Here is a 72089-nt window from a genome sequence, read left to right as displayed (position 1 = left end):
ATAGGCTTAAAGGATTAACCTATGCATAAAATAAAATAATCCATGCTCAAACATAGGTTAATTAGCATCCATGGGCCAAAACAAATAGGAGTAAAATAAAGTTGACAATCTAGATGGCATTTGCGATCACACATCTGGTCAAGAAGGTCATCATCGATATGAATCTAGCCGGCCGAAGTGAGCCATCACCTAGACAACAATTGGCTCTACCATACACCTTTATACAATATATATATAACTATATAATACTAGACCAAAGCAAGGTGAATACGGTGAGCCACCAGCCGGTCTTGATCATATACTACCTAAAGCACGTCACTCGAGGCAAGCCAACAGTGAAGCCACACCCGATCATATGTACACAAACAAACATGCACACATCTCTCTCTCTCTCTCTCTCTCTCTCTCTCTCTCTCTCAGCTAGGGTGAGGTGAATCCGACTGGCCGAAGCGAGCCATCACTCGGCCCTCACAAAAAGAAAAGAGAAAAGTGTAGAAGAAAGCTCACCAAAAGGCTGCAAAAGTGAAAGCTTTGAAAGTGAAAGCAAACAAGCGGGGAGATTGCAGATTGTGAGGGAAATGACGGGGCTCGACTGATATATAGATTCCGTCCAACAACACCACTCGGTCCATGAGTTGTCATACACCCAATTTTAGCATGTGATGTGTCAATCATGCACGTGTGTATATAAACTGCACAATGTGAGAGCATACACTAGATGGTATGAGGGTTACCGCTCAATGTTGTATGGTATCGCGTGGTGACATCCCCATGACACCACATGTTGTATGTTGATATTGCGAGGTGTTTTTTTGCTCAATTGGTTTACTTTGACCAGTTCAAAAAAACATGTTTTTTATGTTTGGAACGTTTCCAAACGTTTTTATAACAAAAAGTACGTCCTTTTCTTTAAAAAGACATGCTAATAAAACCCCATAAACTACGTCTTCCTATGATTCACACTCAAAAAACAACAAAAACTACCTCTTCCTATGATCCACACTCAAAAAAACAACAAAAGACTACCTCAAAAACTACCTTTTCCTAAGATTTACACTAAAAAAAAACCCCATAAACTACCTCTTCCTATGATTCACACTCAAAAAACAACAAAAAACGAGCTTCAAACACTCAAAATGCTTGAGAAAACAAAAAAAGATAGTTTCTTCTTTTCTGAGTCTTTTCCTTACATAAATTTCTCACTTTTTAACTCACATTTCACCTATACTCTAAAATCGAAGCTCCTAGTTAAGCTAGAAACATTGAGCAATGGGTGGATAACAAAAGAAGGCTTATGCAATGCAAAAGCATACATCTAACTCCTCGGCAATGGTGCCAAAAATGTGTAGTCTTGATGGTGACTCATGTATCATGGGGATCTTGGAGGAATTCCAAAGGAGGCTCCACTCCTTGCTATCCCTTGTGGGAGCAATGCACGTATGAACTGTCTTCAAGTGTCACTCTTGAGAGTCAAGACTCCCAAATTGTTGTAATGTGTTTCCACGTAGAAAAAGGGAGTGGGGGGGAGGGAGAGGAGAAGGGAGAGAGGAGCAGTTCTTTTACAATCATCTTGGGTCCCTATGGCACCAAAGCATGCTCTTGCTCTCGGGTTCTTACAGCTCCCCTCTAATGTTGCTCCATCTCTAATGTTGCTCCATCATGCTCTACTACCTTTGTTAACCAATGACAAAACATGTGTGCCTCAGGATCTATGGAGCACTCTAAGGTGGATGGAACCTGTGTGGAAACATGATGAAGAGAGTGCTCATGACATGTACCTCAAGTCAATGAGGTTCCAAGATAAATTAGCTTGGACTCATAAAGAGAATCTTGAGATAGTACAAAGTGCTTGATTTATATTACTTCAAATGAACCTCCCTTTTATAGGTGAGGGTACTTACATCCATATGCTTGCTCACATGTGGGATATATCCTCCATGCCATGTGGTAGCTTGCCCTTTGCTCATACCTTTGCTCTACATGTGCTCATGGCACCACAACTCTCAACACCTCCCCTTGGTGCCATGATCCTTTGGCTACTGCAAGGTGGTCAGATGTGAGTTACAAATCCATCACCTCCCCTTAGTGCGTGCATTGCTACATAAGGTGGACAAGTGTGGTTTTTACATGTCAATACCTCCCCTGGGTGCTTTCATAGCTCCTCTCAGGTGGTCAAGCTTGATTACAAACATATGGGCAAGGTTGGCAAGGTTTTTTTTTGTTTCTCAATACACTCTATTGATGTCACCTTTTGGCTCATGGCTTGATGACGATGCTATGTAGTTGACCTGTTGGTTCTTCAATCTCCAATCTTCTTCCTTGTGAAACTTCATGCATGATGCTTTGTTCTTCCATGTGCCTTGATGCTTTATGTGTGGATGCCATGCTTCATGCTATGGTCATCTCATGCACTTGTGCTTTCGGCATGCTTATTGCATTCATGCATTGATTTGTCATTTGTTGCAAAGGTCTTACCAATTGATATCTTTCAATATTGGTAGTGTCTAATTGCATACAATGATTCTGACTTGACAGTGCGTAGAGCTCAAAAAGACGATCACTTTTCCTTTTTGGAGCGTGTGCAAATTCTTCCTGGATTGCAAGTTATGGCTTGTTGAAGCTTTTGTGAAGAAGAGGGGCCTTTGATGATGTGGCACAGGGATTCACATGCTGAATTCCATACTGTGCTTAACAAGAGGCTTTGTGCTTAGAAGGCACTGCTGACTGTGCATGCTGATGTGGCTTAACTAACCCTAACTGTAACTTAACCATGGTGTGTTAAGTTGACCATACCCTTATCTACCACGTGGCAAATTTCAACCAAAGCATTAATCTAACCTAGAATTAACCACAGTCTACCATGTGGCTTTTCCTAAGGTCTGAGACCTTGGAGAAGCTCAGAAACGATGATGGCGATGCAGGCGTCAATGGAGATGCGGCCGTCGACAAGGAACAGATCTTTCGAGTCGCCACGTTTGGAGACGGAGGAGAGTTGCTGTGGAGGCTACCGGTCCATTGTTGGAGTTGGATGTTGCGAGCAGGAGGCAGCTGTCTGCTTGAGGCTTGGAGAGGAGCCTGGGTTGTTGAAGGACAATTGGAGAGGCGACTAAGCTTGTTGGAGGCGACTTGGACAGTAAGGTGGCGATGTTGTCTCAAGTATTCGTAGCAAATGGAAGAGCTATGTAGGAGTTGTCTTGAGCATTCGTAGGAGCCATATTTCATTCGGAGCTTGTTTGCTTTGTTGTTGTGTTGGCCATTTGAGCGTCAAAGGCTTTACGTGTTGCCGTCGTTGCAACCAGAGATCGTTGGTGGTGGCTTGCGAGTCGCCATGCGAGCTGCACCTTTGTGAGTCATGAGCAGAAGGTGCCTTGGGCTAAGGCTTGTGTTGTTGATGGCGCTTACGGGCTAAGGTGCCTGGAGTTGTAGTGGATAATAAGGGTTGCTTGCTCACAGAGTTTGTAGCTGAGGCTGTTTCGTTGAAGGCGCTGAGAGGATGGAGGACCCTCTGCTCTCTAGTTGAAGTCAAGGAGCTTGCAAATTGTCGCTGGAATTTTAGATGCTTGCTCCCCAACTATAGTTGAAGAGGCTCCTTCTCTCTATTCTCTCTCACAGACAAGAATCTATCTCAAAAGAAAGAATGACACTCTCTTTCTCTCAAATCTCTCTCAATGACGGAATTCCCTCAATGCAATGGAAGGAATCAATGGATGGAAATTTTCTCTCTCTAGGGATGGAAATTTGTTCTCAATCTAAAACTAAAACTAACCTAGGAGAAAAACATGAGCTCCTAAGGCATGCCTACAACTAATCTAGGAATGGAAACAATCCTAGTGAACTACTAATGAGCTAAACTAGGAGAGCTAAACCTATGCTCTGATGCCATGACAAAACATGTGTGCCTCAGGATCTATGGAGCACTCTAAGGTGGATGGAACCTATGTGGAAACATGATGAAGAAAGTGCTCATGACATGTACCTCAAGTCAATTAGGTTTCAAGATAAATTAGCTTGGACTCATAAAGAGAATCTTGAGATAGTGCAAAGTGCTTGATTTATATTACTTCAAATGAACCTCCCTTTTATAGGTGAGGGTACTTACATCCATATGCTTGCTCACATGTGGGATATGTCCTCCATGCCATGTGGCAGCTTGCCCTTTGCTCATATCTTTGCTCTACATGTGCTCATGGCACCACAACTCTCAACAACCAATGGGGTCAACAATGAGAGATGCTTAGCTATTGCCTCATTTTCTCATTAGTTTGTATGATGCTAAACTTCATGATCAATTCTTTGCCCTGAACACAACATCCTTTGAGCTATGTAGCAATACTACTACTATAAGTCTTGGTGACAACATGAAGGAGAAGGCCTAGGGGGAAACATCCTCATCTGCCTTATCTAATGTCTCAAACTCTTCAAGTCTCAAACTCAAGTGATGTAAAGGAGACAATTAAAGTCCCAAAGAGTTGAATATGGAGGAGTTGGCCACTAACCACTTGAATCAATTGGGCCAACAATGGAAAGGAGGAATGGCAAGGGAATCTCCTAGCAACCCTCACTTATTTCCATGCAGAGATAATGTGTGGGTGGAGTTTGTATGGGCAACCATTCCTCAAATGAGTGCATGCATGTAAGGACAAGGCCGACACTCTACTGTGCTCATTGTTTTCATTGAGGAAATTATTACACCTCCCAATGTTGTTTTGAAATATAGTACCCCAACCGATCTATCAGCGAAGGCCTTCGTTAGCATTTCCAACCCTGCCTACCCAAGCACACATGATATTACAAGGAGCCCCCTACCAACCAAGGGCAATTTAGGACTCAAGATATTCCCTCACCACCACTAGTGCTAGGACCTCAACATCCACCACCGAGAAACACGCAAATGTGATCCTTCAAAAATTTGATCTCTAATTGCTACCCGTAGACTAAGTGCCATAAATTTCATGGGCATAAAAGTTCCATGCTAAATGCAAGGCTGAAAGGTGTGCAATTGGTAGCCACTTTGTATATTGTCCTATATGTCCATAACGTAGTTGTGAGCTTATGCTCCTAGTTTGATCGACTTGCTTTCACCATGAGTGTCATCTTCATGCACAGGGTCTTATTAGTTCTCTCAACCAATCCATTGGCCTGTGGATATTAGGTTGTGGATTTCTTATGGATGATCATAAATTATGTGGCTTGGATCAAGATGGTCTCATTGAGGAAATGAATACCTCTATTCACTTACCAACTCTAGTGGACATCCAAACTTAGTGATTATGTTTTCATACAAGAACTTGGCTGTATTTCTTGCATTGACCTTTTGTGTGGCTTTTCCTTCATCCCGCTTGGTGAAATAGTCCATAGCCATGATGATATATCATGCCTGAGTACCCTTGGCTACTGGACTAATAGGGCCTAGCAAAGTCAATTCCCCATTTCTCAAATGGTTGATTGGATAGAATACCTACTAAATGCATCCTATCTACTACTTGGGGTACTTTGGCCGTCTGAAAGGGGTCGTAGTGTTTAACATACTCGATCGCATCTCTAAAAAGGGTGGGCCACCATAACCCTACTTGCAGGACCTTACATGCCATGATGTCTGGGACAAAATGACACCTACGATACTAGTAGGTGACTCCTCTAGCACATTTAGGAACTCATCTTCATGCATGCACCTTTGCATTAGTCCATCCTTACCTAGGCGATAGAGTTGCCCGACTATTATTTGGTATGATGCAAAATCCTTTAATAAATTTTTAGCCCTATCCTTATTGATGGGCTTGTCTATTGGAAAACCACTCATGAGGAAATGTCTAATCTCTTCTGCCCATCCCAAAATTAAGTCGATAAGGAAAGTGGGGCATCGGGAAGATCATCATCCACTCTCATGGGTGGCTTTCCATTGGGAATTTGAGATAAATGATCTACCAAGACATGGGTTTTGCATAGCAATGATGGTCATGTGAAATCAAATTCAAGAAGGATTAACATCCAATGCATGATGTGCCCCATCATGCAAGGCTTATTAGCCAGGTAGAGAAGTACTTGATGATTAATAAAAAAGACAAACTTGTTTGCTAACAAGTAGTACCGGAACTTCTTAACAGCATAGACCATAATGATACATTCCCTCTCGATCATTGTATAATTTATCTCAGCATCATTGAATTGGTGGCTTGCAAAATAAATCAGATAATCAAGATAATACTCTCCTGGCTATGCCGACATGTACCCTATGGCAAATCGTGAGGCAACGTTATAGACATAGAATATTAAAGTCCATTCCAAATCCCTTAATATTGGTGCTATTGCCAAGGTGAGTTTCAAGGTGTCAAAGGCTGTTTGACATTCTTTTGTCCAAACGAATGCCACCAGTAGCTTATATAGAGGATGGGCAATCTCAGCATAGTAGAGTATGAATTTGTGATGATATCATGTATGTCTTGTAAAGTATTGTACACCCTTTGGGTTTGTTGGTGGAGAAAGCTCCAAGACAATCTTGTTTTTGTTATAATCGATGGAGATCCCATTCTTGGACACAACATGCCCAAGAATCACTCTATGATTCACCCAAATTTCTCATTTTAAGGGGCCTAATGATATCCGGTAGAGCCTGCATCTCTCACTGACCAACTTCAAGTAGCATAAATGATCATCCCACTAGGAGTGGACACATAATCATAACTCCATGAGCATTCAAAGTATCTTTAAAGTTGATCAATTTTATGAGAGTGATTGAATGAACATATACTAGGTATTGCAATGTAGCATGAATGTGGGATAAAGGGACATAATAGAAGGCACGAGAACAAGAAAAAATGAGAGAAAAGCTGAGAACAAGAGACAAGAGAACATGATGTGATAAAATGACAAAGAGAAGGCATGAGAACAAGAGCATAGATGAGACTAATGGTGTAAAAAGAGAGATAAATAATGGATACAAAGAGGAGATAAGGACAACTTGAAAAGCAGTGATAAAGATAAGAAAGTACTTTTAGAAAGTTTGCATTTGTGTCCAAAGGGGCATACCAGTCCTATAAAAGGACATATATTGTACATAATTATTTACAATTAATATACCTTATTAGCCATTCATTTTTTGTGTAGCTTCCTCAATTTTTGTTAGAGCCTACTCTACATCTCCATCAAGATTTTCTAGGCTACCTTATGTGTGTTAGATTAGTAAAGCATGAAGATGACAACATAATGGTATTACGATGCCACATCTTCCCTAGTTTGGACTAGAATTGAGGACAATTTGTTGGATCTAATCAAGCAACACTTGAAGTATATTGTAGAGATCATGATCATTTATTGGTGTGGAGCATCAGGGGAAGCTAGCAAGTAGGGAGTCAGCTTGAGGAATTGAAGGACATATGGAAGCAAGAAGATGAATTTGCAGGTGAAAGGAGCAGACAAGAAGCTGGAAATTTTTGCAGAAACTTGGGGAGGATTACCAAAGAGCGAGCAAGGAAAAGCGAGCGAGCCCAATTAAGCGAGCGTGATTAAACAACATGCAAGCGAGCAGCCCCTGAACCACTATATGATTAATCAAATTTCATTGGAGAGAGGAGTCATGCCCCAAAATGATATTGCTTCCCTCCTTCCTTCTCATGCTATCACATTAGACTCATTATGGAGAGAGATTCAATAGTATATAAAATATATGATTCATTAGACTACTTAGAGGGCACATTGTTCAAATTGCACATCTCCTTCCTTCTCATATATTTACATTACAATAAATTTGGCAAACAAACACATAGTGGTACTGAATACGAGATTTGAAAAAGAACTAACATTGCACACAAGTTTTACATTACATATCATGCCTGCCATGCTTATATGATTACATATTCCATACATGCATCATGAAGACAAATATCAGGCTACACATCAGGCTACACATGCATTATATGAAATCCTTATGGAGAGACAACAACATAGGAGCAGGTAGAATATAGCCAAAACCTGCTCATACTCTACATGTACATATCATGCCTTCCATGTTTGCAGAAGTACATCTTCCAAACATCTGATCCAAAAAATGGAAGGCATGCAGAGCAAAAAAGCACATTACATCTATTGCATCTTCTACTATTCACATTAAAGGCTGACATATCTTGCCTCTAATGCTTGCAGAAGTATATCCTTACTTCAATTACAAAAACATAGAAGGATCCCTACCTCTATAATCCGCATGTTCAGCAAAGAACAACAGAATGTCTTTCACATCATCTAGTCTATGGAAGATGGATTTCTTTTTCCAGCCAGTGCTTGAAACAACTCAATCTTAGTCAACGCTGCTTGATGCATAAACTGATGCACTGTATCACTCAATCCAGCACTACAATGAACACAAAGTATATGTGCTTGCAAGGCATATAAGGAGTTTTACTTATCTCCCTTTGAGTGAAATCAAGACATGTACAACGTGGGAATTCTGAAATTGAGACACAGTATGTTAGCCCCTTGGAAATTGAACCTGATGTACGAATGTGGAAAAGATGCACCTCATTTGGAATAATAGTGCTCTCTCTTACAACCTCCCCATTCTCTGCAACTGCCTTGCTTATCCTTTCTTTGAATTCTTTATTCAACCTAGTTCTCCATGACACAAGCTTTCCATCACGACAAGATGGGCGCACATGGCTTGGCGTACTGATTTTTTGCATACAAGATGGGAAGCTCATGACACCAATAGTATCATCAGTCTCAAATACAAATCCTGCCCTTACTAGGGTCTCCCTCTCATCCATAGTAATTGATGTCCCACATGCAACCTTCCACACACCTGGAGAGTTTCCAGGAACACCTTGAATGGACTTATCCACCTTCCATGTATGGGTCACAGTACTATTGCAAAACCAAACAAATTGTTCTGTCAATCCATTGGAATGTTGCCTTCTTCCCTTAAAGCAAGGCGTTGGCACACCATTGCTTGCACTTCTACCAAGCGCATTGATCATTGCCCCACACCGTCTCCGACTTTCTGTCAAGTAACCAAAGCATGTGACAACACTATGTGCTTCAGTTCTCCTAATTGCCCAATTGGCATCATGAATGTTTGCCTCTCTACAAACTACTTGGTTTGTAGGATTTAAAAAATCAAGTTGTCGTCTTTTTCCAATCACTCTCTTTGTAGTGACAATGATGTATTCAGGGCGATGACTATCAAGTGCATGGACCTCAGTTGAACATGTAGAACTCCTCTTTCTTCTCATACTTATCGCTTCTGTCATCGGTCTATCCATCTCTGGAGAGTGTAACCCAGCCTCTTCAATCACAGTGTGTGACAAATCAACAAGCCTATTTCTATCTCCTTTACTAGATCCACCACCATCAAGTATTCTTTGTCGTAGAACATCCAAATTCGGACCTATACCCAAGTGTTTTCCATTCAAAAAGGCATTATAGTGAGCACTCTGAAGGACACTCATTGCAAGATCTGCAGCACAAGCTTCATACAATGTTATGTGTCTTGCATACCCATGTGCTGCTCTCATGCTAGAGTGTTTTGTCTCCGAAAGATTTACTGTAGGAACAAACCCAGAATTTTTCTCTTGCTGCAAAAACATTCCCCCCCATTGGTTGACTCTAACATCCCACCAAGCCAACCATGTGTGGAGTGCTGGCAACTCACCCTCTTTCACATGCAATGGAGACCAATACAAGGTCAATGTTCTCTTGCATTGGTCTGCAGAAGCAGTTGTTGTTGCCTCCCTCCATTTCCTACATAGAACCTTATGCTCCTCCTGAAATTGTGGCTTAATGCATCTTTTGGTATGCTCAACCATGCTCATCTCCCAGTGAAAACCACAAGTCCTTTCTTTACCCTCCATTACATTTTCAGGCCCACCATTGTAAACTGTGCGGATAGCAAGCCAATTTGCTCCTGCTCCATCTGCCATGAATCCTCGGAATTCAGGTGGTTCAAAACCATTCTTCTCTATCTGACTATTCAAAAGCTTCCAGAATTGCACTTGTGCATGGGTATCTTCCACCTTGAATTCACATATAGCTATTGTTAAGAGTTCCCTTATGTAAGGGTCATACACATGAGCACCCATAGTTGACCATCCTTTTACTCGATGGACGTGGTCAAAATGCACCCATTGTGATCCAAGGCTACCTCCTGGCCGCATTCGATTCACCAAATCAACCCCTGATCCTGGACCAATGGTCGACATTTTGAAAATATATGGTTGTTGTTCATCTTGCAACTGCCCAGGAAACAAGATACTTTGCACATATGGATATCCGCATCTCTTTTTCAAACCCAGTATTGAATCCATTTCACCATCTCCTCCTCTAGCATCACATCTTGCACTCTGCACTATTCTCTGAAGCCTTCTCCTTTGTGTCATTGGTGTGATTGTATCCAAAACCTCTTCAAATTGTTGGTAATCTAGAGGTTCCATAGCAACCCCCTCCTTTGCAAGCAACATATCCATCATAAGGTCTTGTGTAACTGAGACCTCAATATTTTTGCAAGATGAATTTGCATTTAGCCTAGCACGCATTGAAACAAGATCATCCACTTGCAATTCCTTCGCACGACTTTTTCCTTTCTCAATAGGATGGTCATGGAACCCAACATGCACAGCACATCTTGTCGTCTTCGCTCTTTCATGAGGCAAGCAATAATATATGATAGCACTGCATTGATAAACACACTCTGGGATTTCTAAACAATGCTTGCAGACAATTGATCCCAAGGTTGGATCAATTGGACCAGGCATAGGTGGCTTCCTAAGCTTTCCCTTCCATTGTGTATCATTTAGAACTCCCATTCGTTCAAGGTAAGGACAATGAACGTTACAGCATCTCAAGTATCCAGAACATCTACTCATCCTTACAATTCCATTGAAAAAGTCTTGTGAACATGTTGAATATTTTGCCCATACATGACCATCGGCATTTTGTTCCATTCCAGACATTGGAGATCCATCAGGCAAAGGGGGGAGTTCAAAGACAACATACCCATCATAAGTTTTAGGCAGTTCAACAACCTTCTCAACTCTAACTGCAGAAGTTAATGCAACATGCAAAGAACTATTCAAAGGCATCTTCTCTATAAGTGAAATAACACTATTCACTTCAGCATTTTGAAAGTCACTATGAGAATCTTTCCTTCTTATCACCTCAACTCTGAAGGTTAAATGTTGTTTTCCATTGATCTTGTACCCTTTTTGACCGTCCTCCAAGTCCACCAAGGGAAGCACTATGGCAATGTCATCCACTCCGATTTCTTGATGTAGACTAATCTCCTCATCCGCAAGGTGAAAGTGTTCCTTGAGATCTTCTAGGGAGACCTCCAATAAAGGAGTGTCGTAACGAATGGACAATGTTTTTGATTCTCCAAAGCGAATGAACACAGATGCAGGCATGTTTTAGATGCACAAATGAACACCAAAGGATTGGCGCCACCCACTACGAGAACAATTTCATCAATTTGCAAGCACAAAAGAAGACGGATCTCTAGAATAGGTAGCGGCTCTTCATTTACAAAAGAAGATGTAGCCAGTAGAAGAGTGTGATTAAAAATGACATTTCCAGAGAAGAGGTGGCATCAGAAGAGCAAATGGAAGCACAAGAGATGGAAATAGAAGAAAAGAGGTTGATAGAAGAGGACATGGAAGCGGAAGAGAAGATGTTGATAGAAGGAAGAGATGACAAAAGAAGAGAAGACGTGAAAAAATTATGTCTTTGAAAGGTGGCGAGTTAGATGACGCCGTCACAATTATCTTCATAAAGGCTCCATGACATGGTTCATAATATCCCGTTTCTTTTCCATGAAAATGGTAATCATTTCAAGAGATGGTAATTTGAATAAAGGCTCCATAACTTGCAAACACGAATCTGGTAAGAGGAAAAATTTAATGTCCTTGCCTACAAAACTAGAACGTTGTAACTTTAATGGTAGAATGTTAATTAATGCATACATTTATGCATGAAATGCTAGTCATGTAAGAATGATGTAGGTGAATTGCTCCGACGCTCTGAAGTGTTGAATTTGTTGTAAGAGATATGATTGTCTTCTGAAAGCTTAGTTGGATCAATGAGAAAGGAACTGAACGAGAGAATATGTTTAAGAATAGAATCAATATGAACCGTTACCTTCTGTCAATATGAACAGAATCAAGTATAGTCAAGATTTAGTAATAAATCCTTCCTTGACTCAATAGCTAAATATGGAAGCGGGGCCATCACCCTCGACTTTGCCTTCTCTTCCTCCTTCGCCATCTCTTCCTCCTTCGCCTTCTCTTCCCTCCTTTGCCTTCTCCTTCGCCTTCTCTCCTTCGCCTTCTCCTTCGACTTCTCCTCCTTCGGTGAAATGAAGCAACAGGCTGATAGCTCCTCCCATGGACTCTCCATACAGAAAACAGGGAAGGTGCTTGAATTCTTCTCGCTTCTTGAGTGACTACATCTAAGTCGGGAATGTAGCCCTTGAGGCCACCGGAACAACCATGGCCTTCGAGATCCAAGGCAAAGGCGGCGCAACCCATTTGGGCGAAGAGGATCCTTCGTTGCCATATCCATGGATCCATGGATAACGATGAGGCATCCAAGATTGCGTGAAAAGTTCGATGAATCGGCGAAGTTTCTGTCGTTGAGGATGTCTTTGAGGCGATAAGTAACTTTGAGCGAGGCCAGAGGAAGCGCTGTCTCTCGCTGTCTCTCGCGCTGTCTCTCGCTGTCTCTCGCCGTCTCTCGCTGTCTCAAATTCACCGCGCGCTCTCTCTCTTCCTTCGCCTTCTCTTCCTTCGCCATTCTCCTCCTTCGCCATTCTCCTCCTTCGCTGTCTCTCGCCTTCTCTTCCTTCGCCATCTCTCGCCATTCCCCTCCTTCGCTGTCTCTCGCCATTCTCCTCCTTCGACTTCTCTTCCCTCCTTCGCCATCTTCTCTTCCCTCCTTCGACTTCTCTTCCTTCGCCATCTTCTCCTTCGCCTTCTCTTCCCTCCTTCGCCATCTCTCCTCCTTCGCCATCTCTTCCCTCCTTCGCCTTCTCTTCCCTCCTTTGCCATCTCTTCTCCTCCTTCGCCTTCTCTCCTCCTTCGACTTCTCCTCCTTCGACTTCCCTCACACTCCTCCCTCGCCACCTTTCCCTCTCCCTCGCCACCTTTCCCTCCTCCTCCCTCCTGCACTTGCTGCAACACCGCCACCTTTCCTCCTCCCTCGCCACCTTTCCTCCTCCTGCACTTGCTGCAACACCGCCACCTTTCCTCCCTGCATAGCTTCGCGGCACCGCACTCAGTTGCACTCACCTTCGCTACCTTTCCTCCTCCCTCCTGCACTTGCTGCAACACCGCCACCTTTCCTCCTCGCCTCTGTCACCGCTACCTCCTTGGTGGGTTGCATGCTACCTCCGCACATTCCTCGACCCCGGCCCCTTCGTCTCCTTCCCACGATAGCTCGGCGCCCATCTCTCGGTGATTGCACCCCTCCAAAGCGTGCTTCAGGGCTCGGCAGTACTCCTCCACGTGCTTCCATCGCCAGACGTAGCTCCAGCACCTCCTTCGCCTTCTCTTGTTTCCTCCTTGGCTCTCTCGTTTCCTCCTTGGCTCTCTCGTTTCCTTGGCTTTCTCGTTTCCTCCCTTCTCCTTGGCTCTCTCGTTTCCTTGGCAGAGATTTTCGTTGAAGGTCGCAGAGATTTTCGCAGAAGGCCTCCACCTTCCACGCTCCACTCACCTTCCATTCTCATTTCCTTGGCAGAGATTTTCGTTGAAGGCCTCCACCTTCCACGCTCCACTCACCTCCCTCACGAAAGGTCTCATGCACTCCCATCTTCTCTATCTCGTCTGCCAAGGTACACGCTCCCTCGCCCACGCTTTTGTTTTTGGGAATTAGCCAAGCTACACACATCCTTTTTTTGATCTACTTTCCACGAGAAAGGGCAGCGCGTCAACGCGCTGCCCTTTCTCGTGGAAAGTAGATCAAAATCATTGGGTCCATTTTGATGTACTTTCCATGAGAAAGGGCAGCGCGTTGACGCGCTGCCCTTTCTCATTGAAAGTAGATCAAAATCATGTCAAGTGAGGTATACTAAAAAGCATTGGGGGTATACCAAAAACTTAAAAAACTTTCATCAATTTTTGTCCATGCACCTCAAATTGATTTCGAAATTGTGAATCTTTCTTCTCCTCACATCCTCATCCTCCAATTTTTCAATCTTCCAAGACTTCTCTAGTGAGTCCTTAAGCATTTGGAAGAGCCATGGGGTTAAGCTTTTGTAGGAGCATTTTGGATACCCTTTCCATTGAAATGGACAGCGCATCAACGCGCTGTCCATTTCAATGGAAAAAGGCATCTAAAATCCTCTTGACGCGCTGTCCATTTCAATGGAAAAAGACATCTAAAATCCTCCATTGTATCTTTCATGTACCACCTTCATATTTGAGTAAAGAAGGAAATTTTGATGCTTGTGACACCAAAATGGACAGCGTGTCAACGCGCTGTCCATTTCAGTATCCCAAGCATCAAAATTGGCCTCTTTTAGGCTTCATAATAGAATTTTAGTGTGGTGGCATTTAGGTGTCAACGCGCTGTCAATTTTGGTAAAAAGAGCTTCACAGTTTAGGACATTGACATGCTCCCACACTTGCAATAGTCTTACTACAATAAGATTGGTTGTTGGGATCAAGAATGCTACCACACTTAACCTACATGGTGACTTGAAAATAAAGTTAGCTTCCAGATCCGAGAGTTACTATGTCAAGTCTTGCTCAATAGTGGCCTTGTATTGGGGTAGCATTTTATATGCCCTTTTCACCGAAATGGGCAGCGTGTTGACGCGCTGTCCATTTTGGTAGAAATAGCACTAAAATGCACACTACTAATGTGTGCTTTCACAGTTGCATTCAACCTATACATTTTAAGATTTTTATTAGATATGAATGCTCTTTGGATATAAGATCTCAAAGAGGAAGAGTGAAGTAGATATAAGGTCGACATAAATGTCATCTATGTAGCTTTCAATTCTGCAAGTTATTTTGACCACAAGGTTGATTTTGCCAACACATTGTATGCTTTTGCTTTTAATCTGCATTCTTGAATCATGCCTCAAGTTAAAGGAGGAACTCCTTGATTGAGGAAAGTCCTCTATGAAAGACCCTAAATGCATGTGTTCAAAATGATAGTTTAAACATGACTCTGGTTAGTGTTTAAAAAATTTAACAGTTGTGCTCACATTGAACTCTTGATCTTCATAGAATGTTTTGGAGAAGAATAGCATATGCCGTGAACAATAGATTTTTTCTATAGTTTGCTATGCTATATTTGCTCTTGGATTAGATTTTCATTGTCTTGCAATCTCATTTCATATGTCACCAGTGTATGAAAAGGTGTTATTTTTTGTATTTCATTTCAGGATGACTGGAAGGAAAGGTAAAAAGCCTCAAGAGGCTCTGCCTCCAAAGTCAACAAGAGGAAAGAAAATAGATCCCCCTGCCCAATCATCAGTAGGTGGGACAGAAGAACCAGGGAGTGCAACAGGTTCTGAGCCTGATACATCCTCTGCTCCAAGAGATGAAGGACCAAGATTGGAGGAGGTTGAATTGGATGACACTGAAGTGCAAGTGGAAGGAGGAGGTGATGTGATTGGAAAATGCAGGATGCTTGATTCAGATCATTGTCCTTGCATTCCATTATGTAGGTTGATCCCCTATGCACGAGTACGAGGACTGCATGATGATGTGTCTTCACTAAAAAGCGCATTCCAAGTGGAGGGCTACCTTCCAGAGAAAGGATCTTTCATAGTGTCCGTTTGCAAAAGTGATGGAGAGGAGGTAGTACTGACAGATGATATGATGGAGAGGTGGTCTCCCACTTGGAGAGATGTTGATGAAGAGTTTGAGAATGACTTGCTATCAAGTCATGAATTTAAATTTATGTCAAGAAGGATGTTTTTTGTTTGGGAGGGAAATCATAGGACTACTGCTTGGATGAGTGTTATAAAGGATATCTTTCCTACAAACAAAAAACGACACATAAGAGTGGTTTGCACAATAATTGATCGTAGAAAAATAAGTGAGATTGCTCTATTGGCTGGGCTACAGCGCATGAATTCGTAAGTACTTTGATACCTTTTTTTCTTTCATTATTTTGTCTTGTATAATTCTTTACCTTCATTATTTTTATTTTGTACAAACGAACTAATCTTTTGATGTATCTTGTAGTATGAATGAGCATGCCATCGTCAAACCTAGCCTCCGAGACACACTTATAAATGCACACAACATTTGTGAGTGTGATCCTACGATATTTATGAAATCATTGTCTCCTAATGAAGTGAAATCCATAGAGAACTGGAGGGCTCATGAGAGTAAAGGAAAAAGGCCCTGGTTTCCATTGACAAGAGGCTATCTTGCAAGATTGGTCTTTCAGGTTTAATGCTACACTTCTCTTGGTGCTTATTCTCTTTCATTCCTTTTCTTTCTATAAAAGGAAATCTTTTTTGTAGGTTGAGTACAATACAGAGCTTAAAAAAGCAATTGATAAGATATCCACAAAGATGCCTATAGACCAAAGAACAGAAGCTGAAGGAAAGCAACGCGTCCTAATTCAAAAGAGAATTGCTGACAGGATGGGAAAGGTGAGGGTTTAATTCTTCTTGTTGTTACATTTTTTAATCATTTTATGCATCTAACATGCAATGCTTGGATAGGTTTTGAATTGCATAGATCCAGGCTTGGGTGAGGCCTGGTTGGAAAAGTTATTTGCCTTGCGATTTGATGGTCTGGACTCTTGTGTAACTTTGGAGAAGCTGCAACTCATAGCAAAGTCTGATTTGAGATTGGAGAAAAAAATCATTTTTCTTTCCTTGTTGGAGGCTACTAAACCAATGAGGGATATGTATTTCATGCCTGTGGGGGATGTGGAGTATAGAGGGTGAGTTGTTCCTTTCATAAATAAACTTATTTTGTAGTGTTTGTATGTATTATAAAAGTGCCATAAGTCTTAGTTGTGTGAATACTATGTTTTTCACTTGTGTAGATGGATTAATAGAGAGATATTTCTTGAGAAAGTAGAGACCCAGGCTTTGAAAGTTCTTGATGACTTGAGGATTGTAACAACCATGGGCGTTCCTTTAGAGACACCAAAAGATTACACAATGCAACAGTACATGGAGGACATAAAATTAGAAGGAAGAAAGCATTTGTTCTTAGCTCTACGATCAAAGGATTCAAAGATTGAGAGTAAGGGAGGAAAGAAAGCAGACGGTCTCTCTGAGTTGGACATGGCTGCTCACAGGGTTGTCTACAGGTTGGTCCCTTTTAGTTTTAATGATGGTGCTTTTCTATATGTTTTGTGAAGCTTATAACAACATTGAACTTGACAATCATTTTTATTTGTCTCAAATTTTTTGTGAACCTTTCTTTATATAGGAGGTCCAAATAATTAGTGATTGTTGATTTGTAGGTATCTTGCTCATTTGGCAAGAGAGAGAAAGATCTTAGAGATTCCAAATTTGTGCAAGAGTTGGGTGGAAATTGGTCATGCTGCTTGTATGTATCCTCCTGGCATGCACAATCACTCTCAATGGGAACTTGCAAATTGTCCTTGGTGGATAGACTTCCCCAAGGGACAAGTCTTGGTGCATGAGAGAGACTTTCACAAGAAATATGCCTCATCTAAGGACATTGAAGAAAGTAAGGATAAAATGGGGGGAAGCTCTAGAAAAACAAAAACACAAGAACAAAAACAAGAACAAGCTCAAAAGAAAGGTAAGAAATATACATACATGTTGAGTTTCTAATGTTGTTTATGATGAGGGTTTGGAATAGTATACTAATGTTATTCTTTCCTATCCATTTAGATGAGGAGCCATCTAGTCCACCAAGGCAAGATAAGGATCAAATGGAGCATGCAAGTAAGGTTCTAGTTTATTTTTGTTCTTACTATCGGTGTTTCAAAATTTCCTTTGGTTGTGTTTGATAAAAATTTTCCATGTAGGTTCACAATCTATCACAAAGCTGGTACAACATTATGTATTTCATAAGGCACAGTCACCAGATAGTCTATCGACTCGTGGTATCACTCCATTATATGCTTGTATGGTGGGTGATTACATAACCATGGGCATGGACTTTTCACAGTCCAAGAAAAATGAAAAGTATACTATTTTGCATGAGTTTTTCATGAATGTAGTTAGCCCTGATCGAGACTACATGCGGTTGGGTAAGAAGATTAAGTGGGCTGCGGATTTTATATTGGTTGACTTTCCCACTGGATTTCCACTTGATGAGAGAGAACCCATCCCAGTTTGGAACCTCTTATTGGAGGACCATGTGCGTTATGGGCTTGCCGTTGCAGCAGCTTCATTATCAGATAGTGGTTGGCTGGCAGTTATATGTCCTATGGCAGGTAAGGTTCAATATCTAGCACTATTGTTGTTATATGTCCTCTATTCCCATTTTTCTTGTATGAGATAGTGTCATTTGATTGTAGGACACTGTATTTCGTGGATGGAGCGCTTTGCATTTGTTCAAGGCTTGGAAGTTGTCAGACGTGTAGTCATTCATGACAAGCTTCCACATGGATATTGTAAATACCATGGTATAACTCTTAAGGTATGCTACAATTCCATGCATGGTGTGTTGTAATGCTACATTCATGAACTTTTTAATGTGTTTCTTTATGTGGGATTGATAGATGCCATGTTACATGTAGTATGCATGCTAGGTTTTGATGGTAAAATCATATATTTCATTTTTGTTCCATATGTGTGGTCACATGTAGTCTTTCATGCTATGATACTTGTTGGCTAAGGTCATTCTTTGGTATGTGGTTCTCTATGCATGATTCACAGATGCAGTCATCTATGTTGGCTCTAGTATGTAGAGCTAAGAAGACTCCATCAATTTATTTGGAAGAGAGTGTTCCACTATTTCAAAACCTTTCCATTGATCCGCTATCTGATTTATGGACTCACTATGTGCCTCTCAGTGAGAGGACAATAGTGCCTATGTCTTCTCAGATGGCTCGAGGTGGACTTGAGCGATGTTGCTACTTTGTTGGGTGCCTTTTGTCTCTCTTATGTGTTCCAGGAGGATTGGTTTTAGAGATGGGTTGTGGCACAGCTCCTCTCATGCGTGCTTGTCAGGCTACTGGTAGACCTTGTTTTTCTTTTGATTCAGATAGCAGTATTATGGCTACCATTGTTGAGCCACTTGTAGCAGACCATTCCGGGAAACGGGTGAGGTCAGAGCATGATGGTGATGGGGATGAAGATAGAGTGGACCCCATCACAAATCCATATGATGATTAGTATGGTACTGAACTTAGATCTTTCTTTGATGACATTTGGATATTTTTGGATTGTTGTTATTGTGTCTTTAACGTTTTGACTTACTATGGTTTCATTGAATGTATGTTTGATTGTAGTTTGTTACCATGCTATGCAGAAGAAATGGCAAGATTCATGTCAACTAAAAGAAGATACGATGAGAGGCATTCAGATAGGTCACGAGCTCGCATTTACTTTGTTGATGATGAGTGCCAAGAGGAGTAGAATATGATTTAAAAAACCATTTTGATGAGAGCTTGGTGATACTTGTGAGAAGAAGTCCCATTTTGAATATGGTAATATTGCTCTATGTATTATGAAATCCTATGCTTTCAAATGACACTTGGGTTTCTTGACATATGGGTGAGCTGACAGTAATGTGGTAATATTTCTCTATGTATTATGCAATCCTATGGTTTCAAATGATACTTGGGTTCTCCCACATATGGGTGAAGTGGTATTAATGTTATTAATAAGTATAATTTCAAGCAATGTGGATGTTTTGATTGTAGGAAAATAAAACCCATTTTGAATGCAGAAGAATTGTTGTGTATGTGATGCAATCCCACGTTTTGAAGTGACACTTCACTTTATTTTGATTACTTATGACACATATTGGAAGTTACATTATTGAGATAATTCTAATCAATTTTGTATCTTTTCTTGTGCTGTTAGTCCAAAACATCATTTTTTGACCTCGGGTTTGTATACAAGTCATTTGACACCCAAATCATGTCAACTACAAGAAACATGTATTTCATAGACACAATGTATTTCACATGCACAATTTAAATGGGATAGGAAGGACAAATACAATTACCATTTGAGAAAGCAAAATGTACAAGATGTTGTGCTTGGATAGTTAAATACAATGAAAACATTAAAAAAGGCGTGAGATATGTTTGCAACTTTATATGAGGCAAATGAATACCTAGGATCTTGATGAAGAGAAAGCAAATCAATAAAAGCTTTTGACATGCGTATATAGTGAGACTCATAGGCATGAATATACAACTTGCAGCCATATGAGGGACTATGAAATATCAATAAATTGTGCAAGTCATCGTCAATAGACTCACTAAAGGATATGAGAATTGAGTTGTTGGAAAAGTGTTAGTTGCTTTAGTCTCTCCTATGCTACCAAGTCCAAGTTACATTATCAAGATAATTATAATATATTATCAACTTGCTTTACTCTCCCAAATATGAAAAGTAGGTTAAGTTTCATTTTGGAGATTCTTCCCAAATAGTGGATTTCACAGAGCTATGTTGGCTACCTCTATAACGGATTGTGAAAAAGATCGCTCGCTTTTTTGGGCCCGCTCGCTTTTTCTCGCTCGCTCTATCGACTACCCCAAACTTGGGCAGAGTTATAACAAAATCGCTATGCCAATGGCCGGGGGGATAGGGGGTCTTGTTATAGAATTTTACATCACTGCGATTGTCAAGTTAGGGCTAACCCTGTGGGTCATTGAGACAGAGCTATAACCCTATGGGTTGTAGGGTTGGGGTCATCAAGATAGATCTTTAACAATGTGGGTCATCGGCATGAAGGCTCATCCTTGTGGATCGTTGGGATATCAAGTCACTGGGATATAGTCATCGGGTTAGTCTTACATCCCCAAGAGCTATCAGCTTAATGAGTAACCTTGTGGGTTGTAGGGATGGCTATATCCCCGCAAGTTGTTAGCTTAGATGTGAATCCCCATAGGTCGTTGGGATAGCATCTAGCCTTGTAGGTTGCTAGGATAGACTGTAACCTTGCGGGTCATCAAGTTAAGGGTCTATCTCTACGACTTGGCTCTAGTCCCTGACTTTGGTATTTTGGCTACTTTTTGATATTTTTACGTGTTGCATGTGTTCCTTTCTTGGGCAGATTAGGACCTATGATGCCTTGATAGAAACCTTGATGAGATGATCAGTGTGGGGTCAGTGTGCCCGAATACATAGTCACGTATTCCTATTCACCTAGCATTGACCCTTGTTGACGCGAGTGATGACTTTGTGGACTAGTGAAGGGTAGATATGTTTATGAGTGTTATGCCTACCCTTGAGACTCAACTAGACATTAGGATTGTGCATGCACGTGGTGAGCAATAGTATGCATGACTCAAGATAGAGGAGAAGAGTGGCGTGTTGCCATATAACTTGCTTTCATCCATGTTGAGCATGTGCTGAGCCTGTCCAACAGGCAAGCTAATAGCAATGGTGGAGATCCACATGGAGGGAGCACCTTCGATTTGTTAGCAAGGCCTTGAGGCTTCTCCTTAAGTGGCTTCTTCTCCACTGGGGGCATGTAGGTTATTGTGATGATGGTTCTTTTATGAACACAGGTATGTGTGGGACTATAGCCCATCGATCATACAATAAATTTGGGCGGGTATGAAGATACGATGTTTCCCTTGGTGGTATAACTCCTTGTAGTTGGGGTGCAGGCCTTGCAGGAGGTTCTTGTGGCACTTCCCCATTTTTAGGGGTAGGTCCTTGTGACACTTTCCCATTTTTAGGGGGAAGATCCTTGTGACACTTTCCCATTTTTTATGGTCCTTGTGGTTCTCCCGTGCCAACTTGTTCTGTCTTGTTGAGTAGTACAATTCTTGGAATCATTAAGGGGCTTTACAATTGAGCGTCCTTTCCCTTGATAGGTCTTGCGATTGTTTTGTATGGTAAATCTCATCTCTGCATAGACAATTCTCGGGCCACTGTCACTGGTACCTCTGTGCTTGTGAAGCTCACTTGATTGCTTGTCTGTGGTGGCTTTGGAGCTGGGTAGACTGTGGTAGGCTGATTTGATGAGCGGTGCCTTGGCACCCATATTTGAAAGTTTCCCTTGTAATACCCTTTAGCCTACAATAATCTTTTGGGGACCCTCGAGTAAGTCCTCTTATGGTGACTTTGTGATTGGCTTTTTTATGTTTTGGCTTTAGGTGAGGCAAAGGAATGTAGGGATGGTATGGATGAATGACCATTTGGCTATCAAGGCTTATCCTTCAAAACCCAAACATACTTTTCTTTCTCAAGATGATTTGTCATTAATAGTACATCTTCTTGCCTTCCCATTTTCTCAAGGCGATCTCGCCCTGATGTCTTCTTAGGTACAAGGGGAGCTTGGTTCTTTGAATGTATCGGTGTTAACCCATTTTTAGGGTTAACACAATGTCTATCCATATTCAATTAGTCTAGGGCTTATGTTCACATATCACCACATTTGTATTACATTTATTTGTGCACATAGCATATGGTTTGGACCATAGTGTGGGAGAAGTAGATCCACCTCCACATCCTATTGGCTGCAATCCATGGAGCCTTTAATTGTATGCCACTTGGCATAGGGTTATCCCTCTTCTATCTATATATTGAGAGCTTGGTGAGAGGAGTATTCATTCCCTCTAGCCCTAGTTGGAATCCACTCTTATGTCTTTGTGATGAGGCTTCAACATGAGTCCTTGTCTCCTTGTTGAAGTTCTTATGAGAGAGTTGCTATGAGTGTGAGAGGCTTGTAGTAGCTTGGATGTACAAGAGCATGGTTGAGGATCTTCATGTAATGTGTGAGATTTCCTTGGGTGTGGCATTTAGATTAGAAGGAATACATGGGTCATATTCCTTTCTTCTTTCTTAGAGTTTCGTCATGCGATGCGCAACATGTGGGTGGCCTACCTAGATTTCCCCTTTCCTGGAGACTTGATTTAACCCATACCATATGTTCTTGCATGGCCAGATCTTTGTATGGTGAGGTTATTTGTTGCTTTTCTTAAGTTAGGTTAGGTTTTAGGTTTGCCATTGTAGGATAGACTCTTTTTATAGATTAGATTTTTTTTTTTGTGTTGTACTAAAATTGAAAGTGCCAAGAATGCCCCCATGCGAGGTGACCAAGATAGAATCCTGAGCTGGCCCCTGGGACTTGAACTCATAACAACTCAAGACCGCCAGCACATACTCACCTACACATTTTAGCCACTTGGTCTAAACATTGTTGGCATTGTTGGCTTTTGAGTTGTAGTATTGCAGCTCAATTTCAACCTCCTACATGGATTTTATCGCTATGTAGACACCCAGTGGTGCATGTGTAGGCCACACATTTTTGGTTCCATTTTCGAGACAAGTCTGTAAGGAGGCTTGTGATGAATAGAATAGTCCCCAAAAAGATAGGAGTCTGGATATATATAGTACAGCAAGAAGAAGGAAACCAACCTGCAAGAACACAGTGGAGAGAAGCCTAAAAGCAGATTACGAACCAATCCACAAGGAGGTAGCCAAAAGACATTCGTACCATTCTGCAGTGACAACAAAGGACCAATCTGAGAATGCACAATTAACAATGGCAAGGTCAAGGAGAAAACAATGTGCAATCCACCCTCAAAGGGGTGTTCAACATCCAAGGAGTACCAAACGCAATGAGGAGCACGATAGGAAGTACACCAGTGAGTTAGTTTTCTTAAATTTATCATTTTTGTGGCTGTTGCTATAGCAATATGCCTTGTAATATTCCTGGAGAGATGAAAGAATACATAACAAAAAGTGTTGGTAGCATTTTCATGAGTATGTTGTATCATGAAGCTTGTAGAACAACAGTGGCAATATTGCTTCATGCCAGTAAAGCTCATGGTTCATCTTCTAGAGCTTCTTGCTTGTAAAACAAAAAAGTGAAAGCATGCTTCATGCCAGTAAAGCTCATGGTTTATGGGAAAAGCTTGCTCAAAAACCGAGATAGAAGGCAAGCATGAACAGTAGTAGTGGCTCATGAGCACAACGTCTAGTGATGAGTAGGACCTTGTACTGAAGAAAGACGACCAGCACAAAAAACCCATGAGTAGCATTGAAAGAGCTATTGAATAAAGGCCATGATGACTAAGTAGCTCATGGAAAGTAGCCGACCCCCTGTTCTGAATGGCCGAGCTGAAAACTTGGAGTAGAACAACACTTGAATAGTCAACCTACTGTAGCAAAGAGCCAAGAAGCTTGCAAGAGTGGAGAAGGGAGAACCAAAGCACAGTAGAGAACTGAGATGCTATTCGGTGCTCATCTTAGAAGCAAGAAGTTTTTTGCTTGAAGATGCATGAGTCTATGACACTTGGTGAGCATATGAGTAGGATACGGGCAATTTTTTGCTAGTTGTTGCTAGAGCTAAGGCTAAAGGTAGAAGACAATGATATCAAGGCAATGCTTTCTCTCTTGTCTTCCTCCTACATATGATAGCATAGAGAAGATATTGCAAGTTAGTGGAAACATATCTTTGCAACAAATGATAGCAACCCTATTGGATGAGGAATGTCGTCAAAAGCTCAAAAATACTTATGCTGATGAGCAAGTTTACCACATGCAAACATTTATTGGAAAAGGCAAGCAAATAACGAAATCACAACTGAAGTGTGAGTACTATAGAAAGCTAGGGCACCGAGAGGAGTATTGATACCGGAAGCACGAGGACAGAGAAGAAGAATATGGAGGCTACCAAAGCAAAGGATGCAGTACATGCAACATAATTTCATGGAGATGTTGCGAGACTGTGCGAGGTTGAAGGTGTTGATTATGATGGATACACCTTTTGATCAGGCTTATTGGACTTCATGTAGTAGATTTTTTTTTGTAATAACATCAAAAAACCAAGTAGGGTTGAGACCATTAAAGTCTTGTGTTGTTTGTGCCGAGTGAACTATCTAGTGTTTCGTAGTTCGCTTCCTCAAGTTTGATCAGCTATGAATTTGATGTGCAATAGGGCAAAAATTGAGCTTTGCCCCTTCTGCACAAAGTACAAAAGCTAAACATTAGGATGCCTTTTAATATTCTTCACTTTGTTTTTGTGAAGAATTCTTTGGATCTTGTTCGGATTTTCTTCTGGACTATTGTCTTGATATGAGGTCCTTCTATTTTTGGACTCTTGTTTGTTTGGCAATAGCCACCAACACAGATGATTTTGGTCACCCATCTTCACTTTGAGAGGGGTGTTGGAGGCAAACTGCAGCTAGTTTAGATTGTCTAGGTTACTAGTAGGACTACTGCCATCTAGCATGCTTGCATGGAGAGATACTTTGCATGATAGAGGGTTGGCAAGAAATTGATGGTGCAATTTGTGAAAGAAGTCAGCTTTGGCCCTCTTTCATTTTGGCATGATCTCCTCAACCATCTCGTAAATACAGCTCGTGAATCTCTTTGTGATGACCTTCAAATATGGGTTGTTTTTATTCGGATGTTATGTTATTCTATTCAATATGTAGTCTTTATTGCAAACTATTATCAGTTTTTCCTCTTTCTGTGCATTTATTCTTTGTTATTGCATGCAGGTGTAGTGATCAGTTTAACAGATCAGTATGAAAGGGCCCAGGGGAGCTTGATAGGCGAATATTATCCAGATAGTATTTTAGTTACATTTTAGCATAGTTTGCTGCTTACATATATTAATGGTCACCAATTATCAGGTGTACCTTTTCACTTCCAAGCTGGGATATGTATGAGAGCCGGAATGTGTTGTTTCGAAGATGATGAGTGTGGAGAGAGTTTTAATCTACTATTGTAAGAATCCTACATATTGAAATCGATATTACTCCTTATGTATCTATTGATTTGTTTAGAGTGTTGTGAGTTTTTAATTTCAACTATGTATTGTCTACACTATCCATAATGACATTCTGCATTTCGTATACGAGTTGTGCGTTGCACTTTGATTTTTTGTTAGTCTAGAATACTTTTGCGGGTTCTAGATGAACCCCAAAATGCTAGTGATCCTGATGTTTGTGTACCTTGTCAACCCCAAGATCATGGTAGCCGAAGCAAGGAATGTTTTGGGTAGAAGATAAAGGATAATAGGCACAGTGCTACACTAGAATCATTTCCTTTATGGGATTGATGGAGATTTGATACGGTGGAAAGAAGAAGCATCCATGAAGGGAATCTGAGAACATGGGTGGAATGGAAAGCAACGGGCGATGATCTACATGTCAGATCCATAGATCAATCAGGGCCGATCGCTTTGCATATGCGATCATGCTAGAAGCATTTGCAAGACTCCGGCGTATCAATGAGACAACAACAATTGTAATAGGACCGTTTGGGTGGACAAAAATGTCCAAACGGTGTCTTAGGATGACACTAGTATGGATTCCCCAAATGAAGAGTTGCAGTGCAATCTGGTTTTAGTATTTGGAACTGCATCATTGGCTTAATGGCAATTCAATCGTCACTTATGGCATGACCCACTTCAAGTCGGAGGGACTGGATAAAAGAATCTAGCCATGAAATTTGAAGATAAGGGAAATCATATGCCAATAGAAAAATTTATAGACAAGGAAGCAACCAAAGAATTTGATGAGGATTAGCAGTTTAGTAGCACCCACAGTAGTCTGCGATATCCGAATCTAGTGTTGACCCAATGGGCACTAGAACCATCACCCTTTGAGAAGTGATGGACTAGCACAAAAGCAAGCATACGCAGCACCTAAATATGTGGTAGGACCCAATACCAAACTAAACCCATTTTGGGAGTTCATTTTGCAGCATCGAACATTAAAAACTCACTCAATTTGGATAGGCAGAAGGACTTGGTAAGCTAGTTCTTTTCACCAACATTTTTTAATCCGGTAAATCCAATAATCCCTGAAAGTCAAGAAAATCAGTTGCTCCATGGAATACGAAAGCCAATACAAACCTAATCATCCAAGCAGAGAAATAAGTGCCAGTAGTGCCAACAGTGCCAGCAGTGTCAACAGCACCAACAGGCTCCAGAAGTGCTAAGAGTGCCAGAGTGCCACACAAGTGCCAGTAGTGCCAGCAGTGCTCGTAGTGCCAGTAGTACCAATACCAATAGCACCATCGATTTAGTTGGGTAACCCAATGAACCCGAATGCAGCAAGTTTGAAATGTAAGTTCTTAGAGTTTCGGGGTTAAAAGAAGGGTGATCCAACTAGCCACGTAGTGCAATTTAAGACCTGATGGTGGGTGAGTGGCTTTGATACAATGTTTGCAGATCCCAAAAAGCTACAACAGTTTGTAGGTACCTTGAGCGGCATGGCAATGAGTTGGTTTAGCCCATATGGCCTAGCCTAGTTCACGGATTTCGAGGAGCTAAAGACAATGTTCCTACATCGTTTTTATAAATAGGAAACACCAAATGACATTTACAGAAGTTGCGAGAACTTTGACAAAAGAAATTGACGGCGGAAGATTACACACATAAATTTTAGAACCTCAATGCTAGGTTGGATGCGACAGAAAGACCCATGGCTGAGACATTGGCGGAATATTTCTACAAGGGATTAAGATAAGAGATACAAAGTGCGGTAAGTGGATTGGAAATTGGAGGCGTGTATGGCTTTAATGATTTGATAGATGCAGCCAAAAGAGCGTAATGATGATGCAAATATTTTAAAAGTCGATCCAAGGGAGATGACTTAGAAAACGATTCTGATTTCGATGTAGATGAATCTGGCAGTGATACGAACGAGGATACAGAATCTAGAAGCAAAGATTATGAAATTGATTCAGATGATGAGGATAGTAAGTCCAAAAAAAAGAGGAAACATAAGAAAAAGAAGTCCAGCAAGAAAGAGACAAAGAAGTTTAGAAAGGAGAAGAGGAAATCAAAGAAGAAAACAAGTGAGATTGAGAAACTCTTGGATGAGAAATTGAAGGGTTTAGGAACACTGAAGTTAGTGGCTCAGCCAATCTGCACAAAGAATCACCCAAGTAGGGTTTGTTGGTATAACCCCAATGCTTGAATGAATCCGGCACAACAAGTACCTCGCCCACCAGCAATCGGCATAAATCAAGTGGCCATCGATCCCCAACAGCGGCACAGAACTTGTCTTAGATTCAGCAAAGGAATTAGTGGAATCAAAGACATAACTGGAACTAGAGGGGAATCAGAACCCACAAGCGGTTTGGGGCCAAAAACTTCCTGCATAGATAAAGAATACAAGTACTGTTTGGAGAATGGCCACAAACAAGGCCGGATTGCCTGCTGTGGTGCAAACATAGAACAAAGAGAGGGTTGGAGGTTACACATTGGCCGCCAAGATGAGGACCGCCTCCACAAGACCAACCATCGGCACAAACAAATGCAGTACTGATCAAAAAATGGGGAGACACATCTATGTGCAAAATCAAATCCACAGCCCATGTTTATGAGTGGTAGCAGTGCGATTGCTCAGCATGTCCATGGAGGATTTTCACAAAAGGAACCAGAAAAGTTTAATGTGTATGCTCTAACATGATCGAAGGGTCCAGTTCGAGAACCTATAGAGGAAGTGCAACCAAAGGAGGAGAAGAGTCTAAAGTGGAAAGACCAGGAGGAGGTCTAGATGACGACATCGAGAAAATGAAAGCGGATAACCAACAACAAGAGCAGCAACATCCAATCACGTCGGAATTGGAAACAGGATTCTCTCCACACGAAGTAAGTGTGAAGCCAAAGAAGGATCTGGAAGTGAATCCTATAGTAGACGAGGGATCCGAAGTCAACATTCTGCCACAATATATGTTCAGGTGGTTGGGATTGTCAGGGCTAGAGCATGCCCCCTTTCAGGTCTGCATGGTGGATCAAAGGAGGATTCAAAAAATAGGAAGAATATGGAATCAGTTGGTATGCATGTGGGGCATGGTGTTCCATATTAGTTTTGTAATCTTGCATATGGAGGAAGAAGATGTGTGTTACCCTATGTTGTTGGGAAGGCCTTGGATTAAGACAGCTTGGGTGAAATAAGATTGGGGAACTTTGATGATCACCATACAAAATTGAAAAATGAAGCTAAAGATGTAGATGATTTCGAGTACAACTCTATGAAAAAGCAACGACCGGTTATGGCTCAAGGGGTGAATATGGGAATAGAACTCGATGACGACGAGGAGCAGGATTTCCTAGATGTGAAACCATCCGTAATCCTATTGTTTAAGATAGACATGGAAGTAGTCTTTTAGCAGAACAACAAAGGGAAACAACCTGTTATGAAAGTGTGCATAGTGACAGCAGAAGATCTAGCACCTGAGGAATCAGAGGATGACCAGCCTATCATACAAAATGCTAAACCAGATGAGTGCGAGATTGTGCCCTATACCAGAAATATGGAGAGGAGTTAATCTTGAAGGCTGAATCGGCATATGAGGAGCAGATGCAGAAAACATGGAGCATAAAAAAAGATGACTTGGAAGAGTTCAACTTGGGAACTAATGAAGACCCAAAACCAGTCAAGGTGAGAGTATTTGCTCTATTGGAGCATTTAGACAAGAATCGGTTGAATTGTTGCAAGATAAGGATTTGTTTGCATGGGAATATATGGACATGAGGGGAGTAGATCCAGCTCTCTGTGTTCACTATATTAATTTGAAAAAGGATGCCACACGTGTAATTCAGCAGCAGCTGTATCAGATGAACCCCAAATTTGCAAAACAAGTGAAAAAGGAGATAGATAAGCTGTTGAGGGTGGGATTTATTTATTCGATAGATAAAGTAACATCGCTATCAACACCTCATGCATGATAGTCTTCACCTTCCACCTCCGCTCATTGATGTATTCCTTTGCATTCCATGTCTGACACAGAGTGATGCACTCATTAGCTACCTCATTGTATCCGTAGCTATGATGATTTGTGGGCATCGATACCATTTCTTGCGTACGCATATGATGAGCTCAAAGACACACTTCGGGATCCATGGACCGATGATTGTATCTTTCAATGGCCATTGTTTGTGATGGGACTCTAAGGTTTGCCTTGCTTCTTGCAAGTGTGACAGGATCATCTTGACCTTTTCATCCAGAGCTTATACGTGATGTCATATAGCTTGATACTTCTTTTGTTCCACCCCATAATTTATCCTCACCATGAAGAACCCCTCCGAGCCTATATTATTCTTCACCAATGATCGACACCCTACCTTCATCATCGAGTACCACTTCACTTCCATACACCATAGAGACTTCTCCCCCGCTCATCATCACATCATTTGAGGGGACTTCTCATCCTTCATCGATTGACATCCTTTCTTTTTCATTGAGTACCCCTTTGATGTATGATGTCTTAGAGACTCCTCCCTCTCTCACTGCTACATAATTTGGGGGAGAGCCTCTTCTTGATTCCATGGACACTTCAGTGTTCACCATCAGTTCCATTTTCCCTACTTTTAGGCCTTGTATTCTTTGATTTATGTTCATCATTGGCCATTGTTGGAGCATTAGTTCTTAGCATCTACATGCAGGATATAGGCTTGTACCCAAGAGGTTTGTCTTGTGCTTCATTGATACCATTTTCATCGACATGTGCTTCATCGACACCACCATCAGTGACCTCTTGGTTTCATGTATCTTCACTTGGGGAGCCATTTAACTTCCCCATTTTCATTTGGGACTCAGGTAGAGTGGTGTGAACTTTAGAGGTGGGGAAGTCTCCCTCACCTCCATCTTCATCGACATGGATCCAATGCTTCATTGACATATCCTCATTGGCCAATGCTTTCCCCTTGAGCCACATTTACATATCTCATGTATTGTGCATTTCATTTTTATATCTTTCACATTCTGAGGATGGAATGTATTTTAGAGGTGGGGGCATGTTAGCCCATTTCTCAGGTTAACCTAGTGGCCATCCTTGTTCAATTAGATCTAGGGCATATGTGCACATATTGTACCAAATTTGTATTACATTTATTTATGCACATAGAACATGGTTTGGACCATGGTGTGGGAGTATTAGATCCACCTCCACATCCTATTGATTGCAATCCATAGAGCCTCTCATTGTATGCCACATGGTAGAGGCTTATCCCTCTTGTATCTATATATTGAGAGCATGGTGAGAGGAGTATTCATTCCCTCTAGCCCTAGTTAGAATCCACTATTGTGTCTTTGTGATGAGGCTAGTGCTTGTCTCCTTGATGTTCTTGTGTAGAGAGTTGCTGTGAATGTGAGAGGCTTGTAGTAGCTTGGATGTACAAGAGCAGGGTTAGGGATCTTCATGTAGAGTGTGAGATTGCCTTGGGTGTGCTTAGAGCAGAAGGAGTCTTACAACTACATGGGTCGCATTCCTTTATTTTTCCTTAGAGGTTCTTCATGTGGTGTGCAACATGTGGGTGGCATACCTCGATTCCCCTTTTCCTAAAGACTTGATTTACCCCATAGCATACGTACTTGCATGGCTAGAGCTTGTATGGTGTAGTTGGTACCCCATGATGATGCCCATGCCATGTGTGTGGTTAGAGTGGGAAACTATGTGTTGAAAGTTTAAGAGAGATGCAGTGCAAGCAGCTCGTGATGAAATTCAGAACGAAATAATTGCATGCAGTTGAGATCCACTCCTCACATATACAAAGAAAAGAGACACGCAATAAACAGTCACGTATCACAAGCAAGCATAGAGATAGAGCCCAAAACTTAAAAGTCTATTATCAATCAGAATCTGCGCCTAAACTCGATGGAGTTTGTTGGCTTATTACAAAGCAAAAGACTCGACTATCAACCCTACTTCTGATGAGCAGCTGCATGTCAGAGTACTACCTAATAGACCTCGACTCACGGCTCTAAAACTCATGATCACGACAAAAGGACGAGGCAGTCAATAGAGCGAGCGAGAAAAAGCGAGCGAGCCCAAAAAAGCGAGCGACAATTAGTTGAATTGGTTGGAAAGTCAAGCAAGAAAAGAAAGAATCTAAGTTTTTTATAAAATAATGGCTTGAAGTACAAAGTATTCAAAAAGGTGGTTATGTGTCACAAAATTTATATTCTGATGCACACAAGTTTTTTAGATGGTGCAAAAAGGCATGGTATTCATCTAAATCATGCCTTGTCATTAGTTTTGATATGTAACATTATGCCATTTATATTTGATAATCAAAAGATGCAGGGATGTTAAAAACTCATCTTTTGGGCCAAAACAATCAAATGTTAACATCTTGCCAAAATATAGGGATGTGAAAATGTCCTCTTTTGGGCCAAAACAGGGAGCGCGTTAACGCGCTCCCTGTTTTGGCCCAAAAGAGGACATTTTCACATCCCTGTATCTTTTGATTTACAAGTCCAAATAGGGTCATGTTACATATCAAATCAAATGGCAAGGCATACTTTAGATGATTATCATGTCTTTGTGCACCATCTAGTAAAATTTAAAGCACCAAAATATGAATTTGTGGTCAATTTGCTACATTGGTAAGATTAGTGGGAGGTAAGAATAAATCATTAGGGAAGGATAATTTTGCAGTAACAAAGAAATATGGGTTTTGTTCCAAGAGTGAACAAAATTAAAAATGCTAAGCATTTACATATGCATGAAATCTAGACTAATCCATGCAAGGAGTCCTTGGAAAGATGATATTAATTACTCTAGTGGAAAGAGAGAACTTGATTGCAGTAGGATTTGTCTTTGATACAAACAATGACTTGGAAATTAAACATACAAACTGTCTCATGGATGATGTGAAATTAGTGTTAATGGCTTTAAAGTTATATGCATGCTTGACCTTCTAGCATTGAGGAACATATGCACTTTTGAATAAGTTATTATTCTTTGCTACTAAAATGGGGGATTTATAAATATTTTATTGTTTTTTATCGCTCGCTTTTTTTGGCTTGCTCGCTTTTTGTCGCTCGCTTTTTGGTAATCCTCCAAAAGGACCAGACTATTCTATGTGAAGACCTTTGTAGCTGCCAGGGAACACCGCCACCCGATCACCGCCTCCATGCAACGTCTACTTCTTTCTCCAAAACTGCCAAGTGTCCACAACATGCTCAACCCTCCAATCACAGGTGATCTAATGCATGGTCCAATGACCAAGTGTCGAATAGCAAGCAATAGCCAATCCACAAGCACCATTCATACCTTAGTCTTGCTACCACTCCTAGGAGGATCACCTCTCCAACACCCTCCCTTGATCCGAATAGGGAGTCTATGATCAAATCACAACAAAAATAAGCTCATCCCTACCGGGCTTGTCACCATTACAACTGATCATTCAAACAAGGTTTAAACCTTGTAGCTACATGAAATGAAAGACACCACACACAACACATTTCTGAGCATCCTAGCTCAATAATGCGCCTGGGCATCATAGCCCACTAGCATAAACTCTCCCAAGCATTATAGCTTGTTGTTTGGCATCGTAGCCAAACTATCCTACTGATTTCATAGACTCAAAATGCCCATGTCCAGGTATTCCACAAAGCATCCAACTTGCTCTAAGGGTCTAGCTATCCCACAATCCATTGGCCAGCCTCTCGGGGCGACATTACATCAACAGAGTTCTCACACTAAACGAGACTCGGATGAGAGCATTGTCAGTTTGTTTGTTATTTGTTGCTTTACTTACGTTAGGTTAGGTTTTAGGTTTGCCATTGTAGGATAAAATCCATTTATAGATTAGATTGTTGGCTTTTGGGTTGTGGTGTTGCAGTTCAGTTTCAACATCCCATGTCACTTCTATCATTATGCGGACACTTGATAGTGCATGTCTAGGCTACACAATTGGAGCCACTAGGGCTAGCACATTGAGCTTCATGAAGCGGCTTCCTTGCAATGTGCCAAGCAGGAACATGACATCATTAAAGTGCTTAACTAGCCAGTACGGTTCGGCACACGAAGTTTTAGTTTATCGAGGTGTAGGCCTTGCTTAGACGAAAGAGAAGTACCACATCCTTTTCTTTAGACACCCGGAGTTTGGCATGTCAATCAATCCATTTCTTCCAATAGCTCTACTGCACAATGTCCGATACATAGGAGGCCACAAAGCGATCCTCTCCCAATTGGTGAAGCTATTGTACCGATGTGCCAAAGATTCCTCCAGACTGAGCTATTCTTATGCTGCATTTTGAAGGCTCAGGACAAGAAACTCCATGGGGACCACTGCCTACACCCCATAAACCATCTTGAACACTGTGAGGCTGGTAGCCCAATATGCCCATAGTGCTGAATGCAATTTTTGGTCCGAGTCGATCTAGTTCTCATCCACGGTCTTCTTGAGGATGGTACACATTGTTGAGTTTGTCGACTCCGCCTGTGCATAGTAGACAGGGACAACTTGTGGATGATCATGTGCCACTTGGTCATTAGAGACATGATGTCATTGATGAAGTGGCCACCTTGATCACTACCAAGCTCGGTCAGGCAGTCGAACAGGATCATAATCTGCTCATAGATAAACTTGGCCGTCAAAGTGGCCAAATTATCATGCATCGGCACCCACTTGGTACAATAATCCATCGCCATGAGAACATACTTGTTTTTAGATGGATGTGCTACGCGTAGGTTTAGGAGGCGAGGGACACTTTGCTAGTGATACCAGTGGCTGTAAGATCCTCCAGGATGGCTTATGGTACCTTAGTTCTTGGCGACACCATCCGGTTTGCAAAACATGCAATCCATGCCAACAATTGGGCCAACAAAATATCAAGCACACACCCCATTCCTCCCCCTTGAACAATCATAGAAATGGATGCCTTGGTGAGCCTCTTATATAACTATGTATTGCTCATACATCGGAACACCTTATCATGACCTAGCTAGTACAAGAATTTTAGTAATAATCCAAAAGGACCGGCTTCATAGGGCAAGGCAATTAGGTCGATCGCAATACAGGTGTTGAATGGGGAGGCCAGTGGCGATAAATTGGTACATGTCATCATACCATGTATGCACAAATGCTGTGATGTCATCTTGCGGCTCTAGATCTAGTATCGTTGGTACTTCTTAGGAACTGCTATTGCTTCTATGGCATGTGCTGCTACCACTACTATGAACAAGCCCGTCGTGTAAAAATAGGTCCGCTGGTCTCCAAGTGCAAAAGGTAATCCGCAATTGCATGCATAGTACCTAGAGTATGCACAATAGAAAAGTCAAATTCTTCAAGTAATAATATCCAATGAGGTAGCTTACCTGCAATTGCCGGCTTGTTGACGAGGTACAGTAGCACATAATGGTCCATGTGGAAGGTGAACTGGTTGCTGAGGACATAGTGCCAAAACTTGTTGACATAATATTTCCTGCCAAGTGCTTCCTTCTCCATTGTGCAGTAATTCTCAGCCGAGGAGAGTCATCAGCATGATTTTTTTACATCTATGAAGACAAAGATCCATTACAATCCTAATCTATGAGGGAGAGTGACAAGAGGATGGCTTAGGAAAGAAGCATGGAACTTGGATAGATGCTTAATTTCAACGAGATTGAGAGAGGAAAGAAAAAAGTGAAGAATAAGAAATTCAAAGCACAAATGAGACGTTATTTGAGCTGCTATTGAAAGAGATTAGAAGGGAGAGGTGGGAGCTTGCATTTGCAAGCTTGGGGAAATGATGAATGGAGGATTCATGAATGCTAATAGTCTATGACAAGAATTCAACCATAAGACAAAGGACAATATCCCTTGCAACATTGGTTGAGACATTTTCTACCTCCATTGTTGCAAAGTGACAACATGTCATCTCCAGGTATTATCCTTGAACACCTTCCCGAACAGTGGGGGCTTCATGAAGAGTTAGGCCACTATGGAAAGAATGCAAAGATGAGTAAAGGGAGGTCATTCCTTCTATGTTGGCTCCATTTGTCAACAGTGTGAACAAAACTTTCCCCTATTTTAGAAAGGGGTTCTTGGAGTGGTATACCTCTATCTGGAGAGGTTGTAAGGGAGAAACACTTCCTAACTGAGAAAGCACTAGGAGAGAGAGATATAAAGTGTGAAAGACAATGGGATAATGGAAGGCTTTTTAATAGTGGTAGGACCTCCTCCTTTCACACTAGATTTTGATACTAAATTAATGTGTGATACAGTGTCCAATGTACTTTGCCATTGAGGCTCATGGAAAAAAAAGGGAGTAAATAGGAGACTAGACCAAGAAGAACATGAGATCAAGGTGAAGAGAGCTAGAATGCAAGTTAAAAAAGTTGATTTGTGAGCCCCATAGAGAAGGCCTAAATGCTGAGTGCCTTTGAGATATCTGAAGACACATTTCACAGCATGCTAATGGTGATAGATGGGCTGTGCATATATCTGCTCAACTGTGAGACAACATATTGTAGATCAGGTCTTGTATGGCATAGGTAAATCCAACAACCAACTGCTGTTGATTTGCAAATATAAATAAATAAATAAAAATATATATATATATATATTTTTTTATTTTTAAATATATTTTTTTTGGAGAGATCAATTCTACCAATCACATGGATTGTTGACATCATGGGATGCTACAATAACACCAATCTGCCTTGGATCCAATCCCACTAATGTATTCATCTACCCATTTCAGGGCTTACCATCACCTAATTCTACCCACTTAACTGTGCTTTACAACCCATTTGTCACGCATTTGTAACAAGGGTGGCATACACTATTAGTGCTATTCATTGTAAATTGAAGGTGGCAAGTAGCCATGCAAGCTAATATGTGTATTGATGATTCATGAAAGGTTGATTGACTCCAAGCAATGTGGTGGCCGGTTTTTTTCTCACCTCTCCCAATCAAGACGACTCATGAGTGTCGTTTGGGTGCCTCTTGGTTGGCAACAGGGTCAACTGAGTAGTGATTCTTGATTATCTAGTCGTGATCTTCTATAGAACGTTGATGCTAGGCGTGAGCTTCTTAGCATGTGTGGTTGTATCTCTTATCATTTATCTATCTCTTGAGCATGTGTTGCTCCATTTTGCACAAGAGTTTTAGTGGCTTCTTTATGTCTTTTGAAGAGTCTGTAGTGATCTATCGAATCTCTTTTTGAGTCTTTTGCTAGGTGGGGTCAACACAACTTCGACCTATACTCACACCAAGGAGTTACTCTTAGGAAATTTACAGAGTGTTGAACTTAAGGTGGGGGATCTTAGACAATAGGTAGCAGTGGAAGAAAAGATTGACCCTCATGTGGAACAAAAATACCCTTGAAAAAATCTATCTCAACACTCCTCTGGCTGATCCTACACCTATCACAAGCTCACCTCAGATTGAGCAAGGTACTGGCACCTGTAGGCTCCATAAGTGTTGAAAAGGAACAAACCCCGAGACTCAAAATTCATAAAGCCAAGACTATGGCAAAGGTTCCCCCAGCCAAAGAGAAACAAGCACCCAAGGTGCTAGGACGACAAACGGGAAAATTTAAGACAAGTCCCCCTTATTACAAATCATATATTGTCAAGGATAGGAAGATCCTATACTAGAAAGCCAAGTGAGCAGCCAAAGAAGGTGACCACCATGGGTTTGATGGCATAGCCAAGGTAAAGGAGATTATCCTTGTGCCAAAATGTGTGGAAGCTCAGCCAGTATTCATTATAGATGACCTTATGCCAAAAAACAAGAGAAAGCCTTGATAGCTCTTCTCCTTGAATACAAGGGGATTGCTTCACGTGGAAATACACAAATATGAAGGGTATTCCACCTAAGGTTGTACAACACAATGCCCATCATGGAGTATGCAAGGCCAATACAAAAAAGGCCCTAACCAATGAATCAAAGTACGCAAAGATCATGCACGATGAAATTCAAAAGCATATCAATGCCAGATTCATCTATCAGATAGGCATACTGATTGGGTATCCCCTATTGTAATTGCTCTTAAAAACAATGGGAAAATTTGAGTGTGCATGGATCTCAAGAAGGTAAATGTGGCAACACATAAAGACTATTATCCATTGCCATTCACTGAGCATGTCCTAGAGTGTGTAGTAGGGAAGGAAGTTTACAGCTTCCTAGATGGGTTCTTTGGCTATAACCAGATCTCTATCACCCCTAAAGACTAGCATAAGAACATTTTGGAAACGGAATGGGGGGTATATGCTTCAAAGGTTATGCTTTTTGAGCTTTTGAATGCCTCAGCCTCATTTCAACGAGTAATGATCAGTGCATTTAAGATTTTCCTAACATATTATCCCTTAAGTAAAACTTCATGAGGGCAAAAGCTTTCTTGTTGTATTGTTGATCTTGTATCCTATTCTTCAGCTTTTATTAATGTAAAATTTTGTTTTTTCTCCTCGTTGATATAGGACTTCTTTGAATTTAATGTGAATTTTATTGATGCTATACTTCTTTTGTTGTGGATGCTTAATTAGCTATTTCTTTCCTGTTTGGGGGCCAAAATACCTACCTACTACTACATGGTGCACCTAAATGCTATAAGATGTACTTAAATACTATAGGATGTACTTCTTTAGCTTGATCTCATCAACCATTTTTGTGAGATTTGATGGTGCCCACACTGGATGAATCTTACCCATTACTTGTATCATTTTAAGAGGTAGAAAATCCTTCATAACCATCATTGTATCATACTAAATATTTATATTCAAATCCATTATCGTAACATATAGCTACACATTTATATTTCACCATTAAATCTATTTAAATACACTCAAAGATAGTGGACTTAGAGAATGTGGAGGAGCACTACAAGCACATGTAGGGATCGCCAAAGAAAAAAGCCAGGTGTTAGGATTTTATAAACCATAGTTGTATCATACTAAATATTTATATTCAAATCCATTATCGTACCATATAGCTACACATTTATATTGCACCATTAAATCTATGTAAATACACTCAAAGATAGTTGACTTAGAGAATGTGGGAGCACTACAAGCACATGTAGGGATTGCCAAAGAAAAAAGCTAGGTGTTATAGAATCAAATTGGGGTTGACTTGGACTCCATGTCAAGTTTGCTTACAAAGGAGAGGCTGTGCTTGTGCCATGCTTGAAACTTCCCAAAAGCTAGAAGGTTCATTGCAAGTGACCATGTTCATAGAAAGATTGCAAGTGTTGTGCATATCAAATTGACCATGTTCAAAGAAAAAATTTCATTACCATATGCTATTGAATACATGCACATGCACATGCACAAGATGCATTATCTATTTCAAAGAGGCTCATTGTGGACAATGTTCAGCACATGTGCACGCCATCTATTTGCTTCCCAATTATTAGCAATGTAGAGAATGAAAATTTGGATTTGCATACATCTTTAAAGTTATACAAGTGCTCTAGACTTTCTGGAGAGAAGGTATCACACAAGTCAATGCTTCTTAATGTTGAATGATATCAAATGTTCTATGCAATGCATGAAGTTAGTGTGTACAAGCAAAGTCATGGATGAAAAACAATGTGGCAAGCACGGGTGCTTATGAAGCTTATGGTCACCAAGGTAGTAGCAAGTAAGCATTATTCTTCAGCTTAGTATGCTACTAAGTTTGGATAGATTGCATGAAGGTAATGCATGCTAAGATAGAAAATAATGATGTTTTAGTGCATGACTTGTATGTTGGCAAACAAGGGTGATTTTATGCAAAGGTTGCATATGTCTTGATGTACAAATGTTGAATACTTAGAGACTAATGAGGTACTACTAGCAATTATATCAATGCATAAAGGCTTGTCCCTATGATGACTTGTCTATAGGCAATGTAGGCTTGCGATTTTGCCAAGTTGCTTTGATGAATGCTTGTGATTGCAAAGCATTCTTGATCACTTTACTAGATATGTGGAGATTGCATGCTTAGTCAAAGGTCTATAGAGGACTTGTGTATAGCAATCAAGGGCGAGAGCTTTTATGGGCAAAGATGAGTGAGAGAATCAACTTAAAAATGACAATTTATTAGCAGCAATAACTACAGTTTAAAATTATAAAAAGATTAGCAAATATATGATGTCAAATAGAGGGCAAGATATTTAATTGGTGGTGCTAGAAAGGAGAGAGGAGTGTGGTGGTGGGAAGCGCTGTGACATACTTGGAGAGTGGAAATTCAAATTTTGAGCACGGGTGGACTCTTGACATAGCTGGCTAATATTCCCCCCCTTTGAATAAAAATTCTAAATTATTTGAGGTCTGTATAAACTTCCCAGCTAAGTACGTCAAGTTGTTTGTGCTATTTGATGTGCTTAATGTGAGGTAGACAATATGTCCTTGGGTTAGGGTTGCAGTCTTTGATGTGCTAGAGGTGAAACTAGGTGGAAATAATGTGTATAATCCACCCTTGGGAGGAGGGCTGAGCCTACTCTTGGGTGGGGAAAGTGCCCATATTGTTTGTTGGAGTAAGTCAGGATTCGCATATGTTTGGACAAGGGGAGGGTGAAGGGTGTTAAATGCACAAAATAATTAGATGAATTCATGTTCATTGTATTTGTTTTTGTCCAGCTTGGAAAGGCCACCCAGGGTGTGGACAACCCAAATAAGTGAAGGTTTGAGGGTCCCATCTCATATTGATCCAATCAACTTGGAAGAAGCTGCTCTAATGTTCAATCATGTGTGAAATACATCAACATTTGAACACCACAGTTCCCAGCCTAGGTGCCCAGACATATGTGAATCTTGCCTATGAGAATGAGAGTATTTGTACATGGACTCCTTAGAGCCAGTCCCTGAGATTTATATCAAATTTGGAGTCCATTGTGAGTTGATCTTACAGTTGACCATGTGGATTTTGGAGGTCCCCCATTTGGAGTCTAGTCCAAGGGTGCTCAAGGGCACTCCTTGGCACCTAGAATTCCTACTTTGTTTTTGGATTAATGTGTAGTGGTAGCTAATGAGAGTTTGGCTTCATTTTTGGAGCCTATGAGAAAAATTCGGCCCGTCATGGGGCCTAGATTAATGTTAAAGCGGGCAAATAAGTGATAGTTTAGGCACTTAACAATTCTGAGCTGAGGTCCCTTAGTCCTCCTTCATTGCATGGGGCCCGGTTGTTATGGAAGGAACCCAAGGCAACACTAAGGCTGGTTACACATTGCCTCCTCTGCCCAAGTTGTGCCTAATTTGTGGCCAGGGGAGGTAGGAAGAGAAATGACGAAAGTATCCAATGTTGTTTAGACACCACCATGTCCATCCCTGACTTGAATCTAAGAGTGGGACCCCTGAGCAATCAACCATGGCAAGCTTCCCACTAGAAACTGCTCCATTGTTGGGCTGCGAAGCTCCCCTACCCACATTCCATGGAGAACAAGGGGGAGGGAGAGCATTCAGTGCTCCCCCTAAAAGACCTCCATCCACGATTATGTGTGTATTCAAGCACCGCCCACCATTGGTGTTCTATTTGTTTGATTGGTTTGTTTATCGAAATCTTGGGTGTCCTTGATTAGGTGTGTAACAAGGCCAAGCTTGGTTGCTCTAGGTGTATATAATCTCATCTCCACCAACATTTCTACCACCCTCTTGTTGGTTACAAGAGTGACTTAGCTTGATCCCAAGAACCAACATTTGATGATCTAGTGAGGGCCGTGCCTTGTTGGGTATAGGAGTGACTCTTCTTATTGGTGGGGCCCTTAATGGGTCATAAGACTTCGATAAACTCAACCTCCCTTGTGGCGTGATGTTAAATTTTATTGGCCTTCCATAGGGAGGCCTTAGTGAAGGCTGGATTCGGAGATGCCAAAATTATTTTTGGTGATAATCCTTTGGCTTTTAATTACGTGATTGGTGCATGCAATTGGATATTTCTTGCTGTCCGTGTGTACGGTTGGATATTTCATGGTCTCCACATGTACCGCAAATTTAGCTATTGAAGCACATGGGATGTTGCATGTGGCATTCTTTTTGGAGGGCAGTCCTTCACTCGTGTGCTTTTGTTAGCTGTTTAGTGCATAGGCGAGGATTTTGCACTGGAAGAAATGATGATCTGCTAGTCGTTTGTCGAGTGGATGGACTTGCAATTTGGTCTATTCCCTGAGGATTTTTACACCTCACTGAGTGACTGTGTTGTGTTGATTGATTGACATGCATGTGTAGACGTTGGACCTAACTGATTGATTGTGATGCATCTGCAGAGGCTGGAACCACGAGCTTGTTTGATGCCTTCTTTGGGTGGCAAAAGTGAGGCAAAGGTTTCCCTGTCGACGTTTAGCAGTCCACTTGTTCTTTCTTGTGGTGGCAGACCCTCGAAACAATCAAAACTGTTGAAGAATTTGATGATTAACCTCTGATTAACAAAGACGCAAAATGTTCTCTGTGAAAGGCGTTTCAGGCAGTGGATCATGAAGCATACACGGAAGGTAATATTAAGCTTTGTGGATAAAAATTAGTTATGCAAGATACGTACTAAGGCTTGTCAACGTTTTGTAGATCTATAGGAACAACAGACTTTGTACATATCGTTGTACCTACAGTATGTGCAGAGAGTCCATCGTATGCTTTGACGACAATGTTTAGTTCATGTGATGTTTTCATTTCGTATTTGCTTTGTGGTGACATGATATCAATTGTCTGAACATTTATGAAGCAATCTAAGATATGAGAGCAGCTAAGAGTTTCGTATGCGGGTAGTAGTCTTTGAGTTTGTTTGTGGCAACGACGTAGCTATGGACAGTTTTTGAGAATTTGACATACGTTCGTTTTATTGAAAGAAAATGTGTTCTCTGTGAACAATTTGTTCGTTCTGTCGATGCACCACTTTTATTGGTTTTTTTGTTAATTGTTTCATTGTATAACGTCGGAAAAAGCGCAGCTCTTTCCAATGCTCTAATGTTGAATGTACTGATTAAGGGAAAAAGGAAGAAAACCTATTTGTTTGTTTGTTTGTTTCATCACATACGTAGAAACTCCAATTAGATTACAATGATCATACAATGAGAATGAGGGGCGCGTTCTTTTTGTTGCACTTGCTTTAGGTTTGAATTCTTTTTAGTGGTAAATGGTGCAAAGCCAATGAAAGTACTCGTAAAAAGAGAAGGCCTCATTAAAATATATGCATGCCTCAACCACTTTAAAAAGAACTAGACATTCATGAACCTTTATCCATACTAGTTCTCAACCAATGGTCTTGACACTAGATTTGTATTGCAATGAATTTTTACACCAAGCGAGGCATCCTCTTTGAAGAAAACTCCTTCCAATGAGTTGAGCCAATTAGTTGATCCAAAGGAGGGAAGTTGAGGTGGTAGACTACATGCTGCCATAGAGCACAAAGCACTAGTAGCAGCACCTAATAAATTCACGAGAGGTGGCAATGCATTACCTTTGATGCGCAATAGCCAAATCATTGATGCTATCACCCATAGGTTTGCATTCGAGGGAAAGTTGCTTGTAAAGTATGGCACTTTCAAAGCAAAGAACACAAAGTATGAGACATGCATTTGTGTTGATTTCACCGATCGGTACAATTGCACCGCTCACCTTAATTGTTCGACACGCTTTCGTTCAATAGTACAAAGATGTGCTAATTCCTGACTCTTTCTACAGGGTCGAAGGCGCAGTCTTGTGCAAAAGAGGCATAGGTAAAGGGGGGAGTTGTTTCTTTTCTTTGTATGTTAGCGCAACGACCCTTGTTGTGAAGGGGGAGGAGTCGGCGAACGCAAGAGTCTGCTCACTTGGCTAGTCCAAGAATACAATGAAGATGGGATTGTTGTCATGTACACCCTCAAAAACGTCTCTTACATGACAACAAAGAATACGCTTGGCTTCTATGATTTTAATATCCTCACAGAGATACCTGATGGTAGCAAGAAGGACGAGCTCTAAGAAGTATTTATGACTCAAGTGTCAAAATTGGGCTACGGCCAAAGAGTAAGCTCTACCAGATTTGCATTGTTCAATATTTAACACTCTCACCTAACTAATTCTTCTAATTTGTTGCAAGTCACATGCGTGTTGCACTTCATGCAACTGAATGCACAACTTGTGGACTTCCAGTGTGGCAATTGTGTTGGAACGCATGTTAGCCATGATCCTAGATACCCGTACTGCTACACATGTGCGTCCATGCAATTCATCTGCAAAGTTCCTTCATTGAAAGGTCGCATTTATGGTTGTGAAGGTGCAGACGTTGTAGTCACAATTCGTGGAGCACCCTTTGCTAGGCCTCAAGACACCCTTCCTTGAGTTGTTTGCTCAAAGTGTTTTGGATGTACACTCCATGGTCCTTGACATCAAGTCGAGTGGTAGTTTCACCATCAACAGTTCTGGCCACTTGGTCGCGTTCGCGCCAAAGGCGTGATTTGGGGTTATGCCTTTCTTTGTTTCTGTGTTCACCATAACATGATGCTTCTTGTAGTTGTTTGCAACTGAGACAAATCCAGTTTTACTTCTTGCTGCAACGTAGATAACTTTTTGCCTAGTGTTTGCACAATGCACAACGATCACAAAATGGAAGCCTACAATGTGGATAAACACACTGTGTTCGAAAATTCACACCTTAAGAACACTAACATCATCCTCTACTTGGTTTCCCTTTTCCCCTCTTACACATATGAAATGTTCGTGCAAATGCTCTTCCATTCTATTTTCTCCAGCTTAGAGAATAATGCATCTCCTTGGAGAGAGTTGCTTGCTGGCTCATTACAATTGCATCCACATTCCTCCGATTTGGAGCACGTGGCTCGAATCCTAGTAAACGCTTCTAACTCTCGAGTGCTAATTCAAGATTGTCTTCTTCGCATAGGCTTGATGCTACAATGTTCATTCCAAGTTCTCTACAATGACCTCACCAAGACACGTTAGGCATGCAAGTTGTGCTTGACTCAATCAGTAACACAAAGGATTAAAAAACACTATTGAATGACAATCTTTCAAGCCCTATAGTGATAACACCTCTACACAAGCGTTGATGTAAATGCTCGTACATTCAATGGGCCGCAAGCCAAGAAGATTGCAAGCACTTAGTGCAAGCTATTATTACGAGAATCTACAAGCAAAGAAAAGCTTTAGCACTTGCAAAGCCATTGCGCACAATGTCTTACTCTCTTGCACTGTCTTTCCCATGCGTCCAATCACAATCCACTGCAACAAAGCCACAAGAGCATCTAGGACACACCTTCCTGCACTTGTGTTTGTTGTCAAACATGGGACTTTAGGAGCAAAATGTGTTGTGTTTCAATAGCGTCAACTACATTCATGCTCCAACACGAGCTTGCTGCAACGATCGTGCCACACCGTAGCACATTATGCAACCTATGCCATGCCCAAATCAGAAAAGGGAAAGAACCTAAGTTTGCTTCAAAATCCATGCCACTACCCACACAACAACATTTCATAGGCATGCTAAACACTTTGGAGATGTGCTTGATTGCGATAAGAATACCTTTTGCACAAATTCGCGAATTAACATACGAAGGACAATATGGCCTTCACGGCACAATTGTGAATGTATTTGCAGATGTCGAGACAAATCACACCAAGTGCTGCCCCGCTTCTTGAGTGACAGCTCAACAGTCATGGTTGCACTGAAGCGAAAGCTTGAATTTGTGCACAGTTACATGAGTGGGCTTGTGAGACCCACTCTAACCCTCAAAGCACTAAATAAGGTGTTGCCCACACTACTATACAAGTAGAACATCATCTCCATTAACCCCCTATGGGCTGAGCATATTAGGACTACACAAGCACAGAGAAACAAGGAGCAACCCACAGAAAACTTTCCAGAAGAAATGGAAGAGATTCCACCAGATACTCTTGTGCATGGCATCTACACAACACAACACAACAAGTTGTTGACTTCAAAGACAAAACAATCAATATTGCACCATCCAAGGGGTTTAGTCCCCTTAGCATTTTCAAAGACAAACACTGCGAAGAGCTTGGATTCCCACAACTATTTTACGGGCACACAAGGAAGTACAACTTACCTGATGGCACGTCGTACCAAAACATTGCATGTTGGGAGCTCACAAACACTAATACGAATGTGCAAAGCCCAACTAAATGGTAGGCATATACATGCGAAGGATGCAACTGTAGACAATAATATTGAGAGACTTCTCCAATCGCACATTGGCTTCCGTGACTTTGAATGCCTACGGACTTCGACAAACTACAAGCACAAGCTGAAGAAGAAACTCTTTGCAATGCTAAGACAATAAGGCCCACCAACCTACTTCTTGACTTTCTCAGCTGCATAAAAAAAATGGCAACCACTAGTGTCTTGCCTGCATAGGATAAATCCACCATTAGAGCGTAATAAAACAATCCCTGAAGCTAGCAAACTACACGACCTTCTACATGGTGACCCAGTCACAACTGCGAGATACTATGTCCATAAGTTTCAAGCTATGAAGCGCCTTCTCAAGCAAGACACAAGCATCTTAGGAAGAGTACTCGATTTCTTCTTTGTGACAGAGTTTCAAAATAGGGGAAGCCAGCATGATCACAGCCTTCTATGGGTAGAAGATTCACCCATTTACAGCAATGCACCTACCCATGAGGTTGAAGCTTTTGTTGACAAACACATTACCACCGATATTCTAAAGCTTCCTAATGACTTACGAGACATGCAAAAACACAAGCACAAGAGAACATGTAGGATAGCCTTGAAGCTACATAAAACAAATCGCAAAAGAATCGACTCTTACTTACAAGAAAGGCCCATCAAAACACTTGATTTCGATGAACTATTGCATGCTCTCTCATTGTCAGAGGAAGAGTACACCAAAGCGCTGCAATTTAGGATCACACAACCAACAATACCTGAGAGACATGTTCACAAACAATTTCAACGTTGACATCTCCCGCCTATGGGAAGCAAACACAGTATACAGTTTGCTATGAACCCCCATGCAGAAGCATCGTATTGCACTTTGTACATGACAAAAGTTGATCACCCTACAACGGCCGCAGTGAAGGAAGCTATGTCCCAATGTTTGGAGGGAAACGTTTCGACAAACGAGCGTATGCGAAAGATTGGCAATGCGATCTTGAACACCCAACACATCAGCTCCCAACAAGCGGTGTACCTGTCGTTGTCCTTGCCATTAACAAGTACAACGAGGGAGTTTTGCTACATCAACACAAGCCCCCTCGAGGAACGTACTCTACTTCTGAAAAGGCAACATACAAAGCCCTAACCATAGAAAACCTACAAATTCTCTTACACTTGTACAAAGACGTGGAAATGATTATGTTCAATGAGATCTCCCTTGTAGGGCAAAACACTTTCATAGCAGCAGACATGCGCATGCGTGAGATCAAACACAACCACTTGCAACCATTCGGAGGCATTGACATTCTAATGTGCGGAGACCTGTGCCAGGCAAGTCCCACAAAGGATAACTGGATATTTTTGACCAAGAACTCAACATTAGCAGTGGCACCTTCTGTTTGGAAAGACAATGTCGTCTACTATGAGCTCGACATGCAAATGCGCCAACAAAACAAAGACTTCATTGCAAAGCTGAATAGGCTTCGCATTGGCGTACACACTACCAATGACATTAGCATGCTCAATACACTGTATTGCCGCCAACCAACATCATTCGAGGACGTGCCTCACTTGCTCTACACAAATGTATCAAAAGATGTGCACAAGAACACCATCTTCGAAAGATTGCAAACAACACCACGCTTTATTAAAGTTATCGACACCAAACACAGATCGTGCAATAAAATAATCACAATCCCAAACAAGGCAAATGCAACAGGAGGTTTGCATGGCATGTTGCACTTGAAACTCGGAATGATAGTCAAAATCTGTTCTGGAAATCTTGACATTCCTTCCTTGACATGGATGGAGAGATATGTTGGATTCCAAGACCTTTAGGTGGTGAGAACAAGTATGGCTTCATTAAACAATATCAAGAGGATATGCCAGTATGTACATCTATTCCATCTTTAAAATTGGAAGCATTTGCTATTTGAATAGATATCAATGCTACATGAAGTATCTCTTCTTGTGCAACTTCATACTTCTATATGAGAGTTTTCATGTCACAATGGAGCCATGCCCCCTTGTTCATGGCTGAGAGAAATCCTCTCTTTAACATGCATTGGAGGGCGAGTGAGTGATGGCATGTGGATCACTACATACTGAGGCTCAATGGACTCTATGTATTTTCATCTAGTGGTGCACCGACTCAGGGTGATAGGGGTTCTCTAGAGTGCTCACATGGATGTGTATCTATCTTTTGAGCTTATTATGTGTGCTGAGATGACTAGTCTTCAAGATGAGTTGTGGCATAGAACTTCTCCTTGATGGCCTTGTCAATGGCGCAGATGCCATTTTCAAGCACACATCGCTACATACAAACCCACCAATGGTGTGGGTCGAATTTTGAGCCTAGTCGTGGGAAGCCAAACATGCAAGTTGCACCACTACTTGTACCGTGAACATATCGCACCATCATAGATTCCAATCTTGTGAATAGCACGCGAGTTCCAAATTGGGAAGAACCACCTCAACAATGTTCGCAGACATGAGTTCCCGATGCAGCACGAACAATTCATTGTTCGCAGGGTCTTTCAATGTCTTCTGTTGCGGTCGACCCCTCGAGAATAAAACCACATGGCCTGACATACATAGCATTGTGATCCAGACAACCTCTACCTCTTACAACCCTTGCAAGACAAGAATATCAAAGTCGATCAAACTATCTTGCACGAGCTTGAGTGATTAAGGAACTTAAGCGCATGGAAAATGCTACAACTAGACTTCAGTATCATCAATGGTAACACTTCGTCATTGCAATCTCTCAACACAAGATCTTTCAACGCACACAAGGAAGACATAATAGCGTCTCGCAACATCCTCACAATAACTATTTTATGCTTACAAGAACTGCACACAAACATCATATACTCAACATCCATACTGGGTTTCAAGCACAACGTACAAGGGCTCGGCATAGCAACAGACTACAAAGAAAACATTGCATTAATTGAAAAAAAATATACTACAACAACGGTGTAGAGTGTTTGCTCATGCACTTCGACAGCCCCACGCATGGACAAATAGTGGTCATCAACATCTACCAATTGCCTAGGTCCAATGTCGCAAATCTCCTCCTCAATTTACAACATCTAATTCGCCAACTAACCGCACAATGCACAACATACGTCATTGGCGACTTCAATACTTGCTACAACAAACCTAACAAGACTCTCGCAACACTCAAACAACACATGCAAGAATTCTGAATGCAACAAGTAATTACGAGTCCAACAAAGTGTACATGGATCGAGATTGGACCACATCTGGATAAAAGGAAATGCACCCTCCTGCTCCAAGCACGGAACAAATTATGTCTAATGGTCCGACCACTCGTTGATCTACACACCAATCCACTGCACACCATAAACTTGGACATGTCATTCATCCAAGGCAACCATGGGAGGCCTTATGAATGTAAGTCACTTGTTTTAAATTGTTGTGAAGGGAGATGTTTGCGTTGGAGGGAGAGGGATAGGCAAGGGAGCTACTGAGTCGGCCTACCTAGCAAGGCCTAGGGGTGTATATTTGACGTAAAAGATAAACACAGAAGGGGGAGAGGAGGCCATTTCCTGGCGGCTTTCTTTGTATGGGCACTACCTGCTGCACTGGAATGCTCCTAAAAACAGCTCCTGCATCTCCACACCCACCCAGATTCCATGGCACAGCCGTGACATCAAACACTACACACCCAGGAAAAGATAGAGAGCGAGCTGCTTGCTATTTCTTAGCAGCAATCTAGAATCTATAGCTCATACGTGACATCAAAGGAGAGACAGAGAGAGAGAGAGAGAGAGAGAGAGAGAGAGCGCCCTGGTTGCCATTTCTTCCTTTGCAGCAATAGCAAGCTAGAATCTATAGCTCATACGTGACATCAAAGGAGCGACACACAGGGAGAGGGGGGGAGAGAGAGAGGGGGAGAGAGCGAGGTCTGGTTGCCATTTCTTCCTTTGCAGCAATAGCAAGCTTGACATCAAAGAGAGAGTGTGTGGGGAAAAGAGAGAGAGAAGCTAGAATCTATAGTGGTGTGTGTTGGGGAAAGAGAGAGAGAGAGAGAGGCAGACTGCTTTTGCAAGACGCAAACATTTCTGCTTACCACTTTGTCATGCACTCGATTCTCGTTTTCGTTTCCAGTCCATTGCTTTGCACCATCCACTCCTCTCCTAGCTAGCTTGCTGAAGAACGGCGTCAGCTCAGCAAGTCATTGTTCTTTGGAAGATTGCTCATTGCAAGTGATTGTTTTGCTCATTGCACAGGACCGTGAAATGGGCGATTGCTTGCTATCTCCTGCCTTCTCTGCTCTTAACTTCTCGTCTTCCTTCAAATTCTCCTCGTCACAGTCTCAGTTCCTTGGTTGCGTGAGGTTGCATGTCTTTTCGGTACAGAATGGCACCTCTAATGTTCTCTGTCCTTGCAACTCCCGACATACTGTGGCAACTGTGCCTTCTAGCACCCTTCACATGCCGCCCACAAATGCACGCTCCAGCATTGGTTTTCCTGATCAATCTTTGGCGTTTCGATGTCCGCCTTTGGATTGCAAAGATAGCTCTACCCGAATGGCTCGAAACTGGCGATGTGCCAGCGTTTTGGAAACTAAAGAGGCGCAACTTTCTGATGTTATCTCACAGCAGCAGTTCTTAGCGGAGGACCCAAAAACGGTGGGTTTGAAGGGGCAAAAGAGGACAGATTTGAAAAAAATTTTGATTCTTGGAGCTGGACCCATAGTCATTGGACAAGCATGTGAGTTTGACTACTCAGGAACGCAAGCTTGCAAGGCTTTGAAAGAGGAAGGTTATGAAGTGGTCCTCATCAACTCAAATCCGGCAACGATCATGACTGATCCAGAATTAGCTGACCGCACGTATATCACTCCAATGACTCCTGAGCTGGTAGAGCAAATCTTAGAACAAGAGAGGCCAGATGCCTTGCTCCCGACGATGGGGGGTCAGACCGCCCTTAATCTTGCTGTGGCGTTGTCAGAGGGCGGGATACTCGAAAAATACGATATTGAACTTATAGGGGCAAAGCTAGAAGCGATCAAGAAAGCAGAAGACCGACATCTTTTCAAGCAGGCAATGGACCGCATAGGGGTTAAATCACCTCCATCTGGCATTGCTACCACACTCGAGGAATGTTTCCAGATAGCAGAGACTATTGGAGACTATCCCCTCATTATACGACCAGCATTCACGCTTGGAGGAACAGGTGGCGGGATTGCATACAATCAAGAGGAATTTGAATCTATCTGTAAATCAGGTCTGGCTGCCAGTCTTTGTTCGCAAGTTCTAGTAGAGAAATCCCTCCTTGGATGGAAGGAGTATGAACTAGAAGTGATGAGGGATTTGGCAGACAACGTTGTGATAATTTGCTCGATCGAAAATATAGACGCAATGGGAGTTCACACTGGGGATTCAATAACGGTTGCTCCTGCCCAGACATTGACTGACAAGGAATATCAGCGACTAAGGGATCAAGCAGTGGCCATTATGAGAGAGATTGGTGTTGAATGTGGGGGTTCAAATGTGCAGTTCGCTGTCAACCCAAAGGATGGTGAGGTGATGGTCATAGAAATGAACCCTAGAGTTTCTAGGTCATCTGCACTGGCATCGAAGGCTACAGGATTTCCCATCGCAAAAATGGCAGCAAAGCTCTCCATTGGTTATACCTTGGACAGGATCCCGAATGACATTACAAAGAAGACTCCTGCAAGTTTTGAACCATCAATTGATTATGTTGTCACGAAGGTGAGCTCCTAGTTTGGGTGCTTCTCACCTTAGGTTGTCATTTGATATTTTTTTTTCCATACAATCAGGGTGATTAGATGTATTTTGTTTATGTGTGTGACCTTATGTGTCCCCCTCCCTTTAAAATGTATTTGTAATTATAACACGTATGAGAAATCCCATTTGGAGCTAGCTTGTGCACACTTGCCGCCTCATTGTATCCACTCATGCTCAAGCCTGTCTCCCATAGAACATGTTTGTGTGTCCCATGGGCAGATCTAGGTGGAAAGGAGTATCCTCAGGACAACCATGTGGGCAGCACTGTAGGCTTCCATGCGGGCTTGTATACAGTCCAGCATTTAGGGCTGGCAAAGGCGCTGGATTATGGCAAGTCCATAAGCTGGTGCAGGGCATGGAGAGGCTCTTCTGGTCCTCAGTACAGCAGTAGGCACAGAATTCAGCAGAAACCCTAGGCAAGTGGGGAGGTCATGTCTTGTGCCCTATAAAAGGCCCCATTTGGGGATAGTTCAGGAGTTCATTTTGTTGCAGCAATCCCTCATTGCATATTATTTGAAGTTGGATCGTGGTGTTTCCTTTGGTTCTTGAGATTCTTCTCTTGCAACACCATACACGATATATATTTCCCGTGTAGATTCTCTTCTGGTATCAGAGCCATTATTTTGAGGTAGTGGTATGTGTTGAGAATCTCTGACAGAAGTCGTAGGATGATCATCATTATCAGAGGTAACCTTTATGAGGCCCCTTTTGCTAATCATGTTTCCAAATTTTGAGTAAAAGTGATCATGCTCACACGTACCGTTTGGGGACCCAAGGAACTCAATATAGAACTGAGTAAAATTCAGGTCATTAACCACAGGCATCCGACTCAACAGATTGGCTACCATATTATACTCTCCTTTACGATATCTCAACTGCATATCGAACCCTTGCATCAATCAGCCCTAGACTTCTTTCTTGTACAGTGAATAATTTTTGTGAGTGGGTCTGTTTCTTGCTTTCAAAATCCACCGGTTGTCCACCTTGGATCGACACGTCTATTACTTGCATCAATTACAAGTACAAATGATGTGGCCGACTAGATCAGCCAACCTAACCTTAAGTAGGCCGACCTAACCAGCCTCCTGCCGACCTGGTCTGGCCCCTTCTTTGCTCAGACTGCTCAAACTGCACTCTGCTGCTGCTGCTGCTGCTGGCTCAGTCTGCCATGTGGCGTACTGCTATTTGCCCGACTCTGTTGCAGGACTGCCAGATGCAGACCCAGTACTGCCAACTGGCAGTCTGCTCTCCTGCCACCTAGAGGCCTAGATATGTGGGCCTCTGGCCATTGGAAGTGCTGCGCAATTCCCCAGTCCAATAGCCCCACCAGTGGACCCTTGGCTATGCTATATACAGCCCTATAGACAGCCCAGACTATCGGGTGACTGTCAGCCATATCTGCTGACCAGGGTGGCATCATTGGCTGCCTCAAAACCAAACGATGAAGGATGGTATGTTGCCATGCCCCCTCTCCCTCTTCACATGCCCATATAGCACCCTGTTCACCTATATTGTTACAGGTATCAAGCCACGTTGCACCTTATTTATCCAACACTGTATTCAACAATGCTTCAAGGGAGGAGGTTGATGAGGCTGTGGCTTGTTGCTTTTATGCCAACGGATTATTGTTTGCTCTTGCATGGTCTCCGTATGTCATGAACATGGTAAGTGCAGCTGCCTCATTTGGTAGGTGTCACGGGCATCCACAACCTGTGGCTATGTTGGACAGCCACACAGTCAGCCAGCAAGATGCAGAACATCAGCAGCAGTGCAGGGCCAGTCGCAGGCTGCCACGTGGTGACACAGTCGACTGCCATGTCAGCAGGTCGGCCTACGAGAAGGGATTGGTGAACAGATCGGTGTACAGGGAGCAGCTGGTCGGTCAGCAACAGGATGCTGGTCTGTCAGTTTTGAGGCCCAAGGGGGCCTATAAAAGGCAGCCCCTTGGCCTTCATTTCTCAATCACTCCTCAGGCCTTCAAGACTTCATAGCAGCAGAGCCCAGGCCTCCCCGCAGCAGACCAGCAGGGTAGTCTTAGCTTCTTCAGGGATCTAGTGAGGATTCACACCCGCTAGGGAGTCAGTCTAGTTTCTTTCCAGTTTTGCAATTGAGGGTTTCAGCCCCTCCATACAGTTGTGTTCAGCCCTTTGGGCATTCATACATTTCAGTCATATTCTCTCCCTTTGATTCTCTCACTCACATCCACAGCATCACTTTGTGTATTGAGTGCATCATATTGTAGTTTGCAGTTAGTGAGCATGAGAGAGAGTGAGGATAGTCTATCTCCCGCTACATTGGTATCAGGGCTTCAGATTCTTGCCTGAGACTGGGGTATCCTATCTATTATTTTTTTGGTATTTTGTCCCTACCTCAGACTAGTGGTAGCACCATACTCCATTAGCCGCTCCCTCCCTTACTCCATCAGGCATCGGGCCACTCGTAGGTCTTTACACCTTGTGGCATATCCACAAATGAATCTACTTGCAAAACTATGGATGCTCTATTGTTTCTGATGGCTGGACAGACACTGCAAGGAGACCTCTTCTCAACCTTGTGGTTTGCACTGCATGAGGAATTGTATTCAAGCAATCCATGGATACTAGTGAGATCACAAAATTGGAGAATATATTGCAGGTGCATTAAAAGAGACTATCTTGGAGGTGGGCCCTGAATATGTGATTTAGATTGTCACTGATAATGCCTCGAACTGCAAGCTAGCTGGTCACCTTTTGGAGCATTAGTTCAAACATACCTTCTGGACCCCATGTGCTGCTCATTGTTTGAAGTTGCTGCTGAAGGACCTTTCAGTCTTGGCATGGATGGATCTAGCAGTCTCTCATAGCAAGGAGGTGCAGCAATTCATGCCCAAGCATTTTGCACCTAGGGCCATGCTAACCAAATTTTTCAAATTGAAGTTGTTGAAGCCAGGTGATACTTGGTAAAGGTGGAAGCGTCCTTGAAGCAGAAGGATGATTCGAGAGCTTGCAATGATGAAGCCTTGCGGATTCAATACATGATGTTGTCAACCTCATTTTGGGATAGTGGAGAAGTATGTGAGAGTGTTGGCCAAGGATGATGATATTAAGACAAGAGGAAGTAAGCTATTATGTAAAAAGCATGGCCTAGAGGAAAAGCAGAGGCCCTCCTGGAAAGCAAAGCTACTTTACACATGAAGCCTAAAGCTAGGGCTTACTGCTAAAGATCAGCAAGGCTAGTACATGATCAGTTGTGGGTGAACAGCACAAGTCCTTGATCAGTCAAGGCTCTGTGAGAGCTATGGTGCAAGAGAAAGCAGGGGTGAGAAGATGATCAAGGGCCAATGCAGACTAACAAACTAGTTTTGCAAGAGGGAACAGGAGAAAATTGACGATCAAGGCTTCTCAAGTCACTCTGATGAACAATATTCTGGGAAAAGCATGGCTTAAAGGAAAAGCAGAGGCTCTTGTGGAAAGTAAAGCTATTTTATACATGAAGCCTAAAGTTAGGACTCACTATTAAAAATAGCCAAACTAGGCTTATAAACACAAGCCTCGGATTTCGTATTGGATTACATTGGAGAATCCTGGAGTTGCATATCTTACGTGGATATGGATGCTCACCTCAATCCCAAGGGGTTTCTTCCTTATGCTTCATTAGTATATGATTCGTGCTCAAATGGCTACACCCTACCAAGGTTAGAAGTGACTTGTCCTGGGTAGGGGTGTTTCATTTGGTATTAGAGCGCGGTTTTGAGTGAGCAAAGAATGTGCTATGGGACAGTTCCATTTCTCATTGTACCAACATTGAGAGTGGACGGGCTGAGGGCATACCTCGGGAGAGCCACATATGCACCTTGTGTGATTGCCATAGATCTAGTTGGAGGAGAATTTATCTTTCAGGTGCCCTATGTACTATGAGATTTGAGGTCGTTATCACTGTCTATTCAGAGATGGTTTTGGGCCCCTCTAGAGATGGTTTTGGGCCCCTCTCTAGCTTCTTCTCTTACCTAGATCAGAGATGCCTTGCTGCTTTCATCCTATGGGATCGTCAGACACAGAGAGCACTTGCTCAGGATACAGAGATGGCATCAGGGCACACGGCTAGACTCTACCGAGAGCATGGTCACGGAGTTTTCCAGCCAGATCGTACGGACCAGCAGATCACGGGTAGTCGGCGAGGGTGAGATCTAGAGCCAAAGACATGACAGACTCGACAGTGGGTTGATCCACAAATCATACTTGGGGATCTTCCCTCCATGTTGATCGGGGACACGTCCAGTAGGGGTTACAGTGGCTCTTGTCAGACATAGGGCAGCTGCTAGGAGACCACAGCGGACCACACGCACAGCCTACTGTCAGCGCTTTATCACAGGTTTCCTGTCGTTACAGCCTCATTCATCTCCGGCCCCCCTTGAACTTCCACCCTGGCCATGGGCCCAGGTTTTTCTCATGTATCAAATCTGATATGGTTTGAATATGTTGTATTCATTGATGCCCAATTTGAGGCTCCAACCTTTCAGCTCATTGTATCATGTTTCTTTCTATCTCATAGACCCTTCATTCTTTCAAAGACTCTAATAATCTTTCTTTGTGTCTTTTTTTCTTGAGTGCTTTCTTGGTAGAGGATTCTACCCTCAGGAAGAGGGAAGAACTGACAGGGTCAAAGTAGACTCATTGGTCAGCGTGCTTTAAGTGGGATCACAGGAGATTACTGTTTGTAGGCAACTTTTACCACCTTCTAAAAGATAGTTGCAACAATAGCTCGTGCAGCTGTCTAGGATTCTATCCTCAGGAAGAGGGGAGAACTGACAGGGTCAAGGTAGACTCGTTGGTCAGCCTGCTTTACGCGGGATTGTTGGCTAACAGGAGATTACTGTTTGTTGGCAAGTTTTGCCATCTTCTAAAAAGATAGTTGCAACAATAGCTCGTGCAGCTGTCTACTCAAACGGGGCTGAAAGCTGATTGTTCTGGTAAGATTTGCCATTAGGAAGGCTTCTGAGTTCAAGTTTTCCATCCTATCAATCACATGTGTGGGCATGTTTGGCAAGCAGCTGTATGGACGAGCTAGTTCTCACAATCAGGGGGCTGTAATAGTTGCAACTAGGTTACAAGCAGGTTGTAGGCTGGTTGCAGGGCAATCAAGCTGGCTTGGGTATTGGAGTCTGGTGGTACGATCTAATTTGCAAGCCGATTATAGTCCAGAGACTGTATAATAGTGTAATGGTGATTGTGTGCGCATGCAAGGGCATAAGTTACTTTTGTAACATGCTAATATTCAATGTCTGCATGACTAAGTTCGCATGCATATGTTTTAGTGTGGAACTCGTTGCATGCAGGAAAGGAAGCGTGCACAAGCTTGCAGCTTTTACTTTAGATCGTCTCGTACAGATAGCCTTGCTTCTGATCATCAAATGTAAGCAGCCTTCACTATATATTGAGTGGCGCATGCAGTCTTGGAAGCTTTAGCTTTTCACAACAGCCTCAGCTTTTAATTGTTTGGTACTTGCAGTTTTTTTATATCCACTACATATAGTACTTTTGCGTAAAGAAAAAGTCCGTGCACAAAAGGAGGAGGGTGGGGGGGGGACTATTTTGGCCCAATCGACAAGGGGCTATTCTGAGGCGAGTACTCGCAAGTAGAAATTCGTCTAAAGGGATAGGCTGTTCGAGTTTTGATTAGGATGCTATCGTCAAGTTCCTCTTGCTTCTTCGACAGTCTGTACTGGCTCTGACCATTGAACGCCCCTGCTTCTCTTTGAGGCTGGCACATACCTCCTAGTAAACATCCCCATCATCTCAACAAGGCGATGGAGGAGGAGCTTGAGAAGCAACTAGAGGACCTATTGTAGAGCGGCTTCATTAGACCGAGCAAGTCTCTATATGTAGCTCCAATTCTCTTTGTCAAGAAGAGGGACAACACTACCAGATTGTGTGTAGATTTCAGCGCACTCAACAAGTTGACAATGGAGACGGTTTCCCTTGCCTTAGCCTTGTATTGACTATATTTTGGGGCACTTGAATGGGGCCAAGATGTTCTGTAAAGTTGATATGAAGAGTGCGTACCACTAGATCTGGATCCATTAGCTGAATATTCCAAAGTTTGCCTTCTGCACAGAGAAGGCTAGTACGAGTTTGATCTTATGCCCTTTGGCTTAACTAGGGCACCAACAACCTTCAATCTCATGATATAGCAAATTGTTAAACCCAATATTGGTAAATCAGTCATATGTTGCCTACGTTCAACATACGATACGTTCCGTACAGCCCCGTCCCGTCCTGTACGGTACGTACGTTCCGTTCGATTCAAAAAATTCTGGCCGTTTGGGCGCGGATATTAGCCGTTGCATATCCGATTTATGCCCATTGGGGAGCCGTTTTTTGCCCATTTTGTTCTTTTGCACATATGTAACGTCTTTGTGTTTCAAGAATCAAGTCTCAACAAGTTTTAAAAGCTTGTACAATCACTTCTCTCTTTACCCTTTTGGGCAGGTTTTGTCTTCAAGGCCTCTGCATAACACTACTCCAAAACTCTAAAATCTGTCCTTTTTCCCCCGCTATCAAATGAACCATCAAATGTACACTCTTTTTGTACTGCACCAATATTGAACGGTACACATCGTACGCGATCGACGTGTCAATCATGAATCAGTCTGAGGTCTTCTTAGTCCATCCAGCATAGCAGGCACTTCATGTCCAACAAGTTCTTCTACTTTTGAGGGACAATCAGCTGTACATCATTGCCAAAAAGTGCAGCTTCTTTTCGGAAGAGTTGCATTATTTGGGCCACATCATCACTCTGACCTGACCAAAGTGAAGTACATTGGGGATTGGGAGGTGCCTACTACAGTCTACAGCACAGGAAGTCTGCATGTCATGGGCATTTGCGAGGCCTACAAAAGACTTGATTGTAGTTCCCATCACCAACTTGCAACATGGAGTCAAGACTAAGAAGCAATCCAATCACTTTAGTCCAGAAGCTATTTCGGCTTTCAACTGAAGATGTGGTTGCTGATGGTCTCAATTGACGGGCATGATAACCTCCTCCATAGTTCAAGAGTGTACATTTATAGACATGCAAAACCAGTACCGTACAGCTTTAGGTTTTCAAGCTCTTTGGTATAAGGTTATGTTGGATAACCAGTCCAGTAATTATGCCATTCATGATGGTTGGTTATTTTTTAGGGGACAACTTTGTTTGATGTCCCAGTTTCGTGTTGCCATGCCCCATGATGCATATGATTTTGTAGTTGGCGGACATCGGGGTGTTCAAGGCACCCTCGACAAGGTCGACCATAGATTTTTCTGGCCTCATTTACGCAGCAACGTCCACGAGTATGTTTTGCACTTCCATTTGTGCCAAAAAGCAAAGGTATCTCATGGGAGGTTGCCAGGTCAGCCTTTTGAAGAGATCAGCATGGAATTTGTCACCAATTTTTCACCCGCCATTTGTTCTAGGGACATATGTGCTTGACCATCGTGGATAGGTTCAGCAAATTTGTTATGGGATCCAATTCGTGGCATGTCACAAGCCATTGATTTTGATCAGGACACCAAATTCACTAGTCAGTTTTTGAGGGCACTTTTTGACAATTTTGGTACGAAGCTCAAATTTTCTAGCAGCTTCTACCTTGGATAGCTTCTAGCTCAAATTTTGGCTCGATAGAAGTTATTTGAAGGTTGAGCTGGTGACAAGCAACTATTACCAATCCAAGGGGTAAAGACTGTGGCAAGCCCTAAAATGGTATGCCCAAGAAAAAGGGTTCTCTAGAGGATACATACTTTTTTGAATGAGAGCAAAAAACGAAAAAGAAGTGTTACTACTATGATTAGCCTAGACATGTGGTGTGGGTTTGCATGAAAAAGTAGGCAAATCCGAAAATGGAGGATCCATCCAAGAAGGAAGAGTCAAATCCAGATAGGGCAAATGCTGTAATTGAGGCAAATCCGAAAATGGAGGATCCATCCAAGAAGGAAGAGTCAAATCCAGATAGGACAAATGCTGTAACTGAGGAGCTTTTCTTACTGGTTTCCCCTAGCAGGCTTGAGATTAGATATGTAGACTAGGGCGTGGCAGATTGTATATTTGTGTGAAGGCTAAAGATCTTTTAAGTAGATATCAGGAGGGTTTTTATTACAAAGGCGTTCATAGCCTTATACTTTTTGTTTGTGGTGTCATAGACTTTATAGAGATTGTAGTGCTCATGGAGGTAGCTGACTCCATGGTGGTCTGTGGCATGATGTCGAAGGAGCTAGTGATAGACACTGTTGAAGACTAGAGAGTCACAAGAACAAGAGACTTTATAGGGTGCCTTGGTGGATTGAGATTGAAACATGAGTGGAGCTCATATGTAGCTTGGTTCTAGAGATAACTGGTAGAAGATCTAGAGTTTTTAAGAGGATTCCTATGGTGGGATTTGTGTGGACCATCCACAAGGATATCACTGCACAAGAACGTTTGTTAGAGGTTGCGGATGGTGTTGATAGAAGGGAATAGCATGGAAGACTTTCCAAGGTGGATCATGGAGATGATGTCGGAGATGTATGTTGGTGAAATGAGAGGAGATGTTTCATTGATTGGGGATCAGGTATAAGAGGGATTACAGATGACCATTGTGGACTCAAGAGTTAGACCCGAGTGGAGGTCAATGGGAGCTTGGTTCTAGTCAAAGTTAGTTGATGTTGGAAGTTTTTGGAAAGAAGGCAATTTATGGGGATCTATGTGTAGCATCACACATGGATCTCATGGTATGAGTTTCAAGGATGGAGGGTGCGGATTTTGTTGCATAAAACAAACCCATGATGCTTGGTGCATTGTAGAATGTGATCTAAGGAGGCCCAAGTGTCTTCAAGATTTTAGCATGTTACGTCAACTGTAATCAAGGAATCTTAGGGTTCACTTATGATAAATGGCGAACCATAAGGGCTCGACAACGTCTGCCAAGGTGGGATGTTAATGGATTTGACCATTTGATGTTGGTATGCCATTCTCTACATACTTCTCTACAATCATAGCAAGCTTTGTAGATTGAAGGTCTATCCTTTCGGGCCACACTATCGATCAGTGCCTCAGGATGACAATGGGATCAAGGACTTTTTGCTCAATGGGCTATCCCCTGAAGCAACCCACTCAATTGCTCATATCTATAGGGAACATGTTCAAGAACAAATCAAAGATCTGTTCTAGTCAAAGACCTTTGCTCCTTTTATTGAAATTGATTTAAGATCTAGATATCACCTTTAATGAATCAGAGAAGAAGTACCAAAAACATCTTGTAGTACTAGATATGGGCATTATCAACTTATAGTAATGCCATTGGGTTTAACCAATGCTCCAGCAACGTTTATGCCACTTATGAATAGTGTCTTAAGGCCATATCTAGGAAAATTTGTTGTGGTATCTGTGATGATATCCTCATTCGTAGTAAAATATGAAAGAACCATCTAGAACATTTGGGAAAAGTGTTCCGTTTAGAGAACTCTTTTTCCACCAAAGAATCCAAGTGTGAATTGTTTGCAAAAGAAGTATGATACTTGGGACATATTATATCCGAAGAAGGGGAGGGCCATATAAAATGACTGCATCTGGATTCCGATGAACTTAGAGAAATCACAAGTGGTATTAGGTTTGTCTGGGTTTTATAGAAGGTTCATCCAAGAATATGCTAAAATAGATGATCCGATGATGGGTTTCACAGTATGTTCCTGGATCATCTTTATGGCTATCTCTGAAGGATTCTTGGGGCAATTTCAGGCTTTTTGAGATCTATGCTGCAGATGTTGTTGGGGCCCCATTTGCCCTCCTTTCGTTGGTGTCAAAACACCAGGAAGCTTTTAGTCCAAGATCAGTTTCAAGACTTGGGGGTGGAATTCTTGCGTCAGATTGTGTTTTCTTTGTCTTCTCAAAAAGTATTTGATTGCTTTGGGGCAGGGAAGAGGGACTCATTTTCACGCCTTATATCCTATGTATTGAACACTTACAAACTGCCTTCATCTCAGTACCTGCATGAAAAGATAATAATGGACAAAGTCATGTTATAATTCTTTTCTTTTTTTCTCTTTTTCTCACTGCATTCTGGTCGAGCTAATATTGTATGCTTTTTTTTCTGCAGATTCCTCGCTTTGCCTTTGAAAAATTTCCAGGCTCTGAACCAATTTTAACAACTCAAATGAAATCAGTGGGTGAGGCCATGGCAATGGGCCGCACCTTTCAAGAATCATTTCAAAAGGCTGTAAGATCTTTGGAGACTGGTCACTATGGATGGGGATGCGAAAAATTGAAGCAAGTGGACTGGGACTTGGAAAAGTTAAAATACAGCCTACGTGTGCCGAATCCAGATAGGATTTATGCAATATATGCAGCTTTTAAGAGGGGAATGACACAAAAAGAAGTTTATGAGCTAACAAATATCGATCCTTGGTTTCTGTCACAATTAGGTGAACTTATAGAAGTAGAAGAGTTTCTTACTCAGACTAGTCTGACCAAACTGAGCAAAGACGACCTTTATGAACTGAAAAAGAGAGGCTTCAGCGACAGGCAAATAGCCTACGCTACTAGCTCAAAAGAGAAAGACGTTAGGGCTCATCGAATAGCTCTTGGTGTCATTCCTGCATTCAAACGTGTTGATACTTGTGCTGCAGAGTTTGAAGCAAACACACCTTACTTGTACTCTTCATATGATGATGAATGTGAGGCTTCTCCAAACAACAAGAAGAAAGTTCTCATTCTGGGAGGTGGTCCAAATCGCATTGGCCAGGGCATCGAATTCGACTACTGTTGCTGCCATGCATGCTTTGCTCTTCAGGTAGTTTGATTATTCTTACTGTTCTGCTACTCCTTAAGAGAGTATTGTCTTTCAAAGGATGTCTAAAATCTAGGGAAGTTTACAAGATGCCATCTAAAGCAAAGTCCAGATTGTAAGCTTGATACGTACACAAGGACCTTGGCAATTATTCGTGCATGTAATGAGGTTGTGTTGCCATTTTAGACAACTGACAAACTGATTGTAATCATGATTGAATGAGTGAATGTTGCTTTGGGAACAATGTCATTGGAATTACATGCGACACCCATAAGAGTGTACTCGTCTGTATCTTGATTTCTCTTTCTGTTTTGATGTCCAGGCTGCTGGATATGAGACAATCATGATGAACTCCAATCCTGAAACTGTCTCCACTGATTATGATACTAGTGATCGGCTGTATTTTGAGCCTCTAACAGCTGAGGATGTACTCAATGTTCTTGATTTGGAGAAGCCAGATGGCATAATAATGCAGTTTGGAGGCCAGACACCATTGAAATTAGCAGTACCAATGCAGGATTATCTTGATGAGTACAAGCCTGAAGCTGCCAGCGGGGATGGCTTGGTTAAAATATGGGGTACATCTCCTGATTCAATTGATGCTGCTGAGGATAGAAAAAGGTTCAATTCAATTCTTGATGAGCTCGGGATCAAACAACCTCCTGGTGGAATTGCAAGAAGTGAGGAGGATGCTCTTGCTATTGCTGAGAGAGTGGGATTCCCTGTAGTGGTCCGACCCTCCTATGTTCTGGGTGGGCGTGCAATGGAGATAGTCTATTCTGTTGAAAAATTGAAGTCTTATCTCCAGACAGCTGTAGAAGTGGACCCAGATAGGCCTGTCCTTGTCGATAGGTACCTCATAGATGCTACTGAGATAGATGTGGACTCTCTAGCTGATGCAGATGGTAATGTAGTGATTGGAGGAATAATGGAGCACATTGAGCAAGCGGGTGTCCATTCAGGTGATTCAGCATGCTTCATTCCTACTAAGACTGTTAGTTCACAAGCCTTAAAAGTTATCCGAAAGTGGACTACAGATTTAGCAAACAAGTTGAAGGTGCTTGGCTTGATGAACTGTCAATATGCTATCACTCCATCTGATGAAGTGTATATACTAGAAGCAAATCCACGGGCATCCCGAACGGTGCCATTTGTCTCAAAAGCTATTGGCCATCCTTTAGCAAAGTATGCGGCACTTCTCATGTCTGGCCTATCTATTCATGACATTGGCTTCACAAATGAGGTCATCCCAAATCATGTTTCTGTGAAGGAAGCTGTCCTTCCCTTCGAAAAATTTCAGGGTTGTGATGTTTTGTTGGGTCCTGAAATGCGGAGTACAGGAGAAGTCATGGGAATTGATTATGGGTTTGATATGGCCTTTGCCAAGGCACAAATTGCAGCAAATCAAAAGGTACCACTCACAGGGACTGTTTTCATCAGTATGAATGATTTGACCAAGGTTAAAGTTTTACCGATTGCCAAGGGTTTTGTTGAGCTTGGTTTCAAAGTTCTTGCAACAGCAGGTACAGCAGGCTATTTGGAGTCACAAGGGGTATCAGTTGACAGAGTTTTGAAACTCCATGAAGGTCGTCCTCATGCAGGAGATATGCTGGCGAATGGTCAAATTCAGCTTGTCGTTATAACTAGTTCTGGCGATGTTCTGGATCAAAAAGATGGAAGACAGATTAGGCGCATGGCTCTGGCCTACAAAGTCCCTATTATAACCACAATTGCTGCAGCATCAGCAACCCTTGAAGCTATAAAGGGTTTGAAACGAAGTCCAGTTAAGATGATTGCTTTGCAAGAGTTTTTCAAAGGTGAAAGCATCAAGCATCATGCAGATCAGGATACGGAACCGGCTCCAGTTTAGTTGATCTTTGCTTGTAGAGCTCCTAAAACAGGTTTTTTTGGCATTGATGCTTAATATTCAAGAAAGTGAGTGTATGTTGCACTATATAGTACTGGGCACCAAATGTGAATGTTAAATTTACTACAATTGAGTAAAGTTCCTTCAGGAAAATTTCCATGCTCATATAGGATTATGGATTTTGTACTGAGTTGGAAATGGACTACAGTTTTCCACACATCCCAAGTTCTATGAATAAGGCATGCCTACACTGCCACAATTTCTTGTGCAATGTGTAAATGTAGGTTTTGACAAGCTTTTGGCATGGTTTTATTTAGGAAATTGCCAAGCCCAATGCTGATTGTTTCATAATCTTCAAGCTTTACCTTATTATGTGTGCATGGTTAATCATGGTGTGCAGAATTAAATTTTTTGAAATTCAGTCTACTGTCAACATGTATGGCTTATTTGAACAGCTCTGAACATGACGTGCATGGCATGCACAGGAATAACAAAAGGCTCTCATTTGTTGCATGCTCTGCTTTATTTGAAGTTTGATGGGTAGTAACGAATATGAAACGGTTGGCATTCAGATATGGAATTTTTCAATAACCTTGATACTGTTTGTCTTTGATGCAATTTTTACTGTACTTATGACCTCCTTTGTCTGCAGTGAATGATTGGGGCTATCAACACCATACTTTTAGGGAAAACTATTGTTGAATGTTGGTGGGTACCAAACTCTATAAAGCATGAAGGAGTTTTTTGATTTGGAATTTCTATCTGCAATGTTTATGTGTTACTTTCAAAATGAGAATCTTACTCTCAAAGTGTTATCTCATTTGTCAATTGGAAGATCAAATGTGCCCATGTATTGCAAGCTCTCTCTCATAGAAAGAGGGTTATTTTATTTATATTTTATGCACAAGACCACAAGGTTGTTACATTGGTTCTTTGGCCCATATATCAAAATGTAGTCTGCTCCATAAAGGAGAAAACCAGAGAGCAAAAAGTATTGCAGTGAAACAGTAATAGCAGAAATATATGCAGGACTGATAAAAGTTGGAGAAGCAACCCACAAGGGCTGGCAGCTGCCCTCCACTCCAGATGGACAGAGACCCAAGCTCAAGACCTTTAGAGAAGAAGCAACCCACAGGGGCTGACAGCAACCCACATACCAGTATCTGCTCTAGAAAAAAAGTGACTCCTACGTGGTACCAGCGCTTTGGAAGAGATTTGAAGATGGTATCAATGTGTTTCTGCTGCTTCTGGAACGTCGCATGAATATCATCAAACAGGTTCCAAATATCCTTAGTGACCAATAGATGAGCACCCGCTAAGGCATCATCCAGCTTAAGTTCTTCTGCAATCTGATCAATATAATCATCACATTCTTTGATTATCTTCTTCCTTTCCTGTAGTCACCCACTAGTTAACATTAGTAAAATAACATCGGGAAAAGATTTACTAAAAACCATTGCATTTCTTTAAAGCCAGATAAACCACAAAGTTTGGCTTCTTGCGACCATCCGATCTCCCAACAACCATTTGGTAAGATAGAGGTGAGCTTCCAAACTAATTTGTCTAAATTTATTCCAGATACTACTGGGAAACCTGCAGTTAAGAAAGAGGTGAGCCGTATCCTCGGGCCCTCTGACAACATTGGCAGATCAAAGATCCTTTATGAATGTATGCAGCCCTGCACCCTGTCCACAGGTTTATGGATACTTAACCACAAGACCACGATTGCTTTTCTGGGATTACTTTCCCCAGATCTTTTCAAACTGCATCTCCATCGTTTCTCTACCATGTACTATTCAGCATGTCTGCAATGCCCATCTGATTAAGAAATGGGGGATTGGTAAAAGATGTTTTTGGTCTTTCCAATCAAATTCCTGCAAAGCATCAGACTGTCTACCGTCCATCCAAGCTGGGATTCCTTATACCAGATCTGCATTCTGGATTTGATTAGCAGGAGATCGAATCTGTTCACTCTGAACTTTTGAATTAACTCCAGATATGGCAGCCACCTTTGCCAACTGCTATTCCAAACATCCTCGTAGAGGAATATACCTTTTTTATTCAACTTGAGCATATGTTTAATTTTACCATCCTACAACCTTTTGCCAGATGACCGAAAACCAAATGAAGTTCTTAGAAGTAAAGGTTCCAGCTTTTCTGGGGAAACCCCTCCATAAACTAAAACTTTTAGCATCTCCTACCGTTTCCACATTTCTTTCCACATATCATATCCATTAGTCAAACAGGGCTCCTCATCAAAGAGGGAAGATTACACTGGGTAGTTCTTCCAGACTCTGCATCTGGCCGGTCTAGTTTGGTCAAAATGCCTCCTAAGAAGGATCAACCAGCTCTCTTCTTTGTGTTGGAGGGCTCTAATAATCCATTTGCCCTTGAAACGTGCAGCTGACCATTCCAAATTTACTATCCCTAATCCACCCTCAGCTTTAGGTTACACGCAAATTTCCCATCTTACGTTGGCTACTTTTAAATGTTCTCATCACCTTCCCACACGAAGGTTTTGAATAGTGAAACTTGAGTAACCTTGTTTTGGACGGAGACCAACATGATAGAAAATAGAAAACTGAGGGATACAGGAAATGATTTAGAACGAATTTCCTTCTTAGAAGAGAGGGCTGGAGACCTTGCCATTTTGAGACCTTTTTTTAAGCCTTCCCCATCACCCAATCCCTCCTGGCTTTCATTGAACAATGGAAGCCCATAGGCATCCCTAAGAGTCTGAAGGGCACTCTTTCAGGGATTTCCTTACAACCCTGATATTTCAAGACCTTGGGGACAGGACTGTGTTTACCATGCACTCCCCTTTTGTTATGGTTTCAAGAAGTGTTTAAACAATCCAAGACTGATCCTTCATCATTAGTAGCGGTGATACTCGTATCATCAGCGCCTTGTTGGTAGATCACCTGCCTACCATTGGGTAATTGGATGCCCTTAATCTCTTCCCTTTCAGCCTTTTCCTGGTTTAACAATCCCAAACCATCTGCTGCAATAGCAAAAAGAATGGGGGGATAAAGGACACCCTTGTCTTATAGATCTCTTCAGAGCAAAAGGACTAGAAGTTGAACCATTGACCTCCACCATGGCCATTAGGTTGGAAAGCAAAGCTTCCACAAATCCTCTGAAGCTAGGGCCTACGTCCATGTCTTCAATAAACCCCCACTCCATTCTATCATAAGCCTTTTCAAATCAATTTTCAGAAAGCATATGTCCTGATCCTGTTCCTTTGCTGGTTCCAAGCCTTTCCACATGGTTGTGATGCCTCCAAAATGTTCCTGCCCTTAATGAGCCCTTTTTGATCCTCCCCGATCTACTTCTGCATTTTATCTTTGAGCCTTAGTGCTAAAGCTTTAGCTATTATCTTGTAACTTGTGCTCAACATTGTAAGAGGATGCCAATTGAAATCCATTCCTTCTGCCCTCACTTTGAAATGAGCTTAATCATACCAGTCTTATTCTCATGTCAAGAACCCCTTGTAAAATAGATTCTTCCCAAAGTAGCAACAATTCAGGGCCAACAGTGTCCCAGAAAGTAAGGTAAAATTCCAGTAGCAATCCATCCTCATGGGGTCTTCCTTGGGGCCGTTGCTAAAGCTGCTTCCTTTAATTCTTCAATAGTAAGCGGTTTGTCCAAAAGATCTGCATCAAATTTTGGAACAACTTTAGGATGAGCATCCCTGCATTTATCCCTTGCCTTATCTTAAGAAGCCTCCCTATTAGACCTATTAAGTTTCTGAATATGTTCTTGAGCTACCTTTTCTTGAGGCTCTTGAACATGTCATCTATGGGTTTATTAGTCTTCCCAGCCCACCAATTGTGGTGATAAATTAGTTGTTATTTGCAATTACATAGTTCTTCTTCCCTCATCTTAGATTCAGCCTCTTTCAACTTCCTCTGCCCTTCTTCAGAGTTATCACCCTCCAATTGCACCAGCTTGACTTTGTAAAGCTAACCTCCTTAGGGTATCATCATGTACACTCCTAGAAAGATATATCCTATCCATCTTGGCTTTTCCTTTTTCATCCATCTGGTTACGTACCACGTGAATCTTGAGTTCTCTGATATATCCATTAAACCAACTTGATCCTTCAATTTGAGCCAAGATTCCACTTAATACTTTATCAGTTTGATATTCTTCTATGTTGAAATCACCCATTACAATTGCATTGCTGGGGAGAGTGCAACCATTCCAAAGCAAAATTCTTTCTCTAATGGAGTTTGGGGCATAGATAGAGAAGATAGAACATGAGAGCTTGGGATGCACAAAGTCCACTCCTATCTTCCCAAAGACCAAATTGGTATATTCCCTATCCATTCTGCAAGCTTGTTCTTAATACCAAAGGTGGACCCACCCTTTCTTGCATTATGATCTGACACCAACCAAATTCTTTCTTTATCCACGTTTTGTAACTCCCAATGGAGAGTAGGACGCCCTATCTTAACCTCCTGTAGGCCTAAAAAATCAGGGTCTCATATATAGCATTTACCAACTAATATGTTTGGATACTCACATGATCATGGGTGATGTTGGCAAACACAAAACCACAATCTTTGTGTTTATAAACATCACGCATGACACACATGAGACTTTTGAGGAGGAAGGGAGACAAGGCAACCTTGAACCTAAAAGTTGGATGCTCCGTTCCCTCTATCATGAAATGTTGAAGGAACAAATATCACCCTGTTGTAGAATCCTTTATTATATGAGCCTCCCTGATTGCAGCTCCTAGAGTAGCTTTTAGATATATAGGCTAGAGTGCGGGATGGTGCATCGCAGCTGGATGCAACCTTCTCTTCTTCTTTTTTAAAATGGAACTATACTCAATGCACTAGACATTTTGTGGGATTCTCCAAAAATGTCATGTCCTTGTTGACGTAGAGAGCCCAAAGTTATTCTCACAAGGAGCCTTTTTCTTTGATTGAGATCTTGAAATTCACCTCTGGTCACACAATCAATGAGATGAATTTTCTTCTCTATCCCAATAGGCCTATAACATATCCTAGCTCTGATACCTTTGTAATCAAAATTCAAGAATTCTCTCACACATAAAAGTACCACTTGAAGATTAAGAAAGAACCAAAAGCACAAAAGACAGACACCCATTGGGTACAATCTCCCTCCCTCAATGAGTGGCTCATGCTTCCTTATCTAGATTATTTGAGATCTTCCAATTAAAGCATAGGGAGCCAAAATTATCCCTTTTCTCTAAAAAAATAAGGGATGTGTTTACATAGCCTCTTTGGGCTTGATTTAACAAAAGATAATTTATGTCCTCTCACAAAACTATTGCCCATGGGCCATGGCATACGATATCAATGTAATGCAAAAATTGGCCTATGGCCATATAACATGCAGAGTGCGACACCTTAATCTATGCCCTCACACTACACCAATCCTCATCATTAATTCCATCACCTATATTTAAGACTCAATCACATTAGTAACAATCAATTGAACGAATCACCAAATCGATAAGCCAAATATAGTTACGCTTGATGTAAAATAAATAAACATAACACCAATAACAATAGTGGCATTAGTATTAACATGGAATCACCCATAATACTGACCATCTCGCATGGCAAAACATAGGCTCAACTAGGCATCCCCGACTAAACCACACACACTATAGTTGATATAGTCCTACTTTGGTCATGATTATCCCAAACGTCTTGAGAGGTAGGACAGCCCTTGTTGCTGCATATGATAAGGTATCTGGATAAGGTTATGTCAAGAGCCATCTTCAGTCATCGAGGTAATAATTTTGGATTAAGTGCTCTAGAGAAAGGGGTTTTGTAAGCCGTCTTTGAGCCCAGGTATTTGTAGCGTCACTATATCGCGCAAACGCTACGGGATACATAAGAGAAATACACAACGCATCATCTACGAAAAACACAAAAAACAAGGAAGACACAGATCACCATAACACTGCGTAATGCATATCTCTGATATCAAGAATGGAGTCAGAATGCTAGTAATAGCATGCGTACAATACAACGGTGAGAATCGTCAGTAGTTGTGTCTAACCTACTTGCACACACCTCTCGTGATCACTGCACCCGCATAGTTATTGTGCTAACCCACATGGTTATGCAATAACACATGGCACTCACGGTGGATTGTGCGAATTCACATTAGAAACCCATCCCCTATGATAGACATTAGAATGTGTTTGTGCAACAATCATTTTGGGCAAAGCCTTGGCAGAGAACCAGGTGCAACGTAAGAAGATCACAACTAAATCACTAAGAACGCATGAAAACGAACATCTCTTTCCGAACGCGTCTCAAAATGAATAAGAATCGGTCTATTGCCTCTTGCTTGTGCAATAGCACAAAGCACTCTGGGTGCTCTTCGAACTGCGAGGCCACCCAAAAGCCACCGCTCCGAACTTTTACTCACCATACAAACTCAAACCGGACTAGAAGTGTACACCAAGAACCCCAACGTTGCTCGATCCCATATTGCTTCGTCTGCTCGACTTCGGTCTCAAATGATTCACAGGCTCAACTTCACTCGACCTTGCTGCAGTAATCTCCAGCCATCTCTGACGGAGCCACATCCGTAACTGCCGTTCTAATTCCATATCCATCAGCCACTGTAATGGAAGTGGTTGGGACCAACAATCCCATATCCATCAGCCACACTGTAATGGATGTGGTTGGGACCAATCCACTAGCTAGGGCTCAAGCCACTGCTCTAGAGGAAGCATCTCTTCAACCCATTCACCCCACAGCAGTTGTTGTTCCCAGTGCTCCTCTTGTGTAGCTAGGCGCTCGATGCGAATCGGCTCATAAGAAGGAGGATCAAGCAGACCCGAAAAGCAAGTATGCCTATTATAAACAAAAACTGATCCATTTCTTTCCACCAAGGAGGGCGAGGAGGAAGGTACATGCTGAAGGAGTGGGCATACAGCTCCAAACAAAAGCCTTTGCCGCTTCAAAACCTGTACTTTCTTACCCGAGCGAGCAACAACTTCCACAATGTCTTGAGCCAACTCTTCATACTTCGTGTGCCAATCTTCTTCAACAGATGCTGGTTTCTTGACCACACCCTTTCCCTTATCTGCATTACCGCTCCCACCTGCTGAAGTGTTGGAACCCATCGGACCAGACTCCGACTGCACCAAAGGACCATTTTGCGATGCTGACCCCACACCGGCACCCACATCACCGTCCGCATCTGGTTAGCATTGGAGTGGAACAACAGCCCGACATGTCTGCGGAACCACTGCCTCTTGCCGGCATGCGATCTGTCCATCCCACTCGGCTCGCACATCCCCTCACAAAGCCGCAACAAGGAGTGAATCCATCTACTCCATGTTGACGCTGATCGTGCCAGGGAAAGCTCACAAATATTCAGCCAGTGCATCAGATGTACGGCGTCGCAACAACTCTTCATGAATGCTCTCAATGTATTCCGCATGCAACTGCTGTGTGGCCTCTGAGTGAGCTTCTGCCACCTGCACCTAAGCTTCCAGAACCGCAACTTGATCCTCCAGCTGTTGCATCCTCGCATTCTGGCTTTGTAGTGCATCGTTCTCACTCCGCAGCTAAAAAAATTCTGTCTCTAGTGCATTCATGTGGGAGAGATCGGTCCTCGAAGAATACTGCATTGCCAACCGCGCTAAGAGCTATGCATAGAATTGCAGTTGCACATGCGTCGGTTGCAGCCACAAAGCTAATCCAGTCGATGGTGTCGAAGAGACCACAAAAGGCTTGAAACTCGTAGTGACTTCCTCTGTTGCCAACACTCGACCCACCTCTGTCACGTCTACTGCCGTAGTGGAAGTAGCCATCGTTGTT

General features: G+C 42.1%; 2 protein-coding genes across 2 annotated transcripts; both read left to right on the top strand.

Moving 5' to 3' along the window:
• Positions 1–16797: 16797 nt before the first annotated feature.
• Positions 16798–42230, top strand: LOC147889370 (uncharacterized). Its single transcript, XM_087391242.1, has 15 exons — positions 16798–16887; positions 16993–17262; positions 17419–17504; positions 17816–17869; positions 18148–18363; positions 18448–18569; positions 18809–18986; positions 19137–19266; positions 19384–19461; positions 27711–27775; positions 28498–28762; positions 28966–29152; positions 29335–29466; positions 41983–42039; positions 42171–42230. The coding sequence occupies exons 1-15, from the start codon at positions 16841–16843 to the stop codon at positions 42228–42230; spliced, it is 1947 nt and encodes a 648-aa protein (XP_087247368.1). The 5' UTR covers positions 16798–16840.
• Positions 42231–49469: 7239 nt separating this feature from the next.
• CARB (carbamoyl phosphate synthetase B) lies at positions 49470–64608 on the top strand. Its single transcript, XM_087391364.1, has 3 exons — positions 49470–51589; positions 61713–62405; positions 62725–64608. The coding sequence occupies exons 1-3, from the start codon at positions 50111–50113 to the stop codon at positions 64270–64272; spliced, it is 3720 nt and encodes a 1239-aa protein (XP_087247490.1). The 5' UTR covers positions 49470–50110; the 3' UTR covers positions 64273–64608.
• Positions 64609–72089: the final 7481 nt, after the last annotated feature.

This window comes from Dipteris shenzhenensis, chromosome 20 (genome assembly GCF_047967505.1).
Source record: "Dipteris shenzhenensis isolate YYH24624 ecotype China chromosome 20, Dip_SZ_1.0, whole genome shotgun sequence".
Lineage (NCBI taxonomy): Eukaryota > Viridiplantae > Streptophyta > Polypodiopsida > Gleicheniales > Dipteridaceae > Dipteris > Dipteris shenzhenensis.
The sequence above is the reverse complement of the archived record's forward strand: the minus strand, read 5'-3'. Positions and strand labels throughout refer to the sequence as shown.

Bases quoted from the DNA above. Each gene is read 5' to 3' on its own strand.
- LOC147889370 (XM_087391242.1), top strand. From the start codon at position 16,841: ATGAGGGATATGTATTTCATGCCTGTGGGGGATGTGGAGTATAGAGG. The intron at 27,776-28,497 runs GTAAGTCCAAAA...ACATGATCGAAG, and splicing joins TGATTCAGATGATGAGGATA to GGTCCAGTTCGAGAACCTAT. The intron at 42,040-42,170 runs GTTTCCCTGTCG...TCTCTGTGAAAG, and splicing joins GTGGCAAAAGTGAGGCAAAG to GCGTTTCAGGCAGTGGATCA.
- CARB (XM_087391364.1), top strand. From the start codon at position 50,111: ATGGGCGATTGCTTGCTATCTCCTGCCTTCTCTGCTCTTAACTTCTCG. The intron at 51,590-61,712 runs GTGAGCTCCTAG...TTTTTTCTGCAG, and splicing joins TTGATTATGTTGTCACGAAG to ATTCCTCGCTTTGCCTTTGA. The intron at 62,406-62,724 runs GTAGTTTGATTA...TTTGATGTCCAG, and splicing joins ATGCATGCTTTGCTCTTCAG to GCTGCTGGATATGAGACAAT.